General features: G+C 42.1%; 4 non-coding genes across 4 annotated transcripts; all 4 read left to right on the top strand.

The window, feature by feature from the left end:
* The first annotated feature begins 46,830 nt into the window (after positions 1-46,830).
* Positions 46,831-46,944, top strand: LOC140285375 (U5 spliceosomal RNA). Its single transcript, XR_011910440.1, has one exon. It is a non-coding gene; the product is annotated as a U5 spliceosomal RNA (small nuclear RNA).
* A 308-nt stretch (positions 46,945-47,252) lies between these two features.
* On the top strand, positions 47,253-47,443 carry LOC140285368 (U2 spliceosomal RNA). The gene has a single exon (XR_011910434.1). It is a non-coding gene; the product is annotated as a U2 spliceosomal RNA (small nuclear RNA).
* A 390-nt stretch (positions 47,444-47,833) lies between these two features.
* LOC140285381 (U5 spliceosomal RNA) lies at positions 47,834-47,947 on the top strand. The gene has a single exon (XR_011910446.1). It is a non-coding gene; the product is annotated as a U5 spliceosomal RNA (small nuclear RNA).
* A 259-nt stretch (positions 47,948-48,206) lies between these two features.
* On the top strand, positions 48,207-48,397 carry LOC140285367 (U2 spliceosomal RNA). The gene has a single exon (XR_011910433.1). It is a non-coding gene; the product is annotated as a U2 spliceosomal RNA (small nuclear RNA).
* The last annotated feature ends 23,692 nt before the right edge of the window (positions 48,398-72,089 follow it).

Below are 72,089 nucleotides of genomic sequence, written 5' to 3'. Positions count from 1 at the left end.
TGGGAATAGAACCTCTTTCCCAGAATAGTTCAACCTTCATTACTCAACTGAGCATAACTCCGCAATAAGCACATTTCAAAGTATCATTCCTCTACATGTATTCAAAAATCCATGTGTAAATGTTTAATATTTCTTATATTTGTTGAGGTCATTCTGTGTGCATGTGGCCTAAACCCAATCTCTGTGTGGCAATTTTAATTTAAACAAGTTGAACTCTGCCTCTGATCATTTAAAAAAGGTGTGTACCAATATCAACCTTTCTCAGGTAATTACTGATCCTACTAAACCAAACTTAAGAGATCCTTCAAGGTTGTCTCTGATTGGCTCAATCTTAACAAATCAAAGGTAGAAAATCCGCAGTATCTGAACTTGGTGTTAGTTATCACTGCTCAATAGCTTGTATCAGAATTGCAAAAATGAAAACATTAGGTCCACGGTTGGTATCCAGATCCTGAAACATCTCCATGAGCAGGGCTTTTTTTTAACTGATCTGTTGAATAGTTCATGACACTGTTAAAATCCCAGATGAAGATCTAGCACTTGACCATTTTTGTAAATCTTCTAATTCTATAGTTGATAAACACGCCCCTTTTAAAAAGTATAGAACTTAGAACAGGTCTAGTCCCTGGCTTTCGGCAGAACTGTCTTCTTTACTTTTTTTTTTTTTTCCCTTGTCCTGTTCAGCATTATGGCAGCAGAATTGTAGTCTGAATACCTTTGATGCCAAACAGATTTGCTTTGCCAAGGGAAGTTTTATAAATGTAAAGCTCCCCTTGATGCCCATTTATTTATTTCTGTTTACAATATATGACATGTAATAGAACTGAACCTGACCGGGGGACAAGAAAAGAAGAAGAGGAAAGAAGAGGAAAGAGAACAAAAATAGAAACAAAAACCAGACAACCAGCTGCTACACCTGTAAAAAACAAAACAGACAACAATCCATGGCCTCTGAGGGGATTCCAGCCTTAGCGCCACCAGGAGCACCTGAAAGCAGACAAGCAGAGAAAAAACAAACACACAAACAAACAAAAACAAGCACAAGAAGCGGCAATCGCATACAACACAGCTGTGGATATAGATGACCTGAGATGACATGATAATACATCAACTGCTTAGCGACCATGCTACTGGACTAATGAATGTGTGTGTGTGTGTGCGAGAACATGCAACACCCATGGCACAGGACCTACATGATAACCGTGCTTAGTTATGAGTGTATAAGCGTACAGGGCCACAATCCACAGCCCCCCCAAACAATCAGAAGCAGGCAGAGAGGGCCACAAGACCCAGGCCACCAGCAGCCCCCACAGAGCACAGAACCCAGGAAGCCCACCGCAGGGGCAACCATGCATTCACCCAGAAGACTGCAGAGGAATCCCCCGGAAAGAGCCCCCATAAGCATAGGGCAGAGGCCCTCCGGGAGCCTTTTCCTTCAGAACTCACAGACGTCTCTCACTCACACGATCACACTCATAAATAAATTCTCAGCACTTTCTGACTACTCTATCAACTGGTCTAAGACCAAAGTTCTGCCCATTAACTGCAGGGTCCAGAATATACCTGTGATCACTTTACAATCAGGAAATATTAGATATTTAGGCATAAACATTTCCTCCAGGCTCTCAGAGCTAACAAAGCTAAATTATGTGCAATTATTAAAGAGAGTAGAGGACGATCTCTCTCGTTGGAAGTCCTCACCTATATCACTTATGGGGAGAGTTACAACCATTAAAATGATGATACTACCAAAAGTTAACTATTTGTTCTCAATGATCCCCATAAAACCATCTGCTACTTGGTTTAAGTCACTAGATTCATGCATCTCCAAATTTCTGTGGAAAAACAAACCACCACGTATTAGTTTAAAAACCCTATAGAAGACCAAGGACAGTGGTGGATTAGATTTACCTCATTTTCAGCACTATTACTTAGCCAATAGGTTACAATATATATCAAAATGGTTTAAACCTTGTTGTTGTCACAGTTCCCAGAGACGTTGTAATTGTTGAGGATTCTATATTCACCCCCTCATTAGAGGCACGTGTTGCAGATTGATGACACTGAATCTTCTTCTCTGTTCATTGCTGGCATCATTCCCAGCATCGTACGTGTTCGTGGCATTGTTAGCCTCTTCTTCTGGATCTTGATATCGAGCATCCTTTTGTATTTCTGGTTTGTCAGTCCTCTCTCTTCGTTCACCGGAGTCTTCGTCTCTTTGTCCTTGAGTTTGGTGATTTTTTCTTCTTTTGATGCCTTGAGACAGTGTGACAGGTGATACCACGTGGGAGATCCTTTAACTTGGACTGCTGTCCCTGTACTGCGAAATGGCTGTGCTGCTCAAATGGTCTCTCCTTTATCATATACACAGTTATTTATACATCACCTTCCACCATGAAGCGTTGTCCCTTTTTGTTTCTCTCTTTGTTCTTAAAATGCTGTTATGCATGTCTAAACCAATCCATTAAATTAGATCATTTTGGCAGTAAAGCGATCTACAATGTGCTTGGTTGCAAAGCTGCTCATCTGTGGTAAACAGCTCTTCAGAAAGGCATTCTTCAATTGATTTCACTAATTTTATGTAATAATTTTGTGATTTCCTACAAAACTACACTTCTTCTCCCATCTGTCTGAGTATTTAATATTGTCTGGGTCCCGTTAAAACATGTATTTTTCCCATCTAATTCCTTGTTTGCTTTAAAACAAGTATTCCCCATTTTCTATCCCTTCAGTAGCCAACCAGTTTGTATGGAGTACACTGGAAAATTTGACTGATCAGTAAAACACTGCTTTTGTTGTCACCGCAAGGCTTCCCCCGTCGGTTGTTTCACTGAGACACCACTGAGTAACTATAACCCAACACAGTTTATACACATAACATTCATATACATACTAACAAACAAACAATTATTTATAGCAATTTTTTCATCTCTGTTTGAACGTACACCCAGGTAAATATTCCTGTAGTCTTCTCATACCGACTATGGACCCATTCATTGTTTAACTTCACTGTTTTGCAAATCCTAATTGAATATTACACATTGACATTGAACTTTACTGGATAAGCAGGTCTTCATTGCATTCAGCAGCCTATATGTGAGCATCTATGTGTAAGCTGTTCTTCTTTGCATTTATCAGCAACAAGCAATTCTTCATTGCACATGCATATGAAAATAGTAAAACAATTCCAATGCGTTAGCGAAACCTTCTATATCAGGAGTGTCCATCATGATGCTGGGAATAGAACCTCTTTCCCAGAATAGTTCAACCTTCATTACTCAACTGATCATAACTCCGCAATGAGCACATTTCAAAGTATCATTCCTCTACATGTATTCATAAATCTATGTGTAAATGTTTAATATTTCTTATATTTGTTTATTTCATTCTGTGTGCATGTGGCCTAAACCCAATCTCTGTGTGGCAATTTTAATTTAAACAAGTTGAACTCTGCCTCTGATCATTTAAAAAAGGTGTGTACCAATATCAACCTTTCTCAGGTAATTACTGATCCTACTAAACCAAACTTAAGAGATCCTTCAAGGTTGTCCCTGATTGGCTCAATCTTAACAAATCAAAGGTAGAAAATCTGCAGTATCTGAACTTGGTGTTAGTTATCACTGCTCAATAGCTTGTATCAGAATTGCAAAAATGAAAACATTAGGTCCACGGTTGGTATCCAGATCCTGAAACATCTCCATGAGCAGGCTTTTTTTTAACTGATCTGTTGAATAGTTCATGACACTGTTAAAATCCCAGATGAAGATCTAGCACTTAACCATTTTTGTAAATCTTCTAATTCTATAGTTGATAAACACGCCCCTTTTAAAAAGTATAGAACTTAGAACAGGTCTAGTCCCTGGCTTTCGGCAGAACTGTCTTCTTTACTTTTTTTTTTTTTTCCCCTTGTCCTGTTCAGCATTATGGCAGCAGAATTGTAGTCTGAATACCTTTGATGCCAAACAGATTTGCTTTGCCAAGGGAAGTTTTATAAATGTAAAGCTCCCCTTGATGCCCATTTATTTATTTCTGTTTACAATATATGACATGTAATAGAACTGAACCGGACCGGGGGACAAGGAAAGAAGAAGAGGAAAGAAGAGGAAAGAGAACAAAAATAGAAACAAAAACCAGACAACCAGCTGCTACACCTGTAAAAAACAAAACAGACAACAATCCATGGCCTCTGAGGGGATTCCAGCCTTAGCGCCACCAGAAGCACCTGAAAGCAGACAAGCAGAGAAAAAACAAACACACAATGAAACAAAAACAAGCACAAGAAGCGGCAATCGCATACAACACAGCTGTGGATATAGATGACCTGAGACGACATGATAATACATCAACTGCTTAGCGACCATGCTACTGGACTAATGAATGTGTGTGTGTGTATGCGAGAACATGCAACACCCATGGCACAGGACCTACATGATAACCGTGCTTAGTTATGAGTGTATAAGCATACAGGGCCACAATCCACTGCCCCCCCAAGCAATCAGAAGCAGGCAGAGAGGGCCACAAGACCCAGGCCACCAGCAGCCCCCACAGAGCACAGAACCCAGGAAGCCCACCGCAGGGGCAACCACGCATTCACCCAGAAGACTGCAGAGGAATCCCCCGGAAAGAGCCCCCATAAGCATAGGGCAGAGGCCCTCCGGGAGCCTTTTCCTTCAGAACTCACAGACGTCTCTCACTCACACGATCACACTCATAAATAAATTCTCAGCACTTTCTGACTACTCTATCAACTGGTCTAAGACCAAAGTTCTGCCCATTAACTGCAGGGTCCAGAATATACCTGTGATCACTTTACAGTCAGGAAATATTAGATATTTAGGCATAAACATTTCCTCCAGGCTCTCAGAGCTAACAAAGCTAAATTATGTGCAATTATTAAAGAGAGTAGAGGACGATCTCTCTCGTTGGAAGTCCTCACCTATATCACTTATGGGGAGAGTTACAACCATTAAAATGATGATACTACCAAAAGTTAACTATTTGTTCTCAATGATCCCCATAAAACCATCTGCTACTTGGTTTAAGTCACTAGATTCATGCATCTCCAAATTTCTGTGGAAAAACAAACCACCACGTATTAGTTTAAAAACCCTATAGAAGACCAAGGACAGTGGTGGATTAGATTTACCTCATTTTCAGCACTATTCCTTAGCCAATAGGTTACAATATATATAAAAATGGTTTAAACCTTGTTGTTGTCACAGTTCCCAGAGACGTTGTAATTGTTGAGGATTCTATATTCACCCCCTCATTAGAGGCACGTCTTGCAGATTGATGACACTGAATCTTCTTCTCTGTTCATTGCTGGCATCATTCCCAGCATCGTACGTGTTCGTGGCATTGTTAGCCTCTTCTTCTGGATCTTGATATCGAGCATCCTTTTGTATTTCTGGTTTGTCAGTCCTCTCTCTTCGTTCACCGGAGACTTCGTCTCTTTGTCCTTGAGTTTGGTGATTTTTTCTTCTTTTGATGCCTTGAGACAGTGTGACAGGTGATACCACGTGGGAGATCCTTTAACTTGGACTGCTGTCCCTGTACTGCGAAATGGCTGTGCTGCTCAAATGGTCTCTCCTTTATCATATACACAGTTATTTATACATCACCTTCCACCATGAAGCGTTGTCCCTTTTTGTTTCTCTCTTTGTTCTTAAAATGCTGTTATGCATGTCTAAACCAATCCATTAAATTAGATCATTTTGGCAGTAAAGCGATCTACAATGTGCTTGGTTGCAAAGCTGCTCATCTGTGGTAAACAGCTCTTCAGAAAGGCATTCTTCAATTGATTTCACTAATTTTATGTAATAATTTTGTGATTTCCTACAAAACTACACTTCTTCTCCCATCTGTCTGAGTATTTAATATTGTCTGGGTCCCGTTAAAACATGTATTTTTCCCATCTAATTCCTTGTTTGCTTTAAAACAAGTATTCCCCATTTTCTATCCCTTCAGTAGCCAACCAGTTTGTATGGAGTACACTGGAAAATTTGACTGATCAGTAAAACACTGCTTTTGTTGTCACCGCAAGGCTTCCCCCGTCGGTTGTTTCACTGAGACACCACTGAGTAACTATAACCCAACACAGTTTATACACATAACATTCATATACATACTAACAAACAAACAATTATTTATAGCAATTTTTTCATCTCTGTTTGAACGTACACCCAGGTAAATATTCCTGTAGTCTTCTCATACCGACTATGGACCCATTCATTGTTTAACTTCACTGTTTTGCAAATCCTAATTGAATATTACACATTGACATTGAACTTTACTGGATAAGCAGGTCTTCATTGCATTCAGCAGCCTATATGTGAGCATCTATGTGTAAGCTGTTCTTCTTTGCATTTATCAGCAACAAGCAATTCTTCATTGCACATGCATATGAAAATAGTAAAACAATTCCAATGCGTTAGCGAAACCTTCTATATCAGGAGTGTCCATCATGATGCTGGGAATAGAACCTCTTTCCCAGAATAGTTCAACCTTCATTACTCAACTGATCATAACTCCGCAATGAGCACATTTCAAAGTATCATTCCTCTACATGTATTCATAAATCTATGTGTAAATGTTTAATATTTCTTATATTTGTTTATTTCATTCTGTGTGCATGTGGCCTAAACCCAATCTCTGTGTGGCAATTTTAATTTAAACAAGTTGAACTCTGCCTCTGATCATTTAAAAAAGGTGTGTACCAATATCAACCTTTCTCAGGTAATTACTGATCCTACTAAACCAAACTTAAGAGATCCTTCAAGGTTGTCCCTGATTGGCTCAATCTTAACAAATCAAAGGTAGAAAATCTGCAGTATCTGAACTTGGTGTTAGTTATCACTGCTCAATAGCTTGTATCAGAATTGCAAAAATGAAAACATTAGGTCCACGGTTGGTATCCAGATCCTGAAACATCTCCATGAGCAGGCTTTTTTTTAACTGATCTGTTGAATAGTTCATGACACTGTTAAAATCCCAGATGAAGATCTAGCACTTAACCATTTTTGTAAATCTTCTAATTCTATAGTTGATAAACACGCCCCTTTTAAAAAGTATAGAACTTAGAACAGGTCTAGTCCCTGGCTTTCGGCAGAACTGTCTTCTTTACTTTTTTTTTTTTTTCCCCTTGTCCTGTTCAGCATTATGGCAGCAGAATTGTAGTCTGAATACCTTTGATGCCAAACAGATTTGCTTTGCCAAGGGAAGTTTTATAAATGTAAAGCTCCCCTTGATGCCCATTTATTTATTTCTGTTTACAATATATGACATGTAATAGAACTGAACCGGACCGGGGGACAAGGAAAGAAGAAGAGGAAAGAAGAGGAAAGAGAACAAAAATAGAAACAAAAACCAGACAACCAGCTGCTACACCTGTAAAAAACAAAACAGACAACAATCCATGGCCTCTGAGGGGATTCCAGCCTTAGCGCCACCAGAAGCACCTGAAAGCAGACAAGCAGAGAAAAAACAAACACACAATGAAACAAAAACAAGCACAAGAAGCGGCAATCGCATACAACACAGCTGTGGATATAGATGACCTGAGACGACATGATAATACATCAACTGCTTAGCGACCATGCTACTGGACTAATGAATGTGTGTGTGTGTATGCGAGAACATGCAACACCCATGGCACAGGACCTACATGATAACCGTGCTTAGTTATGAGTGTATAAGCATACAGGGCCACAATCCACTGCCCCCCCAAGCAATCAGAAGCAGGCAGAGAGGGCCACAAGACCCAGGCCACCAGCAGCCCCCACAGAGCACAGAACCCAGGAAGCCCACCGCAGGGGCAACCACGCATTCACCCAGAAGACTGCAGAGGAATCCCCCGGAAAGAGCCCCCATAAGCATAGGGCAGAGGCCCTCCGGGAGCCTTTTCCTTCAGAACTCACAGACGTCTCTCACTCACACGATCACACTCATAAATAAATTCTCAGCACTTTCTGACTACTCTATCAACTGGTCTAAGACCAAAGTTCTGCCCATTAACTGCAGGGTCCAGAATATACCTGTGATCACTTTACAGTCAGGAAATATTAGATATTTAGGCATAAACATTTCCTCCAGGCTCTCAGAGCTAACAAAGCTAAATTATGTGCAATTATTAAAGAGAGTAGAGGACGATCTCTCTCGTTGGAAGTCCTCACCTATATCACTTATGGGGAGAGTTACAACCATTAAAATGATGATACTACCAAAAGTTAACTATTTGTTCTCAATGATCCCCATAAAACCATCTGCTACTTGGTTTAAGTCACTAGATTCATGCATCTCCAAATTTCTGTGGAAAAACAAACCACCACGTATTAGTTTAAAAACCCTATAGAAGACCAAGGACAGTGGTGGATTAGATTTACCTCATTTTCAGCACTATTCCTTAGCCAATAGGTTACAATATATATAAAAATGGTTTAAACCTTGTTGTTGTCACAGTTCCCAGAGACGTTGTAATTGTTGAGGATTCTATATTCACCCCCTCATTAGAGGCACGTCTTGCAGATTGATGACACTGAATCTTCTTCTCTGTTCATTGCTGGCATCATTCCCAGCATCGTACGTGTTCGTGGCATTGTTAGCCTCTTCTTCTGGATCTTGATATCGAGCATCCTTTTGTATTTCTGGTTTGTCAGTCCTCTCTCTTCGTTCACCGGAGACTTCGTCTCTTTGTCCTTGAGTTTGGTGATTTTTTCTTCTTTTGATGCCTTGAGACAGTGTGACAGGTGATACCACGTGGGAGATCCTTTAACTTGGACTGCTGTCCCTGTACTGCGAAATGGCTGTGCTGCTCAAATGGTCTCTCCTTTATCATATACACAGTTATTTATACATCACCTTCCACCATGAAGCGTTGTCCCTTTTTGTTTCTCTCTTTGTTCTTAAAATGCTGTTATGCATGTCTAAACCAATCCATTAAATTAGATCATTTTGGCAGTAAAGCGATCTACAATGTGCTTGGTTGCAAAGCTGCTCATCTGTGGTAAACAGCTCTTCAGAAAGGCATTCTTCAATTGATTTCACTAATTTTATGTAATAATTTTGTGATTTCCTACAAAACTACACTTCTTCTCCCATCTGTCTGAGTATTTAATATTGTCTGGGTCCCGTTAAAACATGTATTTTTCCCATCTAATTCCTTGTTTGCTTTAAAACAAGTATTCCCCATTTTCTATCCCTTCAGTAGCCAACCAGTTTGTATGGAGTACACTGGAAAATTTGACTGATCAGTAAAACACTGCTTTTGTTGTCACCGCAAGGCTTCCCCCGTCGGTTGTTTCACTGAGACACCACTGAGTAACTATAACCCAACACAGTTTATACACATAACATTCATATACATACTAACAAACAAACAATTATTTATAGCAATTTTTTCATCTCTGTTTGAACGTACACCCAGGTAAATATTCCTGTAGTCTTCTCATACCGACTATGGACCCATTCATTGTTTAACTTCACTGTTTTGCAAATCCTAATTGAATATTACACATTGACATTGAACTTTACTGGATAAGCAGGTCTTCATTGCATTCAGCAGCCTATATGTGAGCATCTATGTGTAAGCTGTTCTTCTTTGCATTTATCAGCAACAAGCAATTCTTCATTGCACATGCATATGAAAATAGTAAAACAATTCCAATGCGTTAGCGAAACCTTCTATATCAGGAGTGTCCATCATGATGCTGGGAATAGAACCTCTTTCCCAGAATAGTTCAACCTTCATTACTCAACTGATCATAACTCCGCAATGAGCACATTTCAAAGTATCATTCCTCTACATGTATTCATAAATCTATGTGTAAATGTTTAATATTTCTTATATTTGTTTATTTCATTCTGTGTGCATGTGGCCTAAACCCAATCTCTGTGTGGCAATTTTAATTTAAACAAGTTGAACTCTGCCTCTGATCATTTAAAAAAGGTGTGTACCAATATCAACCTTTCTCAGGTAATTACTGATCCTACTAAACCAAACTTAAGAGATCCTTCAAGGTTGTCCCTGATTGGCTCAATCTTAACAAATCAAAGGTAGAAAATCTGCAGTATCTGAACTTGGTGTTAGTTATCACTGCTCAATAGCTTGTATCAGAATTGCAAAAATGAAAACATTAGGTCCACGGTTGGTATCCAGATCCTGAAACATCTCCATGAGCAGGCTTTTTTTTAACTGATCTGTTGAATAGTTCATGACACTGTTAAAATCCCAGATGAAGATCTAGCACTTAACCATTTTTGTAAATCTTCTAATTCTATAGTTGATAAACACGCCCCTTTTAAAAAGTATAGAACTTAGAACAGGTCTAGTCCCTGGCTTTCGGCAGAACTGTCTTCTTTACTTTTTTTTTTTTTTCCCCTTGTCCTGTTCAGCATTATGGCAGCAGAATTGTAGTCTGAATACCTTTGATGCCAAACAGATTTGCTTTGCCAAGGGAAGTTTTATAAATGTAAAGCTCCCCTTGATGCCCATTTATTTATTTCTGTTTACAATATATGACATGTAATAGAACTGAACCGGACCGGGGGACAAGGAAAGAAGAAGAGGAAAGAAGAGGAAAGAGAACAAAAATAGAAACAAAAACCAGACAACCAGCTGCTACACCTGTAAAAAACAAAACAGACAACAATCCATGGCCTCTGAGGGGATTCCAGCCTTAGCGCCACCAGAAGCACCTGAAAGCAGACAAGCAGAGAAAAAACAAACACACAATGAAACAAAAACAAGCACAAGAAGCGGCAATCGCATACAACACAGCTGTGGATATAGATGACCTGAGACGACATGATAATACATCAACTGCTTAGCGACCATGCTACTGGACTAATGAATGTGTGTGTGTGTATGCGAGAACATGCAACACCCATGGCACAGGACCTACATGATAACCGTGCTTAGTTATGAGTGTATAAGCGTACAGGGCCACAATCCACAGCCCCCCCAAGCAATCAGAAGCAGGCAGAGAGGGCCACAAGACCCAGGCCACCAGCAGCCCCCACAGAGCACAGAACCCAGGAAGCCCACCGCAGGGGCAACCATGCATTCACCCAGAAGACTGCAGAGGAATCCCCCGGAAAGAGCCCCCATAAGCATAGGGCAGAGGCCCTCCGGGAGCCTTTTCCTTCAGAACTCACAGACGTCTCTCACTCACACGATCACACTCATAAATAAATTCTCAGCACTTTCTGACTACTCTATCAACTGGTCTAAGACCAAAGTTCTGCCCATTAACTGCAGGGTCCAGAATATACCTGTGATCACTCTACAGTCAGGAAATATTAGATATTTAGGCATAAACATTTCCTCCAGGCTCTCAGAGCTAACAAAGCTAAATTATGTGCAATTATTAAAGAGAGTAGAGGACGATCTCTCTCGTTGGAAGTCCTCACCTATATCACTTATGGGGAGAGTTACAACCATTAAAATGATGATACTACCAAAAGTTAACTATTTGTTCTCAATGATCCCCATAAAACCATCTGCTACTTGGTTTAAGTCACTAGATTCATGCATCTCCAAATTTCTGTGGAAAAACAAACCACCACGTATTAGTTTAAAAACCCTATAGAAGACCAAGGACAGTGGTGGATTAGATTTACCTCATTTTCAGCACTATTCCTTAGCCAATAGGTTACAATATATATCAAAATGGTTTAAACCTTGTTGTTGTCACAGTTCCCAGAGACGTTGTAATTGTTGAGGATTCTATATTCACCCCCTCATTAGAGGCACGTGTTGCAGATTGATGACACTGAATCTTCTTCTCTGTTCATTGCTGGCATCATTCCCAGCATCGTAAGTGTTCGTGGCATTGTTAGCCTCTTCTTCTGGATCTTGATATCGAGCATCCTTTTGTATTTCTGGTTTGTCAGTCCTCTCTCTTCGTTCACCGGAGTCTTCGTCTCTTTGTCCTTGAGTTTGGTGATTTTTTCTTCTTTTGATGCCTTGAGACAGTGTGACAGGTGATACCACGTGGGAGATCCTTTAACTTGGACTGCTGTCCCTGTGCTGCGAAATGGCTGTGCTGCTCAAATGGTCTCTCCTTCATCATATACACAGTTATTTATACATCACCTTCCACCATGAAGCGTTGTCCCTTTTTGTTTCTCTCTTTGTTCTTAAAATGCTGTTATGCATGTCTAAACCAATCCATTAAATTAGATCATTTTGGCAGTAAAGCGATCTACAATGTGCTTGGTCGCAAAGCTGCTCATCTGTGGTAAACAGCTCTTCAGAAAGGCATTCTTCAATTGATTTCACTAATTTTATGTAATGATTTTGTGATTTCCTACAAAACTACACTTCTTCTCCCATCTGTCTGAGTATTTAATATTGTCTGGGTCCCGTTAAAACATGTATTTTTCCCATCTAATTCCTTGTTTGCTTTAAAACAAGTATTCCCCATTTTCTATCCCTTCAGTAGCCAACCAGTTTGTATGGAGTACACTGGAAAACTTGACTGATCAGTAAAACACTGCTTTTGTTGTCACCGCAAGGCTTCCCCCGTCGGTTGTTTCACTGAGACACCACTGAGTAACTATAACCCAACACAGTTTATACACATAACATTCATATACATACTAACAAACAAACAATTATTTATCGCAATTTTTTCATCTCTGTTTGAACGTACACCCAGGTAAATATTCCTGTAGTCTTCTCATACCGACTATGGACCCATTCATTGTTTAACTTCACTGTTTTGCAAATCCTAATTGAATATTACACATTGACATTGAACTTTACTGGATAAGCAGGTCTTCATTGCATTCAGGTGCCTATATGTGAGCATCTATGTGTAAGCTGTTCTTCTTTGCATTTATCAGCAACAAGCAATTCTTCATTGCACATGCATATGAAAACAGTAAAACAATTCCAATGCGTTAGCGAAACCTTCTATATCAGGAGTGTCCATCATGATGCTGGGAATAGAACCTCTTTCCCAGAATAGTTCAACCTTCATTACTCAACTGAGCATAACTCCGCAATGAGCACATTTCAAAGTATCATTCCTCTACATGTATTCAAAAATCCATGTGTAAATGTTTAATATTTCTTATATTTGTTGAGGTCATTCTGTGTGCATGTGGCCTAAACCCAATCTCTGTGTGGCAATTTTAATTTAAACAAGTTGAACTCTGCCTCTGATCATTTAAAAAAGGTGTGTACCAATATCAACCTTTCTCAGGTAATTACTGATCCTACTAAACCAAACTTAAGAGATCCTTCAAGGTTGTCCCTGATTGGCTCAATCTTAACAAATCAAAGGTAGAAAATCCGCAGTATCTGAACTTGGTGTTAGTTATCACTGCTCAATAGCTTGTATCAGAATTGCAAAAATGAAAACATTAGGTCCACGGTTGGTATCCAGATCCTGAAACATCTCCATGAGCAGGCTTTTTTTTAACTGATCTGTTGAATAGTTCATGACACTGTTAAAATCCCAGATGATGATCTAGCACTTGACCATTTTTGTAAATCTTCTAATTCTATAGTTGATAAACACGCCCCTTTTAAAAAGTATAGAACTTAGAACAGGTCTAGTCCCTGGCTTTCGGCAGAACTGTCTTCTTTACTTTTTTTTTTTTTTCCCCTTGTCCTGTTCAGCATTATGGCAGCAGAATTGTAGTCTGAATACCTTTGATGCCAAACAGATTTGCTTTGCCAAGGGAAGTTTTATAAATGTAAAGCTCCCCTTGATGCCCATTTATTTATTTCTGTTTACAATATATGACATGTAATAGAACTGAACCGGACCGGGGGACAAGGAAAGAAGAAGAGGAAAGAAGAGGAAAGAGAACAAAAATAGAAACAAAAACCAGACAACCAGCTGCTACACCTGTAAAAAACAAAACAGACAACAATACATGGCCTCTGAGGGGATTCCAGCCTTAGCGCCACCAGGAGCACCTGAAAGCAGACAAGCAGAGAAAAAACAAACACACAAACAAACAAAAACAAGCACAAGAAGCGGCAATCGCATACAACACAGCTGTGGATATAGATGACCTGAGACGACATGATAATACATCAACTGCTTAGCGACCATGCTACTGGACTAATGAATGTGTGTGTGTGTGTGCGAGAACATGCAACACCCATGGCACAGGACCTACATGATAACCGTGCTTAGTTATGAGTGTATAAGCGTACAGGGCCACAATCCACTGCCCCCCCAAGCAATCAGAAGCAGGCAGAGAGGGCCACAAGACCCAGGCCACCAGCAGCCCCCACAGAGCACAGAACCCAGGAAGCCCACCGCAGGGGCAACCATGCATTCACCCAGAAGACTGCAGAGGAATCCCCCGGAAAGAGCCCCCATAAGCATAGGGCAGAGGCCCTCCGGGAGCCTTTTCCTTCAGAACTCACAGACGTCTCTCACTCACACGATCACACTCATAAATAAATTCTCAGCACTTTCTGACTACTCTATCAACTGGTCTAAGAGCAAAGTTCTGCCCATTAACTGCAGGGTCCAGAATATACCTGTGATCACTTTACAGTCAGGAAATATTCGATATTTAGGCATAAAAATTTCCTCCAGGCTCTCAGAGCTAACAAAGCTAAATTATGTGCAATTATTAAAGAGAGTAGAGGACGATCTCTCTCGTTGGAAGTCCTCACCTATATCACTTATGGGGAGAGTTACAACCATTAAAATGATGATACTACCAAAAGTTAACTATTTGTTCTCAATGATCCCCATAAAACCATCTGCTACTTGGTTTAAGTCACTAGATTCATGCATCTCCAAATTTCTGTGGAAAAACAAACCACCACGTATTAGTTTAAAAACCCTATAGAAGACCAAGGACAGTGGTGGATTAGATTTACCTCATTTTCAGCACTATTCGTTAGCCAATAGGTTACAATATATATCAAAATGGTTTAAACCTTGTTGTTGTCACAGTTCCCAGAGACGTTGTAATTGTTGAGGATTCTATATTCACCCCCTCATTAGAGGCACGTGTTGCAGATTGATGACACTGAATCTTCTTCTCTGTTCATTGCTGGCATCATTCCCAGCATCGTAAGTGTTCGTGGCATTGTTAGCCTCTTCTTCTGGATCTTGATATCGAGCATCCTTTTGTATTTCTGGTTTGTCAGTCCTCTCTCTTCGTTCACCGGAGTCTTCGTCTCTTTGTCCTTGAGTTTGGTGATTTTTTTCTTCTTTTGATGCCTTGAGACAGTGTGACAGGTGATACCACGTGGGAGATCCTTTAACTTGGACTGCTGTCCCTGTGCTGCGAAATGGCTGTGCTGCTCAAATGGTCTCTCCTTCATCATATACACAGTTATTTATACATCACCTTCCACCATGAAGCGTTGTCCCTTTTTGTTTCTCTCTTTGTTCTTAAAATGCTGTTATGCATGTCTAAACCAATCCATTAAATTAGATCATTTTGGCAGTAAAGCGATCTACAATGTGCTTGGTCGCAAAGCTGCTCATCTGTGGTAAACAGCTCTTCAGAAAGGCATTCTTCAATTGATTTCACTAATTTTATGTAATAATTTTGTGATTTCCTACAAAACTACACTTCTTCTCCCATCTGTCTGAGTATTTAATATTGTCTGGGTCCCGTTAAAACATGTATTTTTCCCATCTAATTCCTTGTTTGCTTTAAAACAAGTATTCCCCATTTTCTATCCCTTCAGTAGCCAACCAGTTTGTATGGAGTACACTGGAAAACTTGACTGATCAGTAAAACACTGCTTTTGTTGTCACCGCAAGGCTTCCCCCGTCGGTTGTTTCACTGAGACACCACTGAGTAACTATAACCCAACACAGTTTATACACATAACATTCATATACATACTAACAAACAAACAATTATTTATAGCAATTTTTTCATCTCTGTTTGAACGTACACCCAGGTAAATATTCTTGTAGTCTTCTCATACCGACTATGGACCCATTCATTGTTTAACTTCACTGTTTTGCAAATCCTAATTGAATATTACACATTGACATTGAACTTTACTGGATAAGCAGGTCTTCATTGCATTCAGCAGCCTATATGTGAGCATCTATGTGTAAGCTGTTCTTCTTTGCATTTATCAGCAACAAGCAATTCTTCATTGGACATGCATATGAAAATAGTAAAACAATTCCAATGCGTTAGCGAAACCTTCTATATCAGGAGTGTCCATCATGATGCTGGGAATAGAACCTCTTTCCCAGAATAGTTCAACCTTCATTACTCAACTGAGCATAACTCCGCAATGAGCACATTTCAAAGTATCATTCCTCTACATGTATTCAAAAATCCATGTGTAAATGTTTAATATTTCTTATATTTGTTGAGGTCATTCTGTGCGCATGTGGCCTAAACCCAATCTCTGTGTGGCAATTTTAATTTAAACAAGTTGAACTCTGCCTCTGATCATTTAAAAAAGGTGTGTACCAATATCAACCTTTCTCAGGTAATTACTGATCCTACTAAACCAAACTTAAGAGATCCTTCAAGGTTGTCCCTGATTGGCTCAATCTTAACAAATCAAAGGTAGAAAATCCGCAGTATCTGAACTTGGTGTTAGTTATCACTGCTCAATAGCTTGTATCAGAATTGCAAAAATGAAAACATTAGGTCCACGGTTGGTATCCAGATCCTGAAACATCTCCATGAGCAGGCTTTTTTTTAACTGATCTGTTGAATAGTTCATGACACTGTTAAAATCCCAGATGAAGATCTAGCACTTGACCATTTTTGTAAATCTTCTAATTCTATAGTTGATAAACACGCCCCTTTTAAAAAGTATAGAACTTAGAACAGGTCTAGTCCCTGGCTTTCGGCAGAACTGTCTTCTTTACTTTTTTTTTTTTTCCCCTTGTCCTGTTCAGCATTATGGCAGCAGAATTGTAGTCTGAATACCTTTGATGCCAAACAGATTTGCTTTGCCAAGGGAAGTTTTATAAATGTAAAGCTCCCCTTGATGCCCATTTATTTATTTCTGTTTACAATATATGACATGTAATAGAACTGAACCGGACCGGGGGACAAGGAAAGAAGAAGAGGAAAGAAGAGTAAAGAGACCAAAAATAGAAACAAAAACCAGACAACCAGCTGCTACACCTGTAAAAAACAAAACAGACAACAATCCATGGCCTCTGAGGGGATTCCAGCCTTAGCGCCACCAGGAGCACCTGAAAGCAGACAAGCAGAGAAAAAACAAACACACAAACAAACAAAAACAAGCACAAGAAGCGGCAATCGCATACAACACAGCTGTGGATATAGATGACCTGAGACGACATGATAATACATCAACTGCTTAGCGACCATGCTACTGGACTAATGAATGTGTGTGTGTGTGTGCGAGAACATGCAACACCCATGGCACAGGACCTACATGATAACCGTGCTTAGTTATGAGTGTATAAGCGTACAGGGCCACAATCCACTGCCCCCCCAAGCAATCAGAAGCAGGCAGAGAGGGCCACAAGACCCAGGCCACCAGCAGCCCCCACAGAGCACAGAACCCAGGAAGCCCACCGCAGGGGCAACCATGCATTCACCCAGAAGACTGCAGAGGAATCCCCCGGAAAGAGCCCCCATAAGCATAGGGCAGAGGCCCTCCGGGAGCCTTTTCCTTCAGAACTCACAGACGTCTCTCACTCACACGATCACACTCATAAATAAATTCTCAGCACTTTCTGACTACTCTATCAACTGGTCTAAGAGCAAAGTTCTGCCCATTAACTGCAGGGTCCAGAATATACCTGTGATCACTTTACAGTCAGGAAATATTCGATATTTAGGCATAAAAATTTCCTCCAGGCTCTCAGAGCTAACAAAGCTAAATTATGTGCAATTATTAAAGAGAGTAGAGGACGATCTCTCTCGTTGGAAGTCCTCACCTATATCACTTATGGGGAGAGTTACAACCATTAAAATGATGATACTACCAAAAGTTAACTATTTGTTCTCAGTGATCCCCATAAAACCATCTGCTACTTGGTTTAAGTCACTAGATTCATGCATCTCCAAATTTCTGTGGAAAAACAAACCACCACGTATTAGTTTAAAAACCCTATAGAAGACCAAGGACAGTGGTGGATTAGATTTACCTCATTTTCAGCACTATTCCTTAGCCAATAGGTTACAATATATATCAAAATGGTTTAAACCTTGTTGTTGTCACAGTTCCCAGAGACGTTGTAATTGTTGAGGATTCTATATTCACCCCCTCATTAGAGGCATGTGTTGCAGATTGATGACACTGAATCTTCTTCTCTGTTCATTGCTGGCATCATTCCCAGCATCGTAAGTGTTCGTGGCATTGTTAGCCTCTTCTTCTGGATCTTGATATCGAGCATCCTTTTGTATTTATGGTTTGTCAGTCCTCTCTCTTCGTTCACCGGAGTCTTCGTCTCTTTGTCCTTGAGTTTGGTGATTTTTTCTTCTTTTGATGCCTTGAGACAGTGTGACAGGTGATACCACGTGGGAGATCCTTTAACTTGGACTGCTGTCCCTGTGCTGCGAAATGGCTGTGCTGCTCAAATGGTCTCTCCTTCATCATATACACAGTTATTTATACATCACCTTCCACCATGAAGCGTTGTCCCTTTTTGTTTCTCTCTTTGTTCTTAAAATGCTGTTATGCATGTCTAAACCAATCCATTAAATTAGATAATTTTGGCAGTAAAGCGATCTACAATGTGCTTGGTCGCAAAGCTGCTCATCTGTGGTAAACAGCTCTTCAGAAAGAAATTCTTCAATTGATTTCACTAATTTTATGTAATAATTTTGTGATTTGCTACAAAACTACACTTCTTCTCCCATCTGTCTGAGTATTTAATATTGTCTGGGTCCCGTTAAAACATGTATTTTTCCCATCTAATTCCTTGTTTGCTTTAAAACAAGTATTCCCCATTTTCTATCCCTTCAGTAGCCAACCAGTTTGTATGGAGTACACTGGAAAACTTGACTGATCAGTAAAACACTGCTTTTGTTGTCACCGCAAGGCTTCCCCCGTCGGTTGTTTCACTGAGACACTACTGAGTAACTATAACCCAACACAGTTTATACACATAACATTCATATACATACTAACAAACAAACAATTATTTATCGCAATTTTTTCATCTCTGTTTGAACGTACACCCAGGTAGATATTCCTGTAGTCTTCTCATACTGACTATGGACCCATTCATTGTTTAACTTCACTGTTTTGCAAATCCTAATTGAATATTACACATTGACATTGAACTTTACTGGATAAGCAGGTCTTCATTGCATTCAGCAGCCTATATGTGAGCATCTATGTGTAAGCTGTTCTTCTTTGCATTTATCAGCAACAAGCAATTCTTCATTGCACATGCATATGAAAATAGTAAAACAATTCCAATGCGTTAGCGAAACCTTCTATATCAGGAGTGTCCATCATGATGCTGGGAATAGAACCTCTTTCCCAGAATAGTTCAACCTTCATTACTCAACTGAGCATAACTCCGCAATGAGCACATTTCAAAGTATCATTCCTCTACATGTATTCAAAAATCCATGTGTAAATGTTTAATATTTCTTATATTTGTTGAGGTCATTCTGTGTGCATGTGGCCTAAACCCAATCTCTGTGTGGCAATTTTAATTTAAACAAGTTGAACTCTGCCTCTGATCATTTAAAAAAGGTGTGTACCAATATCAACCTTTCTCAGGTAATTACTGATCCTACTAAACCAAACTTAAGAGATCCTTCAAGGTTGTCCCTGATTGGCTCAATCTTAACACATCAAAGGTAGAAAATCCGCAGTATCTGAACTTGGTGTTAGTTATCACTGCTCAATAGCTTGTATCAGAATTGCAAAAATGAAAACATTAGGTCCACGGTTGGTATCCAGATCCTGAAACATCTCCATGAGCAGGCTTTTTTTTAACTGATCTGTTGAATAGTTCATGACACTGTTAAAATCCCAGATGAAGATCTAGCACTTGACCATTTTTGTAAATCTTCTAATTCTATAGTTGATAAACACGCCCCTTTTAAAAAGTATAGAACTTAGAACAGGTCTAGTCCCTGGCTTTCGGCAGAACTGTCTTCTTTACTTTTTTTTTTTTTCCCCTTGTCCTGTTCAGCATTATGGCAGCAGAATTGTAGTCTGAATACCTTTGATGCCAAACAGATTTGCTTTGCCAAGGGAAGTTTTATAAAGGTAAAGCTCCCCTTGATGCCCATTTATTTATTTCTGTTTACAATATATGACATGTAATAGAACTGAACCGGACCGGGGGACAAGGAAAGAAGAAGAGGAAAGAAGAGGAAAGAGAACAAAAATAGAAACAAAAACCAGACAACCAGCTGCTACACCTGTAAAAAACAAAACAGACAACAATCCATGGCCTCTGAGGGGATTCCAGCCTTAGCGCCACCAGGAGCACCTGAAAGCAGACAAGCAGAGAAAAAACAAACACACAAAGAAACAAAAACAAGCACAAGAAGCGGCAATCGCATACAACACAGCTGTGGATATAGATGACCTGAGACGACATGATAATACATCAACTGCTTAGCGACCATGCTACTGGACTAATGAATGTGTGTGTGTGTGTGCGAGAACATGCAACACCCATGGCACAGGACCTACATGATAACCGTGCTTAGTTATGAGTGTATAAGCGTACAGGGCCACAATCCACAGCCCCCCCAAGCAATCAGAAGCAGGCAGAGAGGGCCACAAGACCCAGGCCACCAGCAGCCCCCACAGAGCACAGAACCCAGGAAGCCCACCGCAGGGGCAACCATGCATTCACCCAGAAGACTGCAGAGGAATCCCCCGGAAAGAGCCCCCATAAGCATAGGGCAGAGGCCCTCCGGGAGCCTTTTCCTTCAGAACTCACAGACGTCTCTCACTCACACGATCACACTCATAAATAAATTCTCAGCACTTTCTGACTACTCTATCAACTGGTCTAAGACCAAAGTTCTGCCCATTAACTGCAGGGTCCAGAATATACCTGTGATCACTTTACAGTCAGGAAATATTAGATATTTAGGCATAAACATTTCCTCCAGGCTCTCAGAGCTAACAAAGCTAAATTATGTGCAATTATTAAAGAGAGTAGAGGACGATCTCTCTCGTTGGAAGTCCTCACCTATATCACTTATGGGGAGAGTTACAACCATTAAAATGATGATACTACCAAAAGTTAACTATTTGTTCTCAATGATCCCCATAAAACCATCTGCTACTTGGTTTAAGTCACTAGATTCATGCATCTCCAAATTTCTGTGGAAAAACAAACCACCACGTATTAGTTTAAAAACCCTATAGAAGACCAAGGACAGTGGTGGATTAGATTTACCTCATTTTCAGCACTATTCCTTAGCCAATAGGTTACAATATATATCAAAATGGTTTAAACCTTGTTGTTGTCACAGTTCCCAGAGACGTTGTAATTGTTGAGGATTCTATATTCACCCCGTCATTAGAGGCACGTGTTGCAGATTGATGACACTGAATCTTCTTCTCTGTTCATTGCTGGCATCATTCCCAGCATCGTAAGTGTTCGTGGCATTGTTAGCCTCTTCTTCTGGATCTTGATATCGAGCATCCTTTTGTATTTATGGTTTGTCAGTCCTCTCTCTTCGTTCACCGGAGTCTTCGTCTCTTTGTCCTTGAGTTTGGTGATTTTTTCTTCTTTTGATGCCTTGAGACAGTGTGACAGGTGATACCACGTGGGAGATCCTTTAACTTGGACTGCTGTCCCTGTGCTGCGAAATGGCTGTGCTGCTCAAATGGTCTCTCCTTCATCATATACACAGTTATTTATACATCACCTTCCACCATGAAGCGTTGTCCCTTTTTGTTTCTCTCTTTGTTCTTAAAATGCTGTTATGCATGTCTAAACCAATCCATTAAATTAGATCATTTTGGCAGTAAAGCGATCTACAATGTGCTTGGTCGCAAAGCTGCTCATCTGTGGTAAACAGCTCTTCAGAAAGGCATTCTTCAATTGATTTCACTAATTTTATGTAATAATTTTGTGATTTCCTACAAAACTACACTTCTTCTCCCATCTGTCTGAGTATTTAATATTGTCTGGGTCCCGTTAAAACATGTATTTTTCCCATCTAATTCCTTGTTTGCTTTAAAACAAGTATTCCCCATTTTCTATCCCTTCAGTAGCCAACCAGTTTGTATGGAGTACACTGGAAAACTTGACTGATCAGTAAAACACTGCTTTTGTTGTCACCGCAAGGCTTCCCCCGTCGGTTGTTTCACTGAGACACCACTGAGTAACTATAACCCAACACAGTTTATACACATAACATTCATATACATACTAACAAACAAACAATTATTTATCGCAATTTTTTCATCTCAGTTTGAACGTACACCCAGGTAAATATTCCTGTAGTCTTCTCATACCGACTATGGACCCATTCATTGTTTAACTTCACTGTTTTGCAAATCCTAATTGAATATTACACATTGACATTGAACTTTACTGGATAAGCGGGTCTTCATTGCATTCAGCAGCCTATATGTGAGCATCTATGTGTAAGCTGTTCTTCTTTGCATTTATCAGCAACAAGCAATTCTTCATTGCACATGCATATGAAAATAGTAAAACAATTCCAATGCGTTAGCGAAACCTTCTATATCAGGAGTGTCCATTATGACGCTGGGAATAGAACCTCTTTCCCAGAATAGTTCAACCTTCATTACTCAACTGAGCATAACTCCGCAATAAGCACATTTCAAAGTATCATTCCTCTACATGTATTCAAAAATCCATGTGTAAATGTTTAATATTTCTTATATTTGTTGAGGTCATTCTGTGTGCATGTGGCCTAAACCCAATCTCTGTGTGGCAATTTTAATTTAAACAAGTTGAACTCTGCCTCTGATCATTTAAAAAAGGTGTGTACCAATATCAACCTTTCTCAGGTAATTACTGATCCTACTAAACCAAACTTAAGAGATCCTTCAAGGTTGTCTCTGATTGGCTCAATCTTAACAAATCAAAGGTAGAAAATCCGCATTATCTGAACTTGGTGTTAGTTATCACTGCTCAATAGCTTGTATCAGAATTGCAAAAATGAAAACATTAGGTCCACGGTTGGTATCCAGATCCTGAAACATCTCCATGAGCAGGGCTTTTTTTTAACTGATCTGTTGAATAGTTCATGACACTGTTAAAATCCCAGATGAAGATCTAGCACTTGACCATTTTTGTAAATCTTCTAATTCTATAGTTGATAAACACGCCCCTTTTAAAAAGTATAGAACTTAGAACAGGTCTAGTCCCTGGCTTTCGGCAGAACTGTCTTCTTTACTTTTTTTTTTTTTCCCCTTGTCCTGTTCAGCATTATGGCAGCAGAATTGTAGTCTGAATACCTTTGATGCCAAACAGATTTGCGTTGCCAAGGGAAGTTTTATAAATGTAAAGCTCCCCTTGATGCCCATTTATTTATTTCTGTTTACAATATATGACATGTAATAGAACTGAACCGGACCGGGGGACAAGGAAAGAAGAAGAGGAAAGAAGAGGAAAGAGAACAAAAATAGAAACAAAAACCAGACAACCAGCTGCTACACCTGTAAAAAACAAAACAGACAACAATCCATGGCCTCTGAGGGGATTCCAGGCTTAGCGCCACCAGGAGCACCTGAAAGCAGACAAGCAGAGAAAAAACAAACACACAAACAAACAAAAACAAGCACAAGAAGCGGCAATCGCATACAACACAGCTGTGGATATAGATGACCTGAGACGACATGATAATACATCAACTGCTTAGCGACCATGCTACTGGACTAATGAATGTGTGTGTGTGTGTGCGAGAACATGCAACACCCATGGCACAGGACCTACATGATAACCGTGCTTAGTTATGAGTGTATAAGCGTACAGGGCCACAATCCACTGCCCCCCCAAGCAATCAGAAGCAGGCAGAGAGGGCCACAAGACCCAGGCCACCAGCAGCCCCCACAGAGCACAGAACCCAGGAAGCCCACCGCAGGGGCAACCACGCATTCACCCAGAAGACTGCAGAGGAATCCCCCGGAAAGAGCCCCCATAAGCATAGGGCAGAGGCCCTCCGGGAGCCTTTTCCTTCAGAACTCACAGACGTCTCTCACTCACACGATCACACTCATAAATAAATTCTCAGCACTTTCTGACTACTCTATCAACTGGTCTAAGACCAAAGTTCTGCCCATTAACTGCAGGGTCCAGAATATACCTGTGATCACTTTACAGTCAGGAAATATTAGATATTTAGGCATAAACATTTCCTCCAGGCTCTCAGAGCTAACAAAGCTAAATTATGTGCAATTATTAAAGAGAGTAGAGGACGATCTCTCTCGTTGGAAGTCCTCACCTATATCACTTATGGGGAGAGTTACAACCATTAAAATGATGATACTACCAAAAGTTAACTATTTGTTCTCAATGATCCCCATAAAACCATCTGCTACTTGGTTTAAGTCACTAGATTCATGCATCTCCAAATTTCTGTGGAAAAACAAACCACCACGTATTAGTTTAAAAACTCTATAGAAGACCAAGGACAGTGGTGGATTAGATTTACCTCATTTTCAGCACTATTCGTTAGCCAATAGGTTACAATATATATCAAAATGGTTTAAACCTTGTTGTTGTCACAGTTCCCAGAGACGTTGTAATTGTTGAGGATTCTATATTCACCCCCTCATTAGAGGCACGTGTTGCAGATTGATGACACTGAATCTTCTTCTCTGTTCATTGCTGGCATCATTCCCAGCATCGTAAGTGTTCGTGGCATTGTTAGCCTCTTCTTCTGGATCTTGATATCGAGCATCCTTTTGTATTTCTGGTTTGTCAGTCCTCTCTCTTCGTTCACCGGAGTCTTCGTCTCTTTGTCCTTGAGTTTGGTGATTTTTTTCTTCTTTTGATGCCTTGAGACAGTGTGACAGGTGATACCACGTGGGAGATCCTTTAACTTGGACTGCTGTCCCTGTGCTGCGAAATGGCTGTGCTGCTCAAATGGTCTCTCCTTCATCATATACACAGTTATTTATACATCACCTTCCACCATGAAGCGTTGTCCCTTTTTGTTTCTCTCTTTGTTCTTAAAATGCTGTTATGCATGTCTAAACCAATCCATTAAATTAGATAATTTTGGCAGTAAAGCGATCTACAATGTGCTTGGTCGCAAAGCTGCTCATCTGTGGTAAACAGCTCTTCAGAAAGGCATTCTTCAATTTCTATCCCTTCAGTAGCCAACCAGTTTGTATGGAGTACACTGGAGCAACTTGACTGATCAGTAAAACACTGCTTTTGTTGTCACCGCAAGGCTTCCCCCGTCGGTTGTTTCACTGAGACACTACTGAGTAACTATAACTCAACACAGTTTATACACATAACATTCATATACATACTAACAAACAAACAAACAATTATTTATCGCAATTTTTTCATCTCTGTTTGAACGTACACCCAGGTAAATATTCCTATAGTCTTCTCATACCGACTATGGACCCATTCATTGTTTAACTTCACTGTTTTACAAATCCTAATTGAATATTACACATTGACATTGAACTTTACTGGATAAGCAGGTCTTCGTTGCATTCAGCAGCCTATATGTGAGCATCTATTTGTAAGCTGTTCTTCTTTGCATTTATCAGCAACAAGCAATTCTTCATTGCACATGCATATGAAAATAGTAAAACAATTCCAATGCGTTAGCGAAACCTTCTATATCAGGAGTGTCCATCATGATGCTGGGAATAGAACCTCTTTCCCAGAATAGTTCAACCTTCATTACGCAACTGAGCATAACTCCGCAATGAGCACATTTCAAAGTATCATTCCTCTACATGTATTCAAAAATCCATGTGTAAATGTTTAATATTTCTTTTATTTGTTGAGGGCATTCTGTGTGCATGTGGCCTAAACCCAATCTCTGTGTGGCAATTTTAATTTAAACAAGTTGAACTCTGCCTCTGATCATTTAAAAAAGGTGTGTACCAATATCAACCTTTCTCAGGTAATTACTGATCCTACTAAACCAAACTTAAGAGATCCTTCAAGGTTGTCCCTGATTGGCTCAATCTTAACAAATCAAAGGTAGAAAATCCGCAGTATCCGAACTTGGTGTTAGTTATCACTGCTCAATAGCCTTTATCAGAATTGCAAAAAATGAAAACATTAGGTCCACGCTTGGTATCCAGATCCTGAAACATCTCCATGAGCAGGCTTTTTTTTAACTGATCTGTTGAATAGTTCATGACACTGTTAAAATCCCAGATGAAGATCTAGCACTTGACCATTTTTGTAAATCTTCTAATTCTATAGTTGATAAACATGCCCCTTTTAAAAAGTATAGAACTTAGAACAGGTCTAGTCCCTGGCTTTCGGCAGAACTGTCTTCTTTACTTTTTTTTTTTTCCCTTGTCCTGTTCAGCATTATGGCAGCAGAATTGTAGTCTGAATACCTTTGATGCCAAACAGATTTGCTTTGCCAAGGGAAGTTTTATAAATGTAAAGCTCCCCTTGATGCCCATTTATTTATTTCTGTTTACAATATATGACATGTAATAGAACTGAACCGGACCGGGGGACAAGGAAAGAAGAAGAAGAGGAAAGAAGAGGAAACAGAACAAAAATAGAAACAAAAACCAGACAACCAGCTGCTACACCTGTAAAAAACAAAACAGACAACAATCCATGGCCTCTGAGGGGAATCCAGCCTTAGCGCCACCAGAATCACCTGAAAGCAGACAAGCAGAGAAAAAACAAACACACAAAGAAACAAAAACAAGCACAAGAAGCGGCAATCGCATACAACACAGCTGTGGATATAGATGACCTGAGACGACATGATAATACATCAACTGCTTAGCGACCATGCTACTGGACTAATGAATGTGTGTGTGTGTGTGTGTGCGAGAACATGCAACACCCATGGCACAGGACCTACATGATAACCGTGCTTAGTTATGAGTGTATAAGCGTACAGGGCCACAATCCACAGCCCCCCCAAGCAATCAGAAGCAGGCAGAGAGGGCCACAAGACCCAGGCCACCAGCAGCCCCCACAGAGCACAGAACCCAGGAAGCCCACCGCAGGGGCAACCACGCATTCACCCAGAGGACTGCAGAGGAATCCCCCGGAAAGAGCCCCCATAAGCATAGGGCAGAGGCCCTCCGGGAGCCAGGGGCAACAGCCCACCGACCCCGCCAGGCCCCAGCCGCCCAGACATGGGCTGTGCACTGGACCCAGGCCCCAGGAGCCCGAGCGCCCCCAAACCCCCCGGCAGAGGCCCCACCCAATACCCAGGAGGGCCAAGCACCACAGACAGCCACACAGTGGGTCAGCGCTTGCCCCAGCGCCCCTGGCCAAGTGCCCTGGGAGTCAAGACGTGCCCACAGATGGGTGAAGTCGCGAGCAGCGGGGAGAGGCAACGCTGCCCCCCCATCGGGATGGCAGTAGAAGCACAGGCAGGCCAGGCGACAGCAAGTCCCAGATCCAGGCCCAATCATTACCACACACACTTTCACGTCCCATACATCCACACATCCACACGTCCTCCCTCCCTCGACTCCGCTGGGGTGTAGTGCAGCGGGCACACCAGGGGGCCAGCAGCCCCCCAGCCACCACAGACCCCGAACCAGCAGAACAATTAATTAATCCTCCTGGCCCCTCCCGCCCCGAGCAGCAACCAGGAAGCAGGGGTGTGCGAAGAAGACCCCTCCACTCACCCTTCTGGCTCTTCAATATTTTCTAATAGTGAGCAATTAAAATTGAGGGGCAGCCAAACTGGGAGCGCGGCCCTCTGGGCAGCCTACATACCCAAAGAGACCCGCCCACCAGATGCCACTCAGTGTAACCACCCCCCAAGACCTAATGTGTGTTTGTGAGTGTGTTTGATAAGTAGTAATGTCTAAGGTGTAATTAAAACAGGGGCGGGGAACTGCAGAGTGCAACCAAAGGGGACCACCTACGTGGCCCCATCCACTACACCCCACCGAACACACACGCCCCCAAAACCCTTCATGTGTGAGTGTGTGCTGTGTACAGGAGCCAGAAGGGAGAGGGGTATGGGGATATACACCGGGGGAGCTTCTCTCCCCCAGAGAGGGCAGCCAGGGACTGGCTGCAATAGGCATCCCCGCTACCTGGGAGCCAACACAGGGCAGGAGGGCCTGATGTCCACCTGATTCGGGGCCTGCAGCGACCATATTCCGGGAGCTACTGTACCCCCAGAAGGTACCCATCCCGCCCCACCCCACTCAACCCAACCCCACCCCGGAGGACCTCTACCAAAAACAAACAAACAACAACAAAAAGCAAACAAACAAACCACCCGGTCACACCAGTCGCAGCAGCCCGGGCCTCAGACCCACCATCACCCAGGCCCCCCCCTAACAGGGGAAAAGCCCCCCAGCCCCAACACCCTGAAAAAAAAACAACCATCTGCGGACACCTTGGAGGTCCCAGAGCAACAAGCCCGGCACCAGGACCTGCACCAACCCACCCATACTGTGGCGCGTCCAGGGCAACCCAGCCCCCCCAGGCACAGGCAGGGACCCCCTCCGGGCGCAAGGCAGCGCCCAGCCACCAGGTCCCAGGCCCAGCACCACCACCCACGCCAGAGCGGCCCGGCCAACCGGCATAGAGCCAGCAGCCACCACCCCAAGGCCCCTAAGGGACCCCGCCCCACACCGCAAGACAGCACCACTCGCAAGCCCCCAAAACTGCCCTCCAAGCCCGAAGCCACACAGCCCCCCCCAGCACACACCCAACCGCCCAGAGCGACGGGACAGCAACCCACCACCACCACTATGTGATAAAGCTAATCAGAGGGGACCAGAGAGAATGAAATTCAGCCAATTGATGTTTTGAGGAGGCAGACATTGTTTCCATGCTAATATAATCTAAAAGAAAATTTCTAAACTGGTTAATACACAGATTGTTCTTCGCTTTCCAGTTCATGAGAATAGTTTTCTTTGCGATACATAACACTGTGAGAACCATGTGTGCTGAGTTCATTTCCATGTTGATGTTGTCTAAGTCACCCAGTATGCACAGTGTGGGGCATGCAGGGATGCTACACTTTAGCCATGTTGATAGGTCCTCACAGACTTCAAGACAGAACTTCTGGACAGGAGCACGGAACCACAAAGCGTGTGCATAATCATCAGGTGTGTTATCTGTGCAATGTGAGCAGATGTTTGACTGTGTTAGACCCATCCTGAACATCCTTTGTCCTGTATAGTGTGTTCTATGAAGGATTTTGTATTGAATGAGCTGTAAATTAGGATTTCGAGTCATTCTGAAGGTGTTCAAACATATTTGCGGCCAGAAGCTATGACTAGAACTGATGGATAAATCTGCCTCCCATTTTGAGGATGGAAGAGACATTGTGTCATCTATGTTAGACAATAATTTATATATTTTTGATAGTAGTTTTGGGGTGCAGATGCTTAGAAATTCTGCTACCCTAGTCGGGAGTTGTAAGTCTGGTTGGTGGAGGATATATTTCTTTGTTATTATAGACTTAAGTTGTTGATATTCTAGGAATTTATTGCTGCCTATCTCATGTTGTGATATGAGCTCATCAAATGAAATAAAATTTCCATTTTGGATTATATGTTCCAGATGTTTGATTCCTTTGATGTTCCACAGAGTAAAGTTTAGCATTTTTTTGTTTTGCAGTATGTCAGGATTGTTCCAGATGGGTGTAAGCTTACACGGGACAAGTGAGGACTTTGTTATTTTAAAAAATTCCCACCAGGCTGCCAGAGAGGTGTTGATGTTAATGCTTTTGAAACTTTTGTGATTTTTTACGTTTTGACTAATAAGTGGCAGGTCAGAGATTCCAGATTATCACACAATGCTTGTTCTATATTTATCCATGGTTCATCTATTGGGCTAGGTTTAAACCATTTTGATATATATTGTAACCTATTGGCTAAGGAATAGTGCTGAAAATGAGGTAAATCTAATCCACCACTGTCCTTGGTCTTCTGTAGGGTTTTTAAACTAATACGTGATGGTTTGTTTTTCCACAGAAATTTGGAGATGCATGAATCTAGTGACTTAAACCATGAAGCAGATGGTTTTATGGGGATCATTGAGAACAAATAGTTAACTTTTGGTAGTATCATCATTTTAATGGTTGTAACTCTCCCCATAAGTGATATAGGTAAGGACTTCCAACGAGAGAGATCGTCCTCTACTCTCTTTAATAATTGCACATAATATAGCTTTGTTAGCTCTGAGAGCCTGGCGGAAATGTTTATGCCTAAATATCTAATATTTCTTGACTGTAAAGTGATCGCAGGTATATTCTGGACCCTACAGTTAATGGGCAGAACTGTGGTTTTAGACCAGTTGATAGAGTAGTCAGAAAGTGCTGAGAATTTATTTATGAGTGTGATCGTGTGAGTGAGAGACGTCTGTGAGTTCTAAAGGAAAAGTAATACATCATCAGCATAAAGACTTATTTTATGCTCAATATTTTGGGATTGGATGCCTTTAATATTTCTATCTTGTCTGATAGAAGCTGCTAAAGGTTTGATGAAAATAGCAAAAAGTGAGGGAGAAAGTGGGCAACCCTGTCTTGTACCTCTCTGCAGACTGAAGCTTGGAGAAGTTTGATCATTTGTCCTGACACTTGCATTTGGGGAGCTATATAATATCCTTATCCAGTTGATGAAGTGTGACCCAAACCCGAATTTGTTTAATGCTGCGAATAAAAATTTCCAGTTCACTCCAGCAAATGCTTTTCTGCATCTAGAGAGTCGATTGTGGTTTCCAAGTTGTTGATGGTAGAATAGTCTATGAGATTAATGATCCGGTTTGTGAACGGACTGTTGTGCCTACTGCTCTTCAGCCTGTCAAATGAAACGTAGAAATTGAAACGTGACAAATGAACCCAAGGAGTTGAGTCGTAAACGAATCAATACTGTTTCCTGTGCGAGGACCCGTCACCCGAGGAGTTGAGTCATGAACGAATCAATACTGTTTCCTGTCCTGCTGACTGAGCTTATGAAGCTGCCGCCTGCCAACAACACTGTATTTTGTAGTATGAAAAAGAACCTGACCTAATTTTCAACAATAAGCTTCTCTCGAGGAGACATGAAGGAATATAGATTTTTCTATAAAATGAAATCCTTCTATCAAACTGACTTAAAACGGTTTGTCCTTATTTCTTCACTTCTGATGAAGTTTCAACAATAAACAACAAACTTTGTATTATGAGAAAGAACCAGACTTATTCTTCAGGAATCCGAAAATAAACTCTATTTCACGAGTTATGCACGAATTCGGATTCTCCTATAAAACGAATTCCTTAACTCAAACAAAGTTAAGACTGCTTTGTCCTTCATATTTATTCATGTCTAATCAAGTTTCAACAATAAACAACGTTGTACTTTGTAGAATGAGAAAGAACTTCTTCAGCAATAAGCATCTCTCGACATATGACGAAATACAGATTTTGCTATAAAATTAATTCCTTCTATCAGCCTGACTTAAAACTGTTTGTCCTCCTTATTTATCCACTTCAAATCAAGTTTCAAAAATTAAAAAAATTTTGTAGTTTGACAAAGAACAACTTAATCTTCAGCAATCAGTATAAAAAGAGGGTAAGAAAAGGTGCAAATGCCAACCATATATCACTAAAAGGTGGAGCGGAAGTATTCGGCTGCAAGTAGGTGTGACTGTTCGACCATAATTTGTAAAAAGCGGGTAAGAAAAGGTTCGAATGCCCGACTATATATTAACAAAAGCGGAAGGAGAGGTCTTCAGATGAGAGTGGGTGAGAATTTCCAACCATAATCTATAAAATGCGGTGAAAAAAAAGGTGTGAATACCCCATAGAACACTAAAAGGTGGAGCGGAAGTGTTCGGCTGCAAGAAGGTGTGAATGTCCGACTATATTTGGTGAAAAGCAGGTGAAGCAAGGTCTGAATGCCCAACCTTACATCATCAAAAGCGAGATCAGAGGTGTTTGGCTGCAAGAAGGCCATAGTTTGCCAAAAGCGGGTAAGGTGCGAATGACCGACTAAATATCAACAAAAGTGGGGGCGGAGGTCTTCGGATGCAAGTGGGTGTGAATATCCCACTATACAAGTATGGTGGAGAGGTAGCTGTGAATGGCCGACCATAGTAAAAAGCGGGTGAGAAAAGGTGCAAATGTCCAACCATACATGATCAAAACAGGGAGCGGAGGTGTTTGGCTGCGACAAGGTGTGAATGTCCACCCATAATTAATGAAAAGCGGGCAACAAGTAGGTTCGAATGCCCAACCATACATCAAAAGCAGGAGTGGATATGTTCGGCTACAAGAAGGTTTGAATGTCCGACCATAGTTTGTAAAAGGCGGGTAAGAAAAGGTTCGAATATATATATTTATCCATGGTTCATCTATTGGGCTAGGTTTAAACCATTTTGATATATATTGTAACCTATTGGCTAAGGAATAGTGCTGAAAATGAGGTAAATCTAATCCACCACTGTCCTTGGTCTTCTGTAGGGTTTTTAAACTAATACGTGGTGGTTTGTTTTTCCACAGAAATTTGGAGATGCATGAATCTAGTGACTTAAACCAAGTAGCAGATGGTTTTATGGGGATCATTGAGAACAAATAGTTAACTTTTGGTAGTATCATCATTTTAATGGTTGTAACTCTCCCCATAAGTGATATAGGTAAGGACTTCCAACGAGAGAGATCGTCCTCTACTCTCTTTAATAATTGCACATAATTTAGCTTTGTTAGCTCTGAGAGCCTGGAGGAAATGTTTATGCCTAAATATCTAATATTTCCTGACTGTAAAGTGATCGCAGGTATATTCTGGACCCTGCAGTTAATAGGCAGAACTGTGGTCTTAGATCAGGTGATAGAGTAGTCAGAAAGTGCTGAGAATTTATTTATGAGTGTGATCGTGTGAGTGAGAGACGTCTGTGAGTTCTGAAGGAAAAGTAATACATCATCAGCATAAAGACTTATTTTATGCTCAATATTTTGGGATTGGATGCCTTTAATATTTCTATCTTGTCTGATAGAAGCTGCTAAAGGTTTGATGAAAATAGCAAAAAGTGAGGGAGAAAGTGGGCAACCCTGTCTTGTACCTCTCTGCAGACTGAAGCTTGGAGAATTTTGATCATTTGTCCTGACACTTGCATTTGGGGAGCTATATAATATCCTTATCCAGTTGATGAAGTGTGACCCAAACCCGAATTTGTTTAATGCTGCGAATAAAAATTTCCAGTTCACTCCATCAAATGCTTTTTCTGCATCTAGAGAGTCGATTGTGGTTTCCAAGTTGTTGATGGTAGAATAGTCTATGGGATTAATGATCTGGTTTGTGAACGAACTGTTGTGCCTACTGCTCTTCAGCCTGTCAAATGAAACGTAGAATTTGAAACGTGACAAATGAACGAAGACCCAAGGAGTTGAGTCGTAAATGAATCAATACTGTTTCCTGTGCGAGGACCCGTCAGCCGAGGAGTTGAGTCATGAACGAATCAATACTGTTTCCTGTGCGAGGACCCGTCACCCGAGGAGTTGAGTCGTGAACGAATCAATACCGTTTCCTGTCCTGCTGACTGAGCTTATGAAGCTGCCGCCTGCCATGTGGTGAGGAAGGGTACTGCATGAAAATGAACGAATCACTCACTGAGACAACTCGTTACTCCCGAGTCATATAAAAAATTAGTTCATATCGAACGAATCGCTCACGAACGACACATCACTATCTATTTGACGAGTTATGCATGAATTCGGATTTTGCAATAAAATTAATTCCTTCTCTCAAACCAAGTTCACACTGCTTTGTCCTTCATATTTATCTACTTCTAATTTAGTTTCAACAATAAACAACACTGTATTTTGTAGTATGAAAAAGAACCAGAACTAATTTTCAACAATAAGCTTCTCTCGAGGAGATATGAAGCAATACAGATTTTGCTACAAAAGGAAATCCTTCTATCAAACTGACTTAAAACGGTTTGTCCTTATTTCTTCACTTCTGATGAAGTTTCAACAATAAACAACAAACTTTGTATTATGAGAAAGAACCAGACTCATTCTTCAGGAATCCGAAAATAAGCTCTATTTTACGAGTTATGCACGAATTCGGATTCTCCTATAAAACGAATTCCTTAACTCAAACCAAGTTAAGACTGCTTTGTCCTTCATATTTATTCATGTCTAATCAAGTTTCAACAATAAACAACTTTGTACTTTGTAGAATGAGAAAGAACTTCTTCAGCAATAAGCATCTCTCGACATATGACGAAATACAGATTTTGCTATAAAATTAATTCCTTCTATCAGCCTGACTTAAAACTGTTTGTCCTCCTTATTTATCCACTTCAAATCAAGTTTCAACAATTAAAAAAATTTTGTAGTTTGAGAAAGAACAACTTAATCTTCAGCAATCAGTATAAAAAGAGAGTAAGAAAAGGTGCAAATGCCAACCATACATCACTAAAAGGAGGAGCGGAAGTATTCGGCTGCAAGTAGGTGTGAATGTTCGACCATAATTTGTAAAAAGCGGGTAAGAAAAGGTTCCAATACCCGACTATATATTAACAAAAGCAGGAGGAGAGGTCTTCGGATGAGAGTGGGTGAGAATTTCCAACCATAATCTATAAAATGCGGTGAAAAAAAGGTGTGAATACCCCATAGAACACTAAAAGGTGGAGCGGAAGTGTTCGGCTGCAAGAAGGTGTGAATGTCCACCCATAATTACTGAAAAATTGGTAAGAAAAGGTGTGAATGTCCAACCATGCATCATCAAAAGCAGGAGTGGATGTGTTCGGCTGCAAGAAGGTCTGAATGTCCATCAATAATTGCTAGAAAACATGAAGGAGAATTTTCGAATATCAAACCGCACATGATCATAACAGGGAGCGGACGTAGTTCAGCTGCAAGAAGGTCTGAATGTCCAATCATAATTCCTGAAAAATGGGTAAAAAAAAGGGTGCGAATGCCCAACCATACATCATCGAAAGCAGGAGTGGATGTGTTCAGCTGCAAGAAGGTTTGAATGTCCAACCATAATTACTGAAAAATTGGTAAGAAAAGGTGCGAATGCCAAACCATACATCATCAAAAGCAGGAGTGGATGTGTTCGGCTACAAGAAGGTTTGAATGTCCGACCATAGTTGGTAAAAAGTGGGTAAGAACAGGTTCGAATGCCCGAACATACACCATCAAAAGAGGCAGTGGAGGTGTTCTGCTGTAAGACGGTGTGAATGTCCGACCATAGTTGGTAAAAATCGGGTAAGAAAAGGTTAAAATACCCGACTGTACACAATCAATAGTGGGAGCGGAGTTGTTCGGCTGCAAGAAGGTGTGAATGTCCGACTATATTTGGTGAAAAGCAGGTGAAGCAAGGTCTGAATGCCCAACCTTACATCATCAAAAGCGAGATCAGAGGTGTTTGGCTGCAAGAAGGCCATAGTTTGCCAAAAGCGAGTAAGGTGCGAATGACCGACTAAATATCAACAAAAGTGGGGGCGGAGGTCTTCGGATGCAAGTGGGTGTGAATATCCCACCATACCAGTATGGTGGAGAGGAAGCTGTGAATGGCCGACCATGATAAAAAGCGGGTGAGAAAAGGTGCAAATGTCAAACCATACATCATCAAAACAGGGAGCGGAGGTGTTCAGCTGCAGGGTCTGAATGTCCATCAATAATTGCTAGAAAACATGAAAGAGAATTTTCGAATATCAAACCGCACATGATCATAAACGGGAGAGGAGGTGTTCAGCTGCAAGAAGGTGTGAATGTCCACCCATAATTACTGACAAATGGGTAAGAAAAGGTTTGAATGCCCGAACATACACCATCAAAAGAGGGAGCGGAGGTGTTCCTCTGCAAGAAGGTGTGAATGTCCGACCATAGTTGGTAAAAAGCGGGTAAGAAAAGGTGAAAATACCTGACTGTACACAATCAATAGCGGGAGCGGAGTTGTTCAGCTACTAAAAGGTGTGAAAGTCCGACCCTGGTTTGTAAAAAGCGGGTAAGAAAAGATGCGAATGCCCGACAATGTATGATCAAAAGAGGGAGCGGAGGTGTTCCGCTTTAAGAAGGTGTGAATGTCCAACCTTAGTTGGTAAAAAGCGGGTAAGAAAAGGCTCGAAATTCCTGACTGTACACAATCAAAAGAGGGAGCGGAGTTTTTCAGCTACAAGTAGGTGTGAATCTCCGACCATGGTTTGTAAAAAGCGGGTAAGATAAGGTTCGTATGCCCGAATATACACCATCAAAAGCAGAAGCGGTGGTGTTCGGCTTCAAGAAGACGTGAACGTCCAACCAAAGTTTGTAAAAAGCAGTTGAGAAAAGGTTCAAATATCCAACCAAGCATAATCAAAAGCAGGAGCAGAGCTGTTCGACTGCAAGTAGGTGTGAATGTCAGATCATAATTTGCAAAAAGCTAATGAGAATGGATGAGAATGCCCAACTATACACCATCAAATGCGGGAGCGGAGTTGTTCGGCTGTGAGTAGGTGTGAATCTCCGACCATAATTGCTGAAAAATGTGTTAGAAAAGGTAAGAATGCCGGTCCATACATCATCAAAAGCGAGAGAGGTGGTGTTCGGCTGCAAGTAGGTGTGAATGTCCAGCCATAATTACTCACAAACGAGTAAGAAAAGGTCGTATTGCAAGACCATACATGATCAAAACAGGGAGCGGACGTAGTTCAGCTGCAAGAAGGTCTGAATGTCCAATCATAATTCCTGAAAATGGGTAAAAAAAAGGGTGCGAATGCCCAACCATACATCATCGAAAGCAGGAGTGGATGTGTTCGGTTGCAAGAAGGTCTTAATGTCCAACCATAATTCCTGAAAAATGGGCAAGAAAAGGGTGCGAATGCCCAACCATACATCATCAAAAGCAGGAGTGGATGTGTTCGGCTGCAAGAAGGTCTGAATGTCCATCAATAATTGCTAGAAAACATGAAGGAGAATTTTCGAATATCAAACCGCACATGATCATAACAGGGAGCGGACGTAGTTCAGCTGCAAGAAGGTCTGAATGTCCAATCATAATTCCTGAAAAATGGGTAAAAAAAAGGGTGCGAATGCCCAACCATACATCATCGAAAGCAGGAGTGGATGTGTTCAGCTGCAAGAAGGTGTGAATGTCCAACCATAATTACTGAAAAATGGGTAAGAAAAGGTGCGAATGCCAAACCATACATCATCAAAAGCAGGAGTGGATGTGTTCGGCTACAAGAAGGTTTGAATGTCCGACCATAGTTGGTAAAAAGCGGGTAAGAAAAGGTTCGAATGCCCAAATATATACCATCAAAAGCGGAAGCTGTGGTGTTCGGCTGCAAGAAGATGTGAACGTCCGACCAAAGTTTGTAAAAAGCAGTTAAAAGGTTTGAATATCCAACCAAACATAATCAAAAGCGGGAGTAGAGCTGTTCGACTGCAAGTAGGTGTGAATGTCAGATCATAATTTGCAAAAAGCTGATGAGAAAGGATGAGAATGCCCAACTATACACCATCAAATGCGGGAGCGGAGTTGTTCAGCTGTGAGTAGGTGTGAATCTCAGACCATAATTGCTGAAAAATGTGTTAGAACAGGTAAGAATGCCGGTCCATACATAATCAAAAGCGGGAGAGGTGCTGTTCGGCTGCAATTAGGTGTGAATGTCCAGCCATAATTACTCACAAACGGGTAGGAAAAGGTAAGAATGCCAGACCATACATGATCAAAACAGGGAGCGGAGGTGGTTCAGCTGCAAGAAGGGGTGAATGTCCGACTAAAGTTCAAATATATTAACAAAAGCGGGAGGAGAGGTCTTCGGATGAGAGTGGTTGAGAATTTCCAACCATAATCTATAAAATGCGGTGAAAAAAATGGTGTGATAGAACACTAAAAGGTGGAGCGGAAGTGTTCGGCTGCAATAAGGTGTGAATGTCCGACTATATTTGTTGAAAAGCAGGTGAAGCAAGGTCTGAATGCCCAACCTTACATCATCAAAAGCGAGATCAGAGGTGTTTGGCTGCAAGAAGGCCATAGTTTGCCAAAAGCGGGTAAGGTGCGAATGACCGACTAAATATCAACAAAAGTGGGGGCGGAGGTCTTCAGATGCAAGTGGGTGTGAATATCCCACCATACAAGTATGGTGGAGAGTAAGCTGTGAATGGCCCACCATAGTAAAAAGCGGGTGAGAGAAGGTGCGAAGGTCAAACCATACATGATCAAAACAGGGAGCGGAGGTGTTTGACTGTGACAAGGTGTGAATGTCCACCCATAATTAATGAAAAGCGGGCAACAAGTAGTTTCGAATGTCAAACCATACATCATCAAAAGCAGGAGTGGATATGTTCGGCTACAAGAAGGTTTGAATATCCGACCATAGTTTGTAAAAAGCGGGTAAGAAAAGGTGAAAATACCTGACTGTACACAATCAATAGCGGGAGCGGAGTTGTTCAGCTACTAAAAGGTGTGAAAGTCCGACCCTGGTTTGTAAAAAGCGGGTAAGAAAAGATGCGAATGCCCGACAATGTATGATCAAAAGAGGGAGCGGAGGTGTTCCGCTTTAAGAAGGTGTGAATGTCCAACCTTAGTTGGTAAAAAGCGGGTAAGAAAAGGCTCGAAATTCCTGACTGTACACAATCAAAAGAGGGAGCGGAGTTTTTCAGCTACAAGTAGGTGTGAATCTCCGACCATGGTTTGTAAAAAGCGGGTAAGATAAGGTTCGTATGCCCGAATATACACCATCAAAAGCAGAAGCGGTGGTGTTCGGCTTCAAGAAGACGTGAACGTCCAACCAAAGTTTGTAAAAAGCAGTTGAGAAAAGGTTCAAATATCCAACCAAGCATAATCAAAAGCAGGAGCAGAGCTGTTCGACTGCAAGTAGGTGTGAATGTCAGATCATAATTTGCAAAAAGCTAATGAGAATGGATGAGAATGCCCAACTATACACCATCAAATGCGGGAGCGGAGTTGTTCGGCTGTGAGTAGGTGTCAATCTCCGACCATAATTGCTGAAAAATGTGTTAGAAAAGGTAAGAATGCCGGTCCATACATCATCAAAAGCGAGAGAGGTGGTGTTCGGCTGCAAGTAGGTGTGAATGTCCAGCCATAATTACTCACAAACGAGTAAGAAAAGGTCGTATTGCAAGACCATACATGATCAAAACAGGGAGCGGACGTAGTTCAGCTGCAAGAAGGTCTGAATGTCCAATCATAATTCCTGAAAATGGGTAAAAAAAAGGGTGCGAATGCCCAACCATACATCATCGAAAGCAGGAGTGGATGTGTTCGGTTGCAAGAAGGTCTTAATGTCCAACCATAATTCCTGAAAAATGGGCAAGAAAAGGGTGCGAATGCCCAACCATACATCATCAAAAGCAGGAGTGGATGTGTTCGGCTGCAAGAAGGTCTGAATGTCCATCAATAATTGCTAGAAAACATGAAGGAGAATTTTCGAATATCAAACCGCACATGATCATAACAGGGAGCGGACGTAGTTCAGCTGCAAGAAGGTCTGAATGTCCAATCATAATTCCTGAAAAATGGGTAAAAAAAAGGGTGCGAATGCCCAACCATACATCATCGAAAGCAGGAGTGGATGTGTTCAGCTGCAAGAAGGTGTGAATGTCCAACCATAATTACTGAAAAATGGGTAAGAAAAGGTGCGAATGCCAAACCATACATCATCAAAAGCAGGAGTGGATGTGTTCGGCTACAAGAAGGTTTGAATGTCCGACCATAGTTGGTAAAAAGCGGGTAAGAAAAGGTTCGAATGCCCAAATATATACCATCAAAAGCGGAAGCTGTGGTGTTCGGCTGCAAGAAGATGTGAACGTCCGACCAAAGTTTGTAAAAAGCAGTTAAAAGGTTTGAATATCCAACCAAACATAATCAAAAGCGGGAGTAGAGCTGTTCGACTGCAAGTAGGTGTGAATGTCAGATCATAATTTGCAAAAAGCTGATGAGAAAGGATGAGAATGCCCAACTATACACCATCAAATGCGGGAGCGGAGTTGTTCAGCTGTGAGTAGGTGTGAATCTCAGACCATAATTGCTGAAAAATGTGTTAGAACAGGTAAGAATGCCGGTCCATACATAATCAAAAGCGGGAGAGGTGCTGTTCGGCTGCAATTAGGTGTGAATGTCCAGCCATAATTACTCACAAACGGGTAGGAAAAGGTAAGAATGCCAGACCATACATGATCAAAACAGGGAGCGGAGGTGGTTCAGCTGCAAGAAGGGGTGAATGTCCGACTAAAGTTCAAATATATTAACAAAAGCGGGAGGAGAGGTCTTCGGATGAGAGTGGTTGAGAATTTCCAACCATAATCTATAAAATGCGGTGAAAAAAATGGTGTGATAGAACACTAAAAGGTGGAGCGGAAGTGTTCGGCTGCAATAAGGTGTGAATGTCCGACTATATTTGTTGAAAAGCAGGTGAAGCAAGGTCTGAATGCCCAACCTTACATCATCAAAAGCGAGATCAGAGGTGTTTGGCTGCAAGAAGGCCATAGTTTGCCAAAAGCGGGTAAGGTGCGAATGACCGACTAAATATCAACAAAAGTGGGGGCGGAGGTCTTCAGATGCAAGTGGGTGTGAATATCCCACCATACAAGTATGGTGGAGAGTAAGCTGTGAATGGCCCACCATAGTAAAAAGCGGGTGAGAGAAGGTGCGAAGGTCAAACCATACATGATCAAAACAGGGAGCGGAGGTGTTTGACTGTGACAAGGTGTGAATGTCCACCCATAATTAATGAAAAGCGGGCAACAAGTAGTTTCGAATGTCAAACCATACATCATCAAAAGCAGGAGTGGATATGTTCGGCTACAAGAAGGTTTGAATATCCGACCATAGTTTGTAAAAAGCGGGTAAGAAAAGGTTTGAATGCCCGAACATACACCATAAAAAGAGGGAGCGGAGGTGTTCCGCTGTAAGAAGGTGTGAATGTCCAACCATAGTTGGTAAAAAGCGGGTAAGAAAAGGTTAAAATACCCGACTGTACACAATCAATAGCGGGAGTGGAGTTGTTCGGGTACTAAAAGGTGTGAACGTCCGACCATGGTTTGTTAAAAGCGGGTAAGAAAAGGTGCGAATGCCCGACAATGTATGATCAAAAGAGGGAGCGGAGGTTTTCGGCTGCAGGAAGGTCTGAATGTCCAACCATAATTTGTAAAAACCGGGGAAGAAAAGGCTCGAAAGCCCGACTATACACCATCAAAAGCGGGAGCGAAGGTGTTCAGCTGCAAGAAGGTCTGAATGTCCATCAATAATTGCTAGAAAACATGAAAGAAAATTTTCGAATATCAAACCGCACATGATCATAAGCAGAAGAGGAGGTGTTCAGCTGCAAGAAGGTGTCAATGTCCACCCATAATTACTGAAAAATGGGTAAGAAAAGGTGCAAATGCCCAACCATACATCATCAAAAGAGGAAGCGGAGGCGTTCCGCTGTAAGACGGTGTGAATGTCCGACCATAGTTGGTAAAAAGTTGGTAAGAAAAGGTTAAAATACCCGACTGTACACAATCAATAGCGGGAGCAGAGTTGTTCGGCTACAAGAAGGTGTGAATGTCCGACCATGGTTTTTAAAAAGCGGGTAAGAAAAGGTTCGAATGCCCGATTATATACCATCAAAAGCGGAAGCGGAGGTGTTCGGCTGCAAAATTGTGTGAACGTCCGACCAAAGATTGTAAAAAGCAGTTAAGAACAGGTTCGAATATCCAACCAAACATAATCAAAAGCGGGAGTAGAGCTGTTCGACTGCAAGTAGGTGTGAATGTCAGATCATAATTTGCAAAAAGCTAATGAGAATGGGTGAGAATGCCCAACTATACACCATCAAATGCGGGAGCGGAGTTGTTCGGCTGTGAGTAGGTGTGAATCTCCGACCATAATTTCTGAAAAATGTGTTAGAAAACGTAAGAATGCCGGTCCATACATCATCAAAAGCGAGAGAGGTGGTGTTCGGCTGCAAGTAGGTGTGAATGTCCAGCCATAATTACTCACAAACGGGTAAGAAAAGGTAGTATTGCCAGACCATACATGATCAAAACAGGGAGCGGAGGTGGTTCAGCTGCAAGAAGGTGTGAATGTCCGACTAAAGTTCAAATATATTAACAAAAGCGAGAGGAGAGGTCTTGGGATGAGAGTGGTTGAGAATTTCCAACCATAATCTATAAAATGCGTTGAAAAAAAAGGTGTGATAGAACACCAAAAGGTGGAGCGGAAGTCTTCGGCTGCAAGAAGGTCTGAATGTCCAAACATAATTTGTAAAAACCGGGGAAGAAAAGGCTCGAAAGCCCGACTATACACCATCAAAAGCGGGAGCGGAGGTGTTCAGCTGCAAGAAGGTCTGAATGTCCATCAATAATTGCTAGAAAACATGAAAGAAAATTTTCGAATATCAAACCGCACATGATCATAAGCGGGAGAGGAGGTGTTCAGCTGCACGAAGGTGTTAATGTCCACACATAATTACTGAAGAATGGGTAAGAAAAGCTTCGAATGCCCAACCATACATGATCAAAAGCAGGAGCGGAGGTGTTCCGCTGTAAGACGGTGTGAATGTCCGACCTTAGTTGGTAAAAAGCGGGTAAGAAAAGTTTAAAATACCCGACTGTACACAATCAATAGCGGGAGTGGAGTTATTTGGCTACAAGAAGGTGTGAAAGTCCGACCATGGTTTGTAAAAAGCGGGTAAGAAAAGGTTCGAATGCCCAAATATATACCATCAAAAGCGGAAGCTGTGGTGTTCGGCTGCAAGAAGATGTGAACGTCCGACCAAAGTTTGTAAAAAGCAGTTAAAAGGTTTGAATATCCAACCAAACATAATCAAAAGCGGGAGTAGAGCTGTTCGACTGCAAGTAGGTGTGAATGTCAGATCATAATTTGCAAAAAGCTGATGAGAAAGGGTGAGAATGCCCAACTATACACCATCAAATGCGGGAGCGGAGTTGTTCAGCTGTGAGTAGGTGTGAATCTCTGACCATAATTGCTGAAAAATGTGTTAGAACAGGTAAGAATGCCGGTCCATACATAATCAAAAGCGGGAGAGGTGGTGTTCGGCTGCAATTAGGTGTGAATGTCCAGCCATAATTACTCACAAACGGGTAGGAAAAGGTAAGAATGCCAGACCATACATGATCAAAACAGGGAGCGGAGGTGGTTCAGCTGCAAGAAGGGGTGAATGTCCGACTAAAGTTCAAATATATTAACAAAAGCGGGAGGAGAGGTCTTCGGATGAGAGTGGTTGAGAATTTCCAACCATAATCTATAAAATGCGGTGAAAAAAATGGTGTGATAGAACACTAAAAGGTGGAGCGGAAGTGTTCGGCTGCAATAAGGTGTGAATGTCCGACTATATTTGTTGAAAAGCAGGTGAAGCAAGGTCTGAATGCCCAACCTTACATCATCAAAAGTGAGATCAGAGGTGTTTGGCTGCAAGAAGGCCATAGTTTGCCAAAAGCGGGTAAGGTGCGAATGACCGACTAAATATCAACAAAAGTGGGGGCGGAGGTCTTCGGATGCAAGTGGGTGTGAATATCCCACCATACAAGTATGGTGGAGAGTAAGCTGTGAATGGCCGACCATAGTAAAAAGCGGGTGAGAGAAGGTGCGAAGGTCAAACCATACATGATCAAAACAGGGAGCGGAGGTGTTTGACTGTGACAAGGTGTGAATGTCCACCCATAATTAATGAAAAGCGGGCAACAAGTAGTTTCGAATGTCAAACCATACATCATCAAAAGCAGGAGTGGATATGTTCGGCTACAAGAAGGTTTGAATATCCGACCATAGTTTGTAAAAAGCGGGTAAGAAAAGGTTTGAATGCCCGAACATACACCATAAAAAGAGGGAGCGGAGGTGTTCCGCTGTAAGAAGGTGTGAATGTCCAACCATAGTTGGTAAAAAGCGGGTAAGAAAAGGTTAAAATACCCGACTGTACACAATCAATAGCGGGAGTGGAGTTGTTTGGCTACTAAAAGGTGTGAACGTCCGACCATGGTTTGTAAAAAGCGGGTAAGAAAAGGTGCGAATGCCCGACAATGTATGATCAAAAGAGGGAGCGGAGGTTTTTGGCTGCAGGAAGGTCTGAATGTCCAACCATAATTTGTAAAAACCGGGGAAGAAAAGGCTCGAAAGCCCGACTATACACCATCAAAAGCGGGAGCAAAGGTGTTCAGCTGCAAGAAGGTCTGAATGTCCATCAATAATTGCTAGAAAACATGAAAGAAAATTTTCGAATATCAAACCGCACATGATCATAAGCAGAAGAGGAGGTGTTCAGCTGCAAGAAGGTGTCAATGTCCACCCATAATTACTGAAAAATGGGTAAGAAAAGGTGCAAATGCCCAACCATACATCATCAAAAGAGGAAGCGGAGGCGTTCCGCTGTAAGACGGTGTGAATGTCCGACCATAGTTGGTAAAAAGTTGGTAAGAAAAGGTTAAAATACCCGACTGTACACAATCAATAGCGGGAGCAGAGTTGTTCGGCTACAAGAAGGTGTGAATGTCCGACCATGGTTTTTAAAAAGCGGGTAAGAAAAGGTTCGAATGCCCGATTATATACCATCAAAAGCGGAAGCGGAGGTGTTCGGCTGCAAAAATGTGTGAACGTCCGACCAAAGATTGTAAAAAGCAGTTAAGAACAGGTTCGAATATCCAACCAAACATAATCAAAAGCGGGAGTAGAGCTGTTCGACTGCAAGTAGGTGTGAATGTCAGATCATAATTTGCAAAAAGCTAATGAGAATGGATGAGAATGCCCAACTATACACCATCAAATGCGGGAGCGGAGTTGTTCGGCTGTGAGTAGGTGTGAATCTCCGACCATAATTGCTGAAAAATGTGTTAGAAAACGTAAGAATGCCGGTCCATACATCATCAAAAGCGAGAGAGGTGGTGTTCGGCTGCAAGTAGGTGTGAATGTCCAGCCATAATTACTCACAAACGGGTAAGAAAAGGTAGTATTGCCAGACCATACATGATCAAAACAGGGAGCGGAGGTGGTTCAGCTGCAAGAAGGTGTGAATGTCCGACTAAAGTTCAAATATATTAACAAAAGCGGGAGGAGAGGTCTTGGGATGAGAGTGGTTGAGAATTTCCAACCATAATCTATAAAATGCGTTGAAAAAAAAGGTGTGATAGAACACCAAAAGGTGGAGCGGAAGTCTTCGGCTGCAAGAAGGTCTGAATGTCCAAACATAATTTGTAAAAACCGGGGAAGAAAAGGCTCGAAAGCCCGACTATACACCATCAAAAGCGGGAGCGGAGGTGTTCAGCTGCAAGAAGGTCTGAATGTCCATCAATAATTGCTAGAAAACATGAAAGAAAATTTTCGAATATCAAACCGCACATGATCATAAGCGGGAGAGGAGGTGTTCAGCTGCAAGAAGGTGTTAATGTCCACACATAATTACTGAAGAATGGGTAAGAAAAGCTTCGAATGCCCAACCATACATCATCAAAAGCAGGAGCGGAGGTGTTCCGCTGTAAGAAGGTGTGAATGTCCGACCATAGATGGTGAAAAGCGGGTAAGAAAAGGTTCGAATGCCCGACTATACACCATCAAAAGAGGGAGCGGAGGTGTTCCGCTGTAAGACGGTGTGAATGTCTGACCATAGTTGGTAAAAAGCGGTTAAGACAAGGTGAAAATACACGACTGTACACAATCAATAGCGGGAGTGGAGTTGTTCGGCTACTAAAAGGTGTGAAAGTCCGACCCTGGTTTGTAAAAAGCGGGTAAGAAAAGGTGCGAATGCCCGAAAATGTATGATCAAAAGAGGGAGCGGAGGTTTTTGGCTGCAAGAAGGTCTGAATGTCCGACCATAGTTTGTAAAAAGCGGGTAAGGAAAGGTTCGAAACCCTGACTATACACCATCAAAAGCGGGAGCGGAGGTGTTCAGCTGCAAGAAGGTCTGAATGTCCATCAATAATTGCTAGAAAACATGAAAGAAAATTTTCGAATATCAAACCACACATGATCATAAGCGGGAGAGGAGGTGTTCAGCTGCAAGAAGGTGTGAATGTCCACCCATAATTACTGAAAAATGGGTAAGAAAAGGTGCGAATAACCAACCATACATCATCAAAAACAGGAGTGGATGTGTTCGGCTACAAGAAGGTTTGAATGTCTGACCATTGTTTGTAAAAAGCAGGTAAGAAAAGGTGCGAATGCCCAAACATACACCATCAAAAGAGGGAGCGGAGGGGTTCCGCTGTAAGAAGGTGTGAATGTCCGACCATAGTTGGTAAAAAGCGGGTAAGACAAGGTGAAAATACCCGACTGTACACAATCAATAGCGGGAGCGGAGTTGTTCGGCTATTAAAAGGTGTGAAAGTCCGACCCTGGTTTGAAAAAAGCGGGTAAGAAAAGGTGCGAATGCCCGAAAATGTATGATCAAAAGATGCAATGTACGACGTTGTTTTTTTTGTTTAAATCTTTCTAGACATGGTAAATATGAAGGACAAAGCAGTTTTAACATAGTTTGAGTGAAGGAATTCATTTTATAGATAAAATCCCAAGAGTCTGCTGAGAAAAGAGAGTGAATACGAAGTAGACTTTAACACGGCTCTGGGAGCAATCCGAGTGCGGGCTAACCGGGAGAATTGCTTGAAAGAAACGCGACACCGAATGAGCGGTCAGAAAAAAGCCTCAATACGGTGTTCCCATGGTGTTTTTGTTGCTGCCTTGTCTTTTGCACAGAGTAAAAGACAAGGCAGCCATCGAATAGGGCCCGATTGTTCCTACTTGGTCAGCCGAGGAGCAAGGGGGGGGAGCAAGCGTCTCCACCAAGCAAAGCTCACCATGGGGAAGGTGGCTATGCCAACTAGCCTGATGCCCTGCTCCTGCAGTGACGGATAATCGTACTCTGGTTTCTCTTCATAACGTACAAGTCTTTCGCCTTTTACTAAAGACTTCCGTGGAGAGCAGCACTAATGAGTTGTTTCTATTTTTGGCAGGCTTTACCTTTGCGGGTGAAGCCCTTTTTGTCTGTGCAAAAGAAATCTTGTTACTGTGCAGAGTGACTTCTCTGAGTAGAGTCGCCTTACTTGTTGCGACTGTGCCGATGTTCGAAGCTGGAGTGCAAAGTTGTTGCTTGAATGGTGCTTGCTGGAGCGTGCGGGAGTGCAAATTTATACCATTTGAAAGGGCTGAAGAGTGCTCAGTGCAGCGGGTGGGCGGAGGTGCAAAGTGACACTCTGGCCACCTATGGCCATAAAAAGAACACCGCTACAAGTGCGCATTGTGCCAGGAAGGGCCCTCGGACGTGAACCAGTGGACAGTTATCGCTTCTCGGTCTTTTAGCTCAGATCAAGTGTAATATCTGTTCTTATCAGTTTAATTTCTGATATGTCCTCTATACGAGGACTACATATTAAATGGATTTTTAGCAATAGGAGTTGAAAAAGGAGCTTGCTCCGTTCACTCCAAACATCGACCCAGTACTGCAGTGCCGCTGGGAACGGTGCGCTCTTCTCTGCTCTAGTGAAAAAGCAAACAGCGGTGCAGGATGGAAGTTTCTTTTAGTCTGCTGAGAAGAGAGTGTGAATGCGAAGTAGACTTTAACACGGCTCTGGGAGCAAGCCGAGTGCGGGCTAACCGGGAGAATTGCTTGAAAGAAACGCGACACCAAATGAGCGGTCAGAAAAAAGCCTCAATACGGTGTTCCCATGGTGTTTTTGTTGCTGCCTTGTCTTTTGCACAGAGTAAAAGACAAGGCAGCCATCGAATAGGGCCCGATTGTCCCTACTTGGTCAGCCGAGGAGCAAGGGGGGGGAGCAAACGTCTCTACCAAGCAAAGCTCACCATGGGGAAGGTGGCTATGCCAACTAGCCTGATGCCCTGCTCCTGCAGTGACGGATAATCGTACTCTGGTTTCTCTTCATAACGTACAAGTCTTTCGCCTTTTACTAAAGACTTCCGTGGAGAGCAGCACTAGTGAGTTGTTTCTATTTTTGGCAGGCTTTACCTTTGCGGGTGAAGCCCTTTCTGTCTGTGCAAAAGAAATCTTGTTACTGTGCAGAGTGACTTCTCTGAGTAGAGTCGCCTTACTTGTTGCGACTGTGCTGACGTTGTTGCTTGAATGGTGCTTGCTGGAGCGTGCAGGAGTGCAAAGTTATACCATTTAAAAGGGCTGAAGAGTGCTCAGTGCGGAGGTGCAAAGTGACACTAAAAAGAACACCGCTACAAGTGCGCATTGTGCCAGGAAGGGCCCTCGGACGTGAACCAGTGGACAGTTATCGCTTCTCGGCCTTTTGGCTAAGATCAAGTGTGGTATCTGTTCTTATCAGTTTAATATTTGATATGTCCTCTATACGAGGACTACATATTAAATGGATTTTTAGCAATAGGAGTTGAAAAAGGAGCTGGCTCCGTTCACTCCAAGCATCGACCCGGTACTGCAGTGCCGCTGGGAACGGTGCGATCTTCTCTGCTCTTGTGAAAAAGCAAACAGCGGTGCAGGATGGAAGTTTCAGGGTCCTATTCAATGGCTGCAACACCTGAAAGAGATATTGATGCGAGACCTGATGAAAAGCTTTTTCAAAGTCTAAATTTAAGATGACAAGCCGGGTGTTTCTTTCTCTATCGTAATCAATGATGTCTCGAATCAGTACGAGGCTGTCAGTGAGTTGTCTCCCTGAGATTGCACAAGCCTGGTCTGGGTGAATTACCTCCTCTAAAACAGAGGACATCCGTGTCGCTAAAACCTTGCTAAAAAGTTTACAGTCAAAGTTTAAAAGTGTGATGGGCCTCCAATTCTTTAGGTCAGTCTTATCATTTTTTTTATAAAGTAGAGTCACTATTCCCACTCTAAAACTGTCAGGCAGTCGGTCGAGTTTTTCAAAATCTTTAAAAACATCTAAAATGTCTGATGATAAAAGGTCCCAAAAGGTCAGATAGAATTCTGCAGGAAGCCCGTCTAAACCCGGAGCTCGACTTCTCTTAAAACCTGTTAGGCATTTTTTTTAACTCTAAAGCAGTAAAATCCTGTGTCAAGTGTGCATTCTCTTTTACGGTTTTGTCAACTAATTTTAAAATTTCTGCCGATGTTTCCAAGTGCACTGGTTTCTCTTTGTACATGTTACTATAAAAGGTATGTACAGTTTCAATCATCTCTTGTGTGGATTTTGTTCAAAACCCATCTTCTCTTTTTAGATTTTGAATACACTCCTTTTTATTTATAACTTTCTTAAAAAAGTACCGTGTGCATTTTTCACCTTCCTCAATTTCCTGCTCCCTGCTTCTTACAAAAATTCCTTTACTCTTTATTTCTGCTAAAACTGACATTTCCTTTTTGACATCTTTGATTTCTTCATTAAAGTTTATGCCACACTGATTTAGTTTAAAGTAGCGCTGTAAGCGTTTCTGTTGTCCCATCATACATCTATTCTCTTTCCTTTTTTTACGTTTACCTTGCTGTTTAAAAAAAGTCTGGGTCGTTTCCTTCACCATTTCCCACCATTGTGCATGTGTTTCGTAGAGGTCTTGAAGGGTCTGCCACTCTTTATAACATTCCCTGTACTGACTGACTATGATTTCATCCTCCAACAGGGAACAGTTGAGTTTCCACAGACCACGTCCTACCGTCACACCAGAAGGGGGTGAAAGGGTGCAGGAGAGCATAAGGTGGTTTGAAAAGAAAACAGGGGTTAATCTAACATCAGTGGGTGGGCAATCTCTAGTAAAGAAATAATCGATGCGAGAGGCTCTGGTGCCATCATGACTAAACCAGGTGAAGCCCTCCTCTCTGGGATGCATGGTTTTAAAACAGTCAGTAAGCTTAAAATCCCTGCATATGCCCTGAAGTAAAATCGAAGTCTTATCCACTTTAAAATCTCCCCCTGCTCTTTTTCTATCTTTCCTGCTCAAGATACAGTTAAAATCCTGCTACAACTAAAGGTACTTGCCCTAGCATGTAAAGCTGTATATCTTCTAAAAGGTCATACCTGTCATTTTTCCATTGAAACCATAAATATTTAAGAGGTTAAAGTCTTGCCCCATAAAATTCAAGTGTGCTAAAAGTGCCCGTCCGTCTCTCACCACTGTGCTACCTTTCACCAGAACATGCAGATTTTTAATTAGAATGGCCACACCATCATTTTTATTTTGATTTGAACCACTCCATATCGATAAATGGGGCCACATTTCCTCCCATTGTCTATGGTTTTTTAAAAAAGGTAGTCCACATTCTTGTATTAAAAACACATCTGATTTTATGGAGTCTAAGAAGGATAAAATACTCTGGGCTCTTGTCTTTGATTTCACACTTCTCACATTTAGTGTTGAGAAGGTGAGAACCATTAAAAGGATAAAGGAAAGTAGGTATGTCATTTTCGTTTTTCTAAGTTATCAAAACAAATTACACACTCAGGTTATTTCTTGGGAAACTAGCTCTTCCTTCATTTCTTTAGGTAAAAAGTGAGTAGGGTGATCTATCTTTCCTTTTCGGACTCTCGGTGTTACCCGTTTGGGAGTAATTATGGCTGGACATTCACACCCACTTGCAGCCGAACACCACCTCTCCCGCTTTTGATGATGTATGGACCGGCATTCTTACCTTTTCTAACACATTTTCCAGCAATTATGGTCGGACATTCACACCTACTCACAGCCGAACAACTCCGCTACCGCAATTTGATGGTGTATAGTCAGGCATTCTCACCCTTTCTCATCAGCTTTTTGCAAATTATGATCTGACATTCACACCTACTTGCAGTCAAACAGCTCTGCTCCCGCTTTTGATTATGTTTGGTTAGATATTCGAAACTTTTCTTAACTGCTTTTTACAAACTTTGGTTGGACGTTCACACCTTCTTGCAGCCGAGCACCTCCGCTTCTGCTTTTGATAGTGTATATTTGGGCATACAAACCTTTTCTTACCCGCTTTTTACAAACCATGGTCGGGCTTTCACACCATCTCTTAGCTGAACAACTCCGCTCTCTCTTTTGATTGTGTACAGTCGGGTATTTTAACCTTTTCTTATCCGCTTTTTACAAACTATGGTCGGACATTCACACCTTACAGCGGAACACCTCCTCTCCCTCTTTTGATGGTGTATGTTTGGACATTGGAACCTTTTCTTACCCGCCTTTTACAAACTATGGTCGGACATTCAAACCTTCTTGTAGCCGAACACATCCACTCCTGCTTTTGATGATATATGGTTGGGCATTCGCACCTTTTCTTAACCATTTTTCAGTAATTATTGGTGGACATTCAGACCTTGAAGCTGAACCACCTCCGCTCCCTGTTTTGATCATGTATGGTCTGGCAATACTATCTTTTCTTACCCGTTTGTGAGTAATTATGGCTGGACATTCACACCTACTTGCAGCCGAACACCACCTCTCCCTTTTTTGATGATATATGGACCGGCATTCTTATCTTTTCTAACACATTTTCCAGCAATTATGGTCGGACATTCACACCTACTCACAGCCGAACAACTCCGCTACCGCATTTGATGGTGTATAGTCGGGCATTCTCACCCTTTCTCATCAGCTTTTTGCAAATTATGATCTGACATTCACACCTACTTGCAGTCGAACAGCTCTGCTCCCGCTTTTGATTATGTTTGGTTAGATATTCGAAACTTTTCTTAACTGCTTTTTACAAACTTTGGTTGGACGTTCACACCTTCTTGCAGCCGAACACCTCCGCTTCTGCTTTTGATAGTGTATATTAGGGCATACGAACCTTTTCTTACCCGCTTTTTACAAACCATGGTCGGACTTTCACACCATCTCTTAGCTGAACAACTCCGCTCCCTCTTTTGATTGTGTACAGTCGGGTATTTCAACCTTTTCTTACCCGGTTTTTACCAACTATGGTTTGGACATTCACACCTTCTTACAGCGGAACACCTCCACTCCCTCTTTTGATGGTGTATGTTCGGGCATTCGGACCTTGTCTTACCCGCTTTTTACAAACTTTAGTCGAACATTCACACCTTTTTGCAGCTGAACACCACCTCTCCCGCTTTTGATGATGTATGTTCCGGCATTCTTACCTTTTCTAACACATTTTTCAGCAATTATGGTCGGACATTCACGCCTACTCAGAGCCGAACACCTCTGCTCCCGCATTTGATGGTGTATAGTCAGGCATTCTCACCTTTTCTCATCAGCTTTTTGCAAATTATGATCTGACATTCACACCTGCTTTTGATAATGTATGGTTGGGCATTCGCACCTTTTTTTACCCATTTTTCAGGAATTATGGGTGGACATTCACACCTTCTTGCAGCTGAACACCTCCTCTCCCGCTTATGATCATGTGCGGTTTGATATTCGAAAATTTTCATTCCTGTTTTAAAGCAATTATTGATGGACATTCAAACCTTCTTGTAGCCGAAAACATCCACTCCTGCTTTTGATGATGTATGGTTGGGCATTCGGACCCTTTTTTTACCCATTTTTCAGGAATTATGGGTAGACATTCAGAACTTCTTGCAGCCGAAAACCTCCGCTCACTCTTTTGATCATACATTGTCAGGCATTCGCACCTTGTCTTATCCGCTTTTTACAAACTTTAGTCGGACATTCACACCTTCTTGCAGCTGAACCACCTCCACTCCCTGTTTTGATCATGTATGGTCTGGCAATACTACCTTTTCTTACCCGTTTGTGAGTAATTATGGCTGGACATTCACACCTACTTGCAGCCGAACACCACCTTTCTCGCTTTTGATGATGTATGGACCGGCATTCTTACCTTTTCTAACACATTTTTCAGCAATTATGGTCGGAGATTCACACCTACTCACAGCCGAAAAACCGTTCCCGCATTTGATGGTGTATAGTCAGGCATTCATACCTTTTCTTACCCGCTTTTTACAAACCATTTTTCAGTAATTATGGGTGGACATTCACACCTTCTTGCAGCTGAACACCTCCTCTCCCGCTTATGATCATGTGCGGTTTGATATTAGAAAATTTTCTTTCATGTTTTCTAGCAATTATTGATGGACATTCAGACCTTCTTGCAGCTGAACACCTCCGCTCCCTCTTTTGATCATACATTGTCGGGCATTCGCACCTTTTCTTACCCGCTTTTTACAAACCCTGGTCGGACGTTCACACCTTTTAGTAGCCGAATAACTCCGCTCCCGCTATTGATTGTGTACAGTCGGGTATTTTAACCTTTTCTTACCCGCTTTTTACCAACTATGGTCGGACATTCACACCTTCTTACAGCGGAACCCGTCCGCTCCCTCTTTTGATGGTGTATGTTCGGGCATTCAAACCTTTTCTTACCCGCTTTTTACAAACTATGGTCGGATATTCAAACCTTCTTGTAGCCGAACACATCCACTCCTGCTTTTGATGATGTATGGTTGGGCATTCGAACCTACTTGTTGCCCGCTTTTCATTAATTATGGGTGGACATTCACACCTTGTCGCAGCCAAACACCTCCGCTCACTGTTTTGATCATGTATGGTTTGACATTCGCACCTTCTCTCACCCGCTTTCTACTATGGTCGGCCATTCACAGCTTCCTCTACACCATACTTGTATGGTGGGATATTCACACCCACTTGCATCCGAAGACCTCCGCCCCCACTTTTGTTGATATTTAGTCGGTCATTCGCACCTTACCCGCTTTTGGCAAACTATGGCCTTCTTGCAGCCAAACACCTCTGATCTCGCTTTTGATGATGTAAGGTTGGGCATTCAGACGTTGCTTCACCTGCTTTTCACCAAATATAGTCAGACATTCACACCTTCTTGCAGCCGAACACTTCCGCTCCACCTTTTAGTGTTCTATGGGGTATTCACACCTTTTTTTTCACCGCATTTTATAGATTATGGTTGGAAATTCTCACCCACTCTCATCCGAAGATCTCTCCTTCCGCTTTTGTTAATATATAGTCGGGCATTCGAACCTTTTCTTACCCGCTTTTTACAAATTATGGTCGAACAGTCACACCTACTTGCAGCCGAATACTTCCGCTCCACCTTTTAGTGATGTATGGTTGGCATTTGCACCTTTTCTTACCCTCTTTTTATACTGATAGCTGAAGATTAAGTTGTTCTTTCTCAAACTACAAAATTTTTTTAATTTTTGAAATTTGATTTGAAGTGGATAAATAAGGAGGACAAACAGTTTTAAGTCAGGCTGATAGAAGGAATTAATTTTATAGCAAAATCTGTATTTCGTCATATGTCGAGAGATGCTTATTGCTGAAGAAGTTCTTTCTCATTCTACAAAGTACAACGTTGTTTATTGTTGAAACTTGATTAGACATGAATAAATATGAAGGACAAAGCAGTCTTAACTTGGTTTGAGTTAAGGAATTTGTTTTATAGGAGAATCCGAATTCATGCATAACTCGTCAAATAGATAGTTATGTGTCGTTCGTGAGCGATTCGTTCGATATAAACTAATTTTTTATATGACTCGGGAGTAACGAGTTGTCTCAGTGAGTGATTCGTTCATTTTCATGCAGTACCCTTCCTCACCACATGGCAGGCGGCAGCTTCATAAGCTCAGTCAGCAGGACAGGAAACAGTATTGATTCGTTCACGACTCAACTCCTCGGGAGACGGGTCCTCGCACAGGAAACAGTATTGATTCGTTCATGACTCAACTCCTCGGCTGACGGGTCCTTGCACAGGAAACAGTATTGATTCATTTACGACTCAACTCCTTGGGTCTTCGTTCATTTGTCACGTTTCAAATTATACATTTCATTTGACAGGCTGAAGAGCAGTAGGCACAACGGTTCATTCACAAACCGGATCATTAATCTCAAAGACTATTCTACCATCAACAACTTGGAAGCCACAATCGACTCTATAGATGCAGAAAAAGCATTTGATGGAGTGAACTGGAAACTTTTATTCGCAGCATTAAACAAATTCGGGTTTGGGTCACACTTCATCAACTGGATAAGGATATTATATAGCTCCCCAAATGCAAGTGTCAGGACAAATGATCAAACTTCTCCAAGCTTCAGTCTGAAGAGAGGTACAAGACAAGGTTGCCCACTTTCTCCCTCACTTTTTGCTATTTTCATCAAACCTTTAGCAGCTTCTATCAGACAAGATAGAAATATTAAAGGCATCCAATCCCAAAATATTGAGCATAAAATAAGTCTTTATGCTGATGATGTATTACTTTTCCTTCAGAACTCACAGACGTCTCTCACTCACACGATCACACTCATAAATAAATTCTCAGCACTTTCTGACTACTCTATCAACTGGTCTAAGACCAAAGTTCTACCCATTAACTGCAGGGTCCAGAATATACCTGTGATCACTATACAGTCAGGAAATATTAGATATTTAGGCATAAACATTTCCTCCAGGCTCTCAGAGCTAACAAAGCTAAATTATGTGCAATTATTAAAGATAGAGATCTCTCTCGTTGGAAGTCCTCACCTATATCACTTATGGGGAGAGTTACAACCATTAAAATGATGATACTACCAAAAGTTAACTATTTGTTCTCAATGATCCCCATAAAACCATCTGCTACTTGGTTTAAGTCACTAGATTCATGCATCTCCAAATTTCTGTGGAAAAACAAACCACCACGTATTAGTTTAAAAACCCTATAGAAGACCAAGGACAGTGGTGGATTAGATTTACCTCATTTTCAGCACTATTCCTTAGCCAATAGGTTACAATATATATCAAAATGGTTTAAACCTTGTTGTTGTCACAGTTCCCAGAGACGTTGTAATTGTTGAGGATTCTATATTCACCCCGTCACTAGAGGCACCTGTTGCAGATTGATGAAACTGAATCTTCTTCTCTGTTCATTGCTGGCATCATTCCCAGCATCGTAAGTGTTCGTGGCATTGTTAGCCTCTTCTTCTGGATCTTGATATCGAGCATCCTTTTGTATTTCTGGTTTGTCAGTCCTCTCTCTTCGTTCACCGGAGTCTTCGTCTCTTTGTCCTTGAGTTTGGTGATTTTTTTTTCTTTTGATGCCTTGAGACAGTGTGACAGGTGATACCACGTGGGAGATCCTTTAACTTGGACTGCTGTCCCTGTGCTGCGAAATGGCTGTGCTGCTCAAATGGTCTCTCCTTCATCATATACACAGTTATTTATACATCACCTTCCACCATGAAGCGTTGTCCCTTTTTGTTTCTCTCTTTGTTCTTAAAATGCTGTTATGCATGTCTAAACCAATCCATTAAATTAGATCATTTTGGCAGTAAAGCGATCTACAATGTGCTTGGTTGCAAAGCTGCTCATCTGTGGTAAACAGCTCTTCAGAAAGGCATTCTTCAATTGATTTCACTAATTTTATGTAATAATTTTGTGATTTCCTACAAAACTACACTTCTTCTCCCATCTGTCTGAGTATTTAATATTGTCTGGGTCCCGTTAAAACATGTATTTTTCCCATCTAATTCCTTGTTTGCTTTAAAACAACTATTCCCCATTTTCTATCCCTTCAGTAGCCAACCAGTTTGTATGGAGTACACTGGAAAACTTGACTGATCAGTAAAACACTGCTTTTGTTGTCACCGCAAGGCTTCCCCCGTCGGTTGTTTCACTGAGACACTACTGAGTAACTATAACCCAACACAGTTTATACACATAACATTCATATACATACTAACAAACAAACAATTATTTATCGCAATTTTTTCATCTCTGTTTGAACGTACACCCAGGTAAATATTCCTGTAGTCTTCTCATACCGACTATGGACCCATTCATTGTTTAACTTCACTGTTTTGCAAATCCTAATTGAATATTACACATTGACATTGAACTTTACTGGATAAGCAGGTCTTCATTGCATTCAGCAGCCTATATGTGAGCATCTATGTGTAAGCTGTTCTTCTTTGCATTTATCAGCAACAAGCCATTCTTCATTGCACATGCATATGAAAATAGTAAAACAATTCCAATGCGTTAGCGAAACCTTCTATATCAGGAGTGTCCATCATGATGCTGGGAATAGAACCTCTTTCCCAGAATAGTTCAACCTTCATTACTCAACTGAGCATAACTCCGCAATGAGCACATTTCAAAGTATCATTCCTCTACATGTATTCAAAAATCCATGTGTAAATGTTTAATATTTCTTATATTTGTTGAGGTCATTCTGTGTGCATGTGGCCTAAACCCAATCTCTGTGTGGCAATTTTAATTTAAACAAGTTGAACTCTGCCTCTGATCATTTAAAAAAGGTGTGTACCAATGTCAACCTTTCTCAGGTAATTACTGATCCTACTAAACCAAACTTAAGAGATCCTTCAAGGTTGTCCCTGATTGGCTCAATCTTAACAAATCAAAGGTAGAAAATCCGCAGTATCTGAACTTGGTGTTAGTTATCACTGCTCAATAGCTTGTATCAGAATTGCAAAAATGAAAACATTAGGTCCACGGTTGGTATCCAGATCCTGAAACATCTCCATGAGCAGGCTTTTTTTTAACTGATCTGTTGAATAGTTCAGGACACTGTTAAAATCCCAGATGAAGATCTAGCACTTGACCATTTTTGTAAATCTTCTAATTCTATAGTTGATAAACACGCCCCTTTTAAAAAGTATAGAACTTAGAACAGGTCTAGTCCCTGGCTTTCGGCAGAACTGTCTTCTTTACTTTTTTTTTTTTTTCCCCTTGTCCTGTTCAGCATTATGGCAGCAGAATTGTAGTCTGAATACCTTTGATGCCAAACAGATTAGCTTTGCCAAGGGAAGTTTTATAAATGTAAAGCTCCCCTTGATGCCCATTTATTTATTTCTGTTTACAATATATGACATGTAATAGAACTGAACCTGACCGGGGGACAAGGAAAGAAGAAGAGGAAAGAAGAGGAAAGAGAACAAAAATAGAAACAAAAACCAGACAACCAGCTGCTACACCTGTAAAAAACAAAACAGACAACAATCCATGGCCTCTGAGGGGATTCCAGCCTTAGCGCCACCAGGAGCACCTGAAAGCAGACAAGCAGAGAAAAAACAAACACACAAACAAACAAAAACAAGCACAAGAAGCGGCAATCGCATACAACACAGCTGTGGATATAGATGACCTGAGACGACATGATAATACATCAACTGCTTAGCGACCATGCTACTGGACTAATGAATGTGTGTGTGTGTGTGCGAGAACATGCAACACCCATGGCACAGGACCTACATGATAACCGTGCTTAGTTATGAGTGTATAAGCGTACAGGGCCACAATCCACAGCCCCCCCAAGCAATCAGAAGCAGGCAGAGAGGGCCACAAGACCCAGGCCACCAGCAGCCCCCACAGAGCACAGAACCAAGGAAGCCCACCGCAGGGGCAACCACACATTCACCCAGAAGACTGCAGAGGAATCCCCCGGAAAGAGCCCCCATAAGCATAGGGCAGAGGCCCTCCGGGAGCCTTTTCCTTCAGAACTCATAGACGTCTCTCACTCACACGATCACACTCATAAATAAATTCTCAGCACTTTCTGACTACTCTATCAACTGGTCTAAGACCAAAGTTCTGCCCATTAACTGCAGGGTCCAGAATATACCTGTGATCACTTTACAGTCAGGAAATATTAGATATTTAGGCATAAACATTTCCTCCAGGCTCTCAGAGCTAACAAAGCTAAATTATGTGCAATTATTAAAGAGAGTAGAGGACGATCTCTCTCGTTGGAAGTCCTCACCTATATCACTTATGGGGAGAGTTACAACCATTAAAATGATGATACTACCAAAAGTTAACTATTTGTTCTCAATGATCCCCATAAAACCATCTGCTACTTGGTTTAAGTCACTAGATTCATGCATCTCCAAATTTCTGTGGAAAAACAAACCACCACGTATTAGTTTAAAAATCCTATAGAAGACCAAGGACAGTGGTGGATTAGATTTACCTCATTTTCAGCACTATTCCTTAGCCAATAGGTTACAATATATATCAAAATGGTTTAAACCTTGTTGTTGTCACAGTTCCCAGAGACGTTGTAATTGTTGAGGATTCTATATTCACCCCCTCATTAGAGGCACGTGTTGCAGATTGATGACACTGAATCTTCTTCTCTGTTCATTGCTGGCATCATTCCCAGCATCGTAAGTGTTCGTGGCATTGTTAGCCTCTTCTTCTGGATCTTGATATCGAGCATCCTTTTGTATTTCTGGTTTGTCAGTCCTCTCTCTTCGTTCACCGGAGTCTTCGTCTCTTTGTCCTTGAGTTTGGTGATTTTTTCTTCTTTTGATGCCTTGAGACAGTGTGACAGGTGATACCACGTGGGAGATCCTTTAACTTGGACTGCTGTCCCTGTGCTGCGAAATGGCTGTGCTGCTCAAATGGTCTCTCCTTCATCATATACACAGTTATTTATACATCACCTTCCACCATGAAGCGTTGTCCCTTTTTGTTTCTCTCTTTGTTCTTAAAATGCTGTTATGCATGTCTAAACCAATCCATTAAATTAGATCATTTTGGCAGTAAAGCGATCTACAATGTGTTTGGTCGCAAAGCTGCTCATCTGTGGTAAACAGCTCTTCAGAAAGGCATTCTTCAATTGATTTCACTAATTTTATGTAATAATTTTGTGATTTCCTACAAAACTACACTTCTTCTCCCATCTGTCTGAGTATTTAATATTGTCTGGGTCCCGTTAAAACATGTATTTTTCCCATCTAATTCCTTGTTTGCTTTAAAACAAGTATTCCCCATTTTCTATCCCTTCAGTAGCCAACCAGTTTGTATGGAGTACACTGGAAAACTTGACTGATCAGTAAAACACTGCTTTTGTTGTCACCGCAAGGCTTCCCCCGTCGGTTGTTTCACTGAGACACCACTGAGTAACTATAACCCAACACAGTTTATACACATAACATTCATATACATACTAACAAACAAACAATTATTTATCGCAATTTTTTCATCTCAGTTTGAACGTACACCCAGGTAAATATTCCTGTAGTCTTCTCATACCGACTATGGACCCATTCATTGTTTAACTTCACTGTTTTGCAAATCCTAATTGAATATTACACATTGACATTGAACTTTACTGGATAAGCGGGTCTTCATTGCATTCAGCAGCCTATATGTGAGCATCTATGTGTAAGCTGTTCTTCTTTGCATTTATCAGCAACAAGCAATTCTTCATTGCACATGCATATGAAAATAGTAAAACAATTCCAATGCGTTAGCGAAACCTTCTATATCAGGAGTGTCCATTATGACGCTGGGAATAGAACCTCTTTCCCAGAATAGTTCAACCTTCATTACTCAACTGAGCATAACTCCGCAATAAGCACATTTCAAAGTATCATTCCTCTACATGTATTCAAAAATCCATGTGTAAATGTTTAATATTTCTTATATTTGTTGAGGTCATTCTGTGTGCATGTGGCCTAAACCCAATCTCTGTGTGGCAATTTTAATTTAAACAAGTTGAACTCTGCCTCTGATCATTTAAAAAAGGTGTGTACCAATATCAACCTTTCTCAGGTAATTACTGATCCTACTAAACCAAACTTAAGAGATCCTTCAAGGTTGTCTCTGATTGGCTCAATCTTAACAAATCAAAGGTAGAAAATCCGCATTATCTGAACTTGGTGTTAGTTATCACTGCTCAATAGCTTGTATCAGAATTGCAAAAATGAAAACATTAGGTCCACGGTTGGTATCCAGATCCTGAAACATCTCCATGAGCAGGGCTTTTTTTTAACTGATCTGTTGAATAGTTCATGACACTGTTAAAATCCCAGATGAAGATCTAGCACTTGACCATTTTTGTAAATCTTCTAATTCTATAGTTGATAAACACGCCCCTTTTAAAAAGTATAGAACTTAGAACAGGTCTAGTCCCTGGCTTTCGGCAGAACTGTCTTCTTTACTTTTTTTTTTTTTTCCCTTGTCCTGTTCAGCATTATGGCAGCAGAATTGTAGTCTGAATACCTTTGATGCCAAACAGATTTGCTTTGCCAAGGGAAGTTTTATAAATGTAAAGCTCCCCTTGATGCCCATTTATTTATTTCTGTTTACAATATATGACATGTAATAGAACTGAACCTGACCGGGGGACAAGAAAAGAAGAAGAGGAAAGAAGAGGAAAGAGAACAAAAATAGAAACAAAAACCAGACAACCAGCTGCTACACCTGTAAAAAACAAAACAGACAACAATCCATGGCCTCTGAGGGGATTCCAGCCTTAGCGCCACCAGGAGCACCTGAAAGCAGACAAGCAGAGAAAAAACAAACACACAAAGAAACAAAAACAAGCACAAGAAGCGGCAATCGCATACAACACAGCTGTGGATATAGATGACCTGAGATGACATGATAATACATCAACTGCTTAGCGACCATGCTACTGGACTAATGAATGTGTGTGTGTGTGTGCGAGAACATGCAACACCCATGGCACAGGACCTACATGATAACCGTGCTTAGTTATGAGTGTATAAGCGTACAGGGCCACAATCCACAGCCCCCCCAAACAATCAGAAGCAGGCAGAGAGGGCCACAAGACCCAGGCCACCAGCAGCCCCCACAGAGCACAGAACCCAGGAAGCCCACCGCAGGGGCAACCATGCATTCACCCAGAAGACTGCAGAGGAATCCCCCGGAAAGAGCCCCCATAAGCATAGGGCAGAGGCCCTCCGGGAGCCTTTTCCTTCAGAACTCACAGACGTCTCTCACTCACACGATCACACTCATAAATAAATTCTCAGCACTTTCTGACTACTCTATCAACTGGTCTAAGACCAAAGTTCTGCCCATTAACTGCAGGGTCCAGAATATACCTGTGATCACTTTACAATCAGGAAATATTAGATATTTAGGCATAAACATTTCCTCCAGGCTCTCAGAGCTAACAAAGCTAAATTATGTGCAATTATTAAAGAGAGTAGAGGACGATCTCTCTCGTTGGAAGTCCTCACCTATATCACTTATGGGGAGAGTTACAACCATTAAAATGATGATACTACCAAAAGTTAACTATTTGTTCTCAATGATCCCCATAAAACCATCTGCTACTTGGTTTAAGTCACTAGATTCATGCATCTCCAAATTTCTGTGGAAAAACAAACCACCACGTATTAGTTTAAAAACCCTATAGAAGACCAAGGACAGTGGTGGATTAGATTTACCTCATTTTCAGCACTATTACTTAGCCAATAGGTTACAATATATATCAAAATGGTTTAAACCTTGTTGTTGTCACAGTTCCCAGAGACGTTGTAATTGTTGAGGATTCTATATTCACCCCCTCATTAGAGGCACGTGTTGCAGATTGATGACACTGAATCTTCTTCTCTGTTCATTGCTGGCATCATTCCCAGCATCGTAAGTGTTCGTGGCATTGTTAGCCTCTTCTTCTGGATCTTGATATCGAGCATCCTTTTGTATTTCTGGTTTGTCAGTCCTCTCTCTTCGTTCACCGGAGTCTTCGTCTCTTTGTCCTTGAGTTTGGTGATTTTTTTCTTCTTTTGATGCCTTGAGACAGTGTGACAGGTGATACCACGTGGGAGATCCTTTAACTTGGACTGCTGTCCCTGTGCTGCGAAATGGCTGTGCTGCTCAAATGGTCTCTCCTTCATCATATACACAGTTATTTATACATCACCTTCCACCATGAAGCGTTGTCCCTTTTTGTTTCTCTCTTTGTTCTTAAAATGCTGTTATGCATGTCTAAACCAATCCATTAAATTAGATCATTTTGGCAGTAAAGCGATCTACAATGTGCTTGGTCGCAAAGCTGCTCATCTGTGGTAAACAGCTCTTCAGAAAGGCATTCTTCAATTGATTTCACTAATTTTATGTAATAATTTTGTGATTTCCTACAAAACTACACTTCTTCTCCCATCTGTCTGAGTATTTAATATTGTCTGGGTCCCGTTAAAACATGTATTTTTCCCATCTAATTCCTTGTTTGCTTAAAACAAGTATTCCCCATTTTCTATCCCTTCAGTAGCCAACCAGTTTGTATGGAGTACACTGGAAAACTTGACTGATCAGTAAAACACTGCTTTTGTTGTCACCGCAAGGCTTCCCCCGTCGGTTGTTTCACTGAGAAACCACTGAGTAACTATAACCCAACACAGTTTATACACATAACATTCATATACATACTAACAAACAAACAATTATTTATCGCAATTTTTTCATCTCTGTTTGAACGTACACCCAGGTAAATATTCCTGTAGTCTTCTCATACCGACTATGGACCCATTCATTGTTTAACTTCACTGTTTTGCAAATCCTAATTGAATATTACACATTGACATTGAACTTTACTGGATAAGCAGGTCTTCATTGCATTCAGCAGCCTATATGTGAGCATCTATGTGTAAGCTGTTCTTCTTTGCATTTATCAGCAACAAGCAATTCTTCATTGCACATGCATATGAAAATAGTAAAACAATTCCAATGCGTTAGCGAAACCTTCTATATCAGGAGTGTCCATCATGATGCTGGGAATAGAACCTCTTTCCCAGAATAGTTCAACCTTCATAACTCAACTGAGCATAACTCCGCAATGAGCACATTTCAAAGTATCATTCCTCTACATGTATTCAAAAATCCATGTGTAAATGTTTAATATTTCTTATATTTGTTGAGGTCATTCTGTGTGCATGTGGCCTAAACCCAATCTCTGTGTGGCAATTTTAATTTAAACAAGTTGAACTCTGCCTCTGATCATTTAAAAAAGGTGTGTACCAATATCAACCTTTCTCAGGTAATTACTGATCCTACTAAACCAAACTTAAGAGATCCTTCAAGGTTGTCCCTGATTGGCTCAATCTTAACAAATCAAAGGTAGAAAATCCGCAGTATCTGAACTTGGTGTTAGTTATCACTGCTCAATAGCTTGTATCAGAATTGCAAAAATGAAAACATTAGGTCCACGGTTGGTATCCAGATCCTGAAACATCTCCATGAGCAGGCTTTTTTTTAACTGATCTGTTGAATAGTTCATGACACTGTTAAAATCCCAGATGAAGATCTAGCACTTGACCATTTTTGTAAATCTTCTAATTCTATAGTTGATAAACACGCCCCTTTTAAAAAGTATAGAACTTAGAACAGGTCTAATCCCTGGCTTTCGGCAGAACTGTCTTCTTTACTTTTTTTTTTTTTTCCCCTTGTCCTGTTCAGCATTATGGCAGCAGAATTGTAGTCTGAATACCTTTGATGCCAAACAGATTTGCTTTGCCAAGGGAAGTTTTATAAATGTAAAGCTCCCCTTGATGCCCATTTATTTATTTCTGTTTACAATATATGACATGTAATAGAACTGAACCGGACCGGGGGACAAGGAAAGAAGAAGAGGAAAGAAGAGGAAAGAGAACAAAAATAGAAACAAAAACCAGACAACCAGCTGCTACACCTGTAAAAAACAAAACAGACAACAATCCATGGCCTCTGAGGGGATTCCAGCCTTAGCGCCACCAGGAGCACCTGAAAGCAGACAAGCAGAAAAAAAACAAACACACAAACAAACAAAAACAAGCACAAGAAGCGGCAATCGCATACAACACAGCTGTGGATATAGATGACCTGAGACGACATGATAATACATCAACTGCTTAGCGACCATGCTACTGGACTAATGAATGTGTGTGTGTGTGTGCGAGAACATGCAACACCCATGGCACAGGACCTACATGATAACCGTGCTTAGTTATGAGTGTATAAGCGTACAGGGCCACAATCCACAGCCCCCCCAAGCAATCAGAAGCAGGCAGAGAGGGCCACAAGACCCAGGCCACCAGCAGCCCCCACAGAGCACAGAACCCAGGAAGCCCACCGCAGGGGCAACCACACATTCACCCAGAAGACTGCAGAGGAATCCCCCGGAAAGAGCCCCCATAAGCATAGGGCAGAGGCCCTCCGGGAGCCTTTTCCTTCAGAACTCATAGACGTCTCTCACTCACACGATCACACTCATAAATAAATTCTCAGCACTTTCTGACTACTCTATCAACTGGTCTAAGACCAAAGTTCTGCCCATTAACTGCAGGGTCCCGAATATACCTGTGATCACTTTACAGTCAGGAAATATTAGATATTTAGGCATAAACATTTCCTCCAGGCTCTCAGAGCTAACAAAGCTAAATTATGTGCAATTATTAAAGAGAGTAGAGGACGATCTCTCTCGTTGGAAGTCCTCACCTATATCACTTATGGGGAGAGTTACAACCATTAAAATGATGATACTACCAAAAGTTAACTATTTGTTCTCAATGATCCCCATAAAACCATCTGCTACTTGGTTTAAGTCACTAGATTCATGCATCTCCAAATTTCTGTGGAAAAACAAACCACCACGTATTAGTTTAAAAACCCTATAGAAGACCAAGGACAGTGGTGGATTAGATTTACCTCATTTTTAGCACTATTCCTTAGCCAATAGGTTATGTGAGTGGGGATAGCCTTATAAGGAAATATCATGTATAACCGGCTTGCTCATTTCTGTGCTTGCACAGCAGCTTTATAAGGAGATAGCTCTGAGAAAGACATGTTGTGAAACTAGGACCGCACTCACAACGGTCTTCTGAAAGTAACGCCTTATACAGGCACACACACGCACACACATAGAGGAAGAGACAAGATATTGACGCACACACATCTCATAAGGTGGAGACTGAACTCAAGTCTATATAACATCACACCCCTAGACAAAGACAGAGCTTTTCCGTACTTTGTGCTGTTCGCATGTGGTGTACTGAACTGCTCTCCGCACTTTGCAAACTGCGCAAATAAAACTGTGTTGATTCTTATATCGTCTCCTCTGTCTTCCTCCTTCACTGCATCAACGGACTCGGAAAGAGGTACAGGTTGACCTCAACAATTTTGGGGGCTCGTTCGGGATGTGGTGAGGAGAGGACGGAGTTCATTCGGATAAAAGATTCCTTCACGGTGACAGAGACGGGACACGAGCCGGCACGTTAACACAGAGGTAAGCAGAACCTGTTTTATCAAACTCTGCACATTGAATATCTTAAAACAACGTGTCCTGTCCTGAAACTGGTGATTGAATCAGCAAAAGACGATAAGAGTTAATGTTGATAACTGCGTGAAATTATAAGAGAAAAGTGAATAGAAAAGAGGATAAAACAGACTGTCTTTGGTCGTGGCGGACCCCACCGGTTGCCTGACGAGGAACCGGAAGCCTGAGAGGCTGCTGGGTTAGAGTCCCGGGGAGGTGAAGACACCCCGAATTCTACTGGGTTTGAGTCCCTGGGGTTAGAGTCCCCTAAAGTAGTATACTCTACGGAGTTGGGTTAGAGTCCCTTGAGGTTATACTCCTCATAAATTCTTGAAGTCTGTTTGGGGCTAGAGTCCCCTATACTAGAGTACAGGAACAGGGTTCCTGAGGTATTTTTCTATAAGTGCATTTTGAAAAAGTTTGTGAAGATTTTAACGTGCTTTGTGTGTTTTGTATTTGTTTGAGAGAAATAAGGAGAAGCGGGCTGTGGGAAAAATAAAATTCTGAGGTGTCTAAAGGTGAATGGGTACATAAAACGGTGTCTTGACAAACTCGACAATCAGACAGAGGAAACCTAACGGTGATAACGTAATCTGTCTGAGCCATCGAAACCTAGCGGTGCTAACATAAGTGGCTTGGTTTGTCAAAAGGGTCAGTTGCTCGGGTGTTATGCCACACTAACTGACTGGCCGTTAATAAATCATCACCTTACAAGGCCTGTTGCTCGGACGTACGTCATACAAACCGGCTGGCCTCAGAATTTAGAAAAAGAGAAGTAAAATGGAGGGAGAGTTTGACAGGGAAATAGATGATGGGGGATGGGGCCCAGGTATGGGTGCCTGGAGGCCCCTCGAGCTGCAGTTAGAGAATACGTTAAAAGCAGCAGGGGCAGTGTTACCTAAAAAGGGTAGGGACAGGAAATTAGCCGACATGAAGGGACAAGTGGAACAATTGGTGAGATATAAGGGCAAGAAAATGTCAGACCCCGGTCCGTTAGGGGCCTGGTTGTGGGAAAAGGAGAAAGAATGTAAGGTGAGGAAAGAAGAGCTGGCAGAGCAGGGACAAAAGGCAGGTGTGCTGCAACGTTCAAAATTAAAAAAAGGAGGCGAAAGAGCAGGAGGAGCGACGACGGGGCTGGTCTGAGCTGGCGGTCTTCTGGCAAAGTGTGAGACATCTCCATGAGAACGCAGGAAAACCAGGAGGCAAACAAATGGTAACTGCACCTGACACTCCTACATGCCCACCTCCATATGCACCGCCTGCTGCACCGACACCAGGGTTATATCCCACACTATATGTGACTAGTGGTACACTTCAGGTTGGAGCCTCAGAAGAGACACTTGTAAGTGACAGTGTGACTGACGCAAGTGCAGCCACTCCTACAGCATCAACCTCTGAGACGTCCGTAAGGACAGGGACGACGTCCAAATCCTCTTATAACCCCTTCACAGGTGATAACCTTTCGGCGCCCCCAGACCCATTCTCGCAGAGACAGGCAAGAGAACAGGCTCCACAGCACACGGTAAAACGAAAAGTCACACCACAGCCACGGAGGCAGGTCATGAGGGGAAGTGAGATTTCAGATTGTGAGGAGGAAGCAGAAGCAGCAGGGACAGCTTCTTTTCAAGGAAAGGGACAGTGGGAAGGTGAAAGACAAGAAGTACCAGTAAGTTTTAGCTTGGCAGGAACATGGAGGGAGGATGATGAAGATTCAGCCGTCAGGAAAGAGAGAGAGCTAGATGAGTTATGTCGGAGAGAGATAGAAGAGCTCTGTCAAAAAAGGGACGGACTGGTGAGAAGTGTAGAGAAAGGAATGAAGGTGGCAGAGGAACTGACAGATACGATATGCAGAAGAGTTAGCCAGCGCCGACGTGGTGGGACAATCCTTCCGGTCACAATGTACCCACTAACAGCAGTACCAGGACAAGGTGACCAGTACCGACCATTCACTATAGGGGACATACAGGCCATAGTGGAGAAATTACCACCTGTAGCCGAGGGTGGAAATTTGTGGCTCAGCAAATTGGATTCTCTGACGGCAGGACAGAAATTGGCATTGGGGGACTTTAGAGCGATTGCAGGACGATGCATGACGGGCGGGGACATGAGAGAAATTGAGACTATCGCTCATACAGACAGGGTGACAGATGACACCCCTTTCACGCATCATAGCACTGAAATAGGGAAAGCTATGAGAGAAAAATATCCACTACCTAACGCCACCGTAATGCCAAAGATGAGATGGGACCCCAAACAAAATCCCAGGGAGTATGTGGATCAGAGCAAGGATTTATGGTTGAAACACACAGGATGCCACCCAGGGAAAGCTGGAGCTCAGAGGGAGTGGTTTAGACAGGCTATACTGGAAGGAGTGCCGGAGAATGTCAAAACAGCCATGGTTAATAACCCGGACATGCTCGGTGCTGAATCACATGTCTGGGAGAAACACTTAATTCACCATCTCACCCGTGCACAAGATAATACACAGAAAGAACAGGATGACTTAAAAGAATTGCAGGTTCAGCTGTTAAAATTACAATTAACGGAAGCCAGACAGAAATGTAATGATAAAAATAAAAAACAAAAAGGGGAAGCTGCGAGGGTCATGTTGGCTGCCGAGCCACCACAGGTTCCTGATTTATTTCCGGTCCCACCATGGGTACCGCAGCCCCCATCAGGCGGGAGAAGACATGGGGGAGGACCAATGCGGGGTGGAGGCTTTGGGGGAGAGGTCGGGGACTAAGGGGCGGTACAGGAAGAGGACAGTCAGGGGAGACTCGTTGTTGTTATCTCTGTGGAGACCCTAATCATTGGATAAGAAGCTGCCCACATAATCCAAGAGCACAGAAAGGTGTGGATAGTGGTCCTCCTGGGAGAGGCAGGGGTCGCGGCTCCGGACCTCCTGTTACTGCACCTATGTATCCTCAGCAGCCTTGGGGAGCAGCTGCTGCTGGTCAGTTCCCATTGTGGGACAATGGGGAGAACCCTGACCAGTCCGGTCAGTATTGACACACCCCACAGAGACTCTCAGACAGCATCACTACGGCAGAACCGATGCTGTCAGTTCAGATTGAGAAAAAAGATCTGCCTTTCTTGGTTGACACTGGAGCCACATGTTCCACATTGAAAGTTGTACCATCTGGTTCCCTGTCATCGCATACCATCACGCTTATGGGCTTCTCTGGGGAGAAAAAGACACTGCCGTTCACTAAGCCGCTACTCACCCAGGTGGGAAAACAGACTGTGACACATCCATTTGTACATTCACCTTCTGTACCGATGAACTTGCTGGGAAGAGATCTCCTGATAAAACTGGGGGCCACGATACTCTGCAGCGCCGATGGCCTGGTTGTTGTCATGCCTGATGGATCTCATTTGCCGTGCTCTGGACCGATGGAGAACATCACTGGTCAATATCTTGTGCAGCCAGTGAATGAACAATACGCGGACATATACTGGGGTCTATTACAGCCGGAAACATCTGAGCGGCGTGGTATCCTCTCGGCTTACCTCCAGTGGAAACCCTGGATTTCCCAACTCGAACCCTATGTCTCACCTCCAGATTCCCCCCATGTTACTCTATTTTATGATGGGTTACAGACAGATTGGTATCAGGAAAATTTAGTGGTTTACCTGCATTGACTTGGCTAATGCATTCTTTTGTCTTCCCTTGGCGGAAGACTGCAGGCACATTTTCTCGTTTTCGTATCAGCACAAGCAGCTACAGTACACCAGGCTGCCACAAGGGTTCGCTTTGTCCCCAGGGATTTTTAACCAGGTTCTAAAAGATATCCTGAGTGATTGCCCACTACCAGAGCAGGTGACTCTCGTTCAGTATGTAGATGATTTGTTGTTGGCAGCGCCCACTGCGGCTCTGTGTTTGGAAGCAACTAAAAATGTCCTTTTACATCTTGCAAGAACAGGGTTCAAGGTCAGCAAAGCCAAACTTCAGGTTGCACGGCGGCAGGTAGCGTTTTTGGGCAGGCAAATTTCCCAAAAAGGAGCAGGGCTCTCCCCTCAGCACAGGTCTACTATTCTCCATCACTCTAAGCCAGTGAAGGTAAAGGACATGTTGTCTTTCTTAGGGTTGACGGGCTATAGTAGGACTTACATAGCCAATTACACCGGCTTAACTAGACCTCTGCGGGCCCTAGTGAAAGAACAAGGCATGCGCAACCTGTCAGCGACCCTGAATTGGACTCAGGAGGCGGAGGAAGCCTTTATTTTACTAAAACAGGCCCTCTCCACAGCAGCAGACCTAGCTATACCCGATTATAGCTTACCATTCTATTTGGATGTCTCTGGAACAGAACTTTGCACTAATGGCGTCCTGTTCCAGAGAAAAGGGGGTGAGAGAGTAGTACTAATGTATATCAGTGTGATGCTAGACAATATGGAAAAGCGCCATCCTATGTGTACACAACAGGCAGCAGGGATGGCGAAGCTCATTCAAAAAACTGCACACATTGTCATGGGACATCAACTGCACATTCTGACCACACATAGCGTTGTGGCCTATGTGAACTCACAGACTTTTACGCTGACTGCTCTGAGACAAAGACGACTGAGCAAAATTCTCGAGGCACCAAACCTGACTTTCACTCATGAAGGCATAAACATGGCAGATCAGCTAGGAACAGGTGAGCCACATGAGTGTACGGACAGAATGCAGAAAGAGGAGAAAGTACGACTGGACCTACAAACAGAGCCGATACCAGGGGCCAGAGAACTGTACACAGACGGCTGTTGCTTCAGGGATGAACGAGAAGGACTGAAAGCAGCATATGCAGTTGTAGAGGACGTCCAAGGGGAACTGATCACACGACAAGCAGAGAGACTGGAAGGACAGCAGTCAGCACAAAGAGCAGAAGTACTGGCAGTAATAGCAGCACTGAGGCTAGGGGAAGGGCAGGAAGTAAACATTTACACAGATTCAGCCTATGCAGCAGGAGCAGTACATGTGGAACTGAAACAGTGGTTGAGGGCTGGATTTCTAACCGCAACAAATAAACCCATCAGACATGAGGCAGAAATGAAAGAGCTAGCGGAGGCCCTACTACTCCCGAGCAAAGTAGCTGTTATCAAATGTAAGGGCCATGAGAAAAATGACTCACCTACAAAAAAGGGAAACGACGCAGCAGATATGGCAGCTAAAACCGCGGCAGGATATGTGGTGAAGGCGATCCTCATGTGCGCTGAGACAGAGAAAGACACAGACATGACCGCACTGATAGCTGAGCAAGCTGCGGCCTCTCCACAAGAAAAGACATTATGGAAAGCGAGAGGGGCGACAGAAGTACACGGCCTCTGGAGGGGCCCAGATGGACGACCTATACTACCTCCAGGGATCAGACAGACAGCGTTGGCAGAGGCACATGGAGTGGGACATGTGGGGGTAGCTCAAATGATGAGAAATCTAGAGCACTGGTGGCATCCATACCTAAAGGACATGGCCAAACATTTTGTGGGGTCATGCGAGGAGTGTCTAAAGTACAATGTCAGACCAACAGTGAAACCACACCCTGGACGTTATCCATTGGAGGTAAAGCCAGGGAAAGAAATCATCATTGATTACACAGACATGATCACACCGGTGAAAGGGTATAGGTATATTCTGATGTGTGTGGATGCATATTCAGGATGGCCTGAAGCACGGCCTACCAAGAAAGAGGATGGTAAGTCGGTAATAAAATTTCTGATCAACCATTATATCCCCAGGCATGGATTTCCAGAAAGGATCAGGTCAGACAACGGCACTCACTTCAAAAACCAAGAGTTGCAACAGGTTGAGGCCATGCTAGGGCTAAAACACAAGTTTGGTACTGTCTACCATCCACAATCACAGGGTAAGGTTGAGAGAATGAATCAGACAGTGAAGAGCAAATTGGCTAAAATCTGTGCACAGACCAAAATGAATTGGCTAGATGCGTTGCCCTTAGCCTTAATGTCCATCAGGAGCTCTGTTAATCAGTCCACAAGGTTTACACCACATGGGCTCCAGACAGGGAGAGCTTTTCCTGGACCTCAATCTAAGTTGCCAGGAACAGGACATATTGAACAACACCTAACCCACAAAATGTATTTCCATGAACTCCAAAGTCTCGTTGCAGAATTTTCAAAGCAGGTGGCGAGTAGCCGAGGAGAGGGCCAAACAGCGCCGGCTCCAGAGGCTGAGTGGGTATTGCTGAGGGTCATCAAACGAAAGTGGTCGG

Source organism: Leuresthes tenuis, unplaced genomic scaffold (assembly GCF_036924035.1).
Source record: "Leuresthes tenuis unplaced genomic scaffold, fLeuTen1.0.hap1 SCAF_38, whole genome shotgun sequence".
In the NCBI taxonomy this organism is placed as follows: Eukaryota; Metazoa; Chordata; class Actinopteri; order Atheriniformes; family Atherinopsidae; genus Leuresthes; species Leuresthes tenuis.
The sequence above is the reverse complement of the archived record's forward strand: the minus strand, read 5'-3'. Positions and strand labels throughout refer to the sequence as shown.